This window comes from Anabrus simplex, chromosome 3, assembly GCF_040414725.1.
Source record: "Anabrus simplex isolate iqAnaSimp1 chromosome 3, ASM4041472v1, whole genome shotgun sequence".
Taxonomy (NCBI): domain Eukaryota; kingdom Metazoa; phylum Arthropoda; class Insecta; order Orthoptera; family Tettigoniidae; genus Anabrus; species Anabrus simplex.
The window spans coordinates 342,717,548-342,781,594 of NC_090267.1; the positions used below are offsets into that span (position 1 = coordinate 342,717,548).

The following is a 64,047-nucleotide window of genomic DNA, read 5'->3' on the forward strand; positions in this document are numbered from 1 at the left end:
CAGCCCTGAAAATGGTTTTCCGTGGTTTCCCATTTTCACCAGGCAAATGCTGGGGCTGTACCTTAATTAAGTCCACGGCCGCTTCCTTCCCACTCCTAGCCCTTCCCTGTCCCACCGTCGCCATAAGACCTATCTGTACTTCTGTACACTTCCAGTCCATTACGTTCGCAGAATACACAGGACTGAGATCTCGTGCACTTCCCATGTAAGTTGCGGCACGTTCTATTATCACCGGTCCTCTCGTAAACTCAATTCAGGTTTGAGAGCGATGGAGACATAAACCCAGCCCACATACTGGTACAGACAACACAAAGAGCAATAGTTTTCTTATTTATTTAGTTCTTATTACCAGATGATAATACAAATCAAGGGCTCTGACTAAGGACGAGTTTTCCAAAAAAATTATAAGTCAGGGCTATACTTCGTCTCCAACCCACCCCATCCTTTTCAATATTCTATTTAGAACACGTGGTCAAGGAATCAAAGATGAATTTGTAAATGAAATCAAAATTTAACGTTGAAAAGTCAAAACGAGCGGATTTGTCGATCATATTTTTTTTATTCTACCGAAGATCTGAAGAAAATTTTATTGGTATGGGCAGAATCTTTGATAATAAGCACATGAAAAGAAATAAACCCAAAAAAAAGTAATATAACGCAGGAAATAGTGGATTAGGAAGTAAATGAATATTGTCACTTGGGTACCAGAGTAACTGACGGTAGCAGAAATAAAGTGGACATAGAATTGCTGAGAAGCGCATGCCCGGAAAACGTTTATTTGTTCATTCAAAGCTGTAAATCAGGAAGATCTTTGTGTAGAACGTGACACTATGAAAGTGAAGCATGTACAATAACTAGCACGGAAGGAAAGGGAATAGAATATTTTGAAATGTGGTGTTACAAAAGAATGTTGAAGATGAGACGGGCTTATAGAATCACAAATGAAATTCGGAATCGAGTTAGTCAGGGGATAATGATTTGTGGAAATTTGAGTTTAGTCTAATTCTAGGATGAGGGAGTAATGTAGAAGAGTAACGAAGGCTGGTCTGGCTCACAAGTTAAGAGTTTATCAATTATGATAATGTAGGAGTCATTCTTCAAATTATGTGAGCCAGACCAGCCCTTGGATACAGAAGACACCTCAGATGTTGTAAGTGTTGCTAAATAGTCTTCAATTCGAAGAGTAGAATCTATTATTTCAGCTGAAACTTTGTTGCGGTTGGTGATTGTGTCTATGCGACGATTGCTGCCACCATCTGCTATGCAATGAACTTTCCCCGTGTCTCCAGCCCGCTTGACGCTCAGGTCACGCCCAATCACGTTTTGGACACTGACAAGATGTACTTTTGGGCTGGCATAAAACACGTAGATTTTCACTTCACCATATCAGTTCAGGGATCTGCATGTCTAACACAAACGTAGGCATTTTTCCTTGTTTTTACATAAATATTTGAATGCCCCAAGAACAGTTTTAAACTATAACATTCAACAAAGCTCAAAAATTAGAATTTTGCACTCAGTGAATAGTACTCTATTTGCATAATGTGATAGGATTTTAACATTCAACAATTTTCCTCCAGAAATAAAAGGAAATTTTTTTTAGCCAACAACAAGAAATAGAACTGTTGAGATTTTCATTTGTTTTAAGGTAGATATTATATGTTAAGGTGTTATGTGTTGTAAATTCAAGCAGTACGCTTCTGGGTGTAGTGGTTTGTGGGGATTAGCTGCCACCCTCGGAGCCCCAGTTCGACTCCCGGCTCAGACACAAATTTTGAAAAATGGTACGAGAGCTGGAACAGGGTCCACTCAGCCTCGGGATGTCAAGTGAGTTGAAGGAGTTTTCGATTCCCACCTCAGCTAATATCGAAGTGAATATCCGTGGTTTCCCACTATTTCTCCAGGCAAATGCCAGGATGGCTCCTAACTTAATGCCTAATCAGCTTCCTTCCCTTTTCGTTTTGTCTATCCCTTCCGTTCTTCCCATCCCCGTACGAGGTCCCTGTTCAGAATAGCAGGTGAGACCGTCAGAGGCCTCCCCAGTTTTATCCCTCCGACCCAAAGTTTCACGCTCCAGGACACTGCCCTTGAGGTGGTATAGGTGGGGTCCTTAGCTGAGTCCGAAGAAAAGACTAACCATGGAGGGTAATCGTAGAAGAGAGAAAGAAAAAAATTTAGGCATCTCCGCAGGGATTTTGATTTTTTTAATTATCGCTGAACACGAGAATTTACGATGGTTTATTAGTTAAATTATTAAACAGTGTATACTAATTGTATTATAAATTGTACTGACAGACGGACCTTTCTTAGCCCTGTTTCTCATGGGTTGGTGATTCATTAATAGTCAATGCGGATCTAATAGAAACCGGAAATGGTTAAGTTCATTCATAGTAATAATCATTATCACATCTGTTGAATCTCTTGTAAAAATGGTGCAGTAAGCAGAAGATTGTTTCAGTTTTAGACAATTGTATGACACGAGACTTGAGATAGGGCCGGGTAATTTCGTTGAAAAAGGCGATTTGGAATGTATTTGAGATGTTATAGGTATGTGAGTAATATTTTCTGGATGAAAAGAGATATGGGATTTCTACGAAGCTGTTGAATTTCTGAAATTATGGAATCAACTGATTTTTCTGTTTCATTATTGATTTTAAAGGGAATTATCAGAGGAAACAGCATGAGTTTGTGTAGGCAAAGTTTCTATAGTTCAATCATCGTTTAAAGGGAACTGAGTTATCAGAGGAATAGCCAAAATTTGTACAGTTGAATCATCGTATTCAGAATTGTGAAACTTATTTGAATTAATTGTTTTTGAATAATGCATGATTATTTAAATTTTTATTTATATTTTGTACCCATTTGAGATCAGTCAGTTTGTATTGAACCCATGACCTTTGTGCCCTAAGAACATTATGTATAAATCGACAATCATTTAAAAGTTGGATTCTTGATAGCATGGATTTGACACGTGGCGAGGAGGTGATTACCTTCGGTCCCACGCTCTGGGGTACGTGACGTCAGCCACACGTGTCAACAGCGGAAGAATCTCAAGTCATTTTTGTGAACTATTTCAAAGCGCGTGTACATGGCGATCCAAGCCAAGTCAAAAAAATATAGTGCCTATCAAAGGGGGTCAATCATCTCACAAATCGAACCCATAAAAGTTTTAAATGTCCATGAACACTACCGCCAGAAATGTAGCAAGCATGTAGTCACTTTCAAAACTCTTGAAATTACAGTTTAGTTAAGTCAGAAAATTTATAGAAATTTTCTTGGCGGCAAAGGGAGAGATCCGAAGAGAGGGGGTAACTGCTATAAATATGAAGGGACGCCATGACGAAGTCTCCTTCTCCGGCATTTGTGATACAAAGCGGACGAAAAATTGTTGAGCTGCTCTGCGAAATCAAACCAACGAAAGTAGACTGAGTTCAGCTGCAGATTTTAGCCATTGCGACTAGGTCTTGTCTCCATGAGGAGATAGTTTTCTTGAGTGAAATAATTGTACCAGATAGGACGGTCAAAGTACTGAATAAATTCTAATGTGATTAAGAATTCGTGTGCGGAAATAATTATAGTCCATCGTGTGCACTCAGGAAACAAGTGAAGGGTATTTTCTTTTTTAATGCCTTATTCCAGGAAGCGTGAAGATATTAAAAAAATGGTTTGTAAAGCCATGAATGTAAAAATGGCTAAATAAAATGCCAGGGTCGCAGGTGAGCCCTATGACGAACACTGGCGTGACGACATGAGGTAGGTGACTTTCCATCTTACTACCTCTTATAGCTTGTCTCGTGATCTCTAAAAGTGTATTTGAATGGGGATATACGACGCAGTGGTCATCCCTACTAAGTTTTGTAAATGTGAGAATACGACTAAAAGAGTCATTTGTTTTATTTTCCACTTGGATAAATTTTTGAAGTCTTGCGAGTGCCGTTAATGTTGTAAAAAGTTATTGAATAGGGTTCCGAAGTGATATCACGTCCAATGTAGATCGTCATCCGTGCGAAGTGTACTGCCTATATTTTGTGATGCCAAATTAAGATGTTCATTCGATGTAAAAATTTTCTGTCTGCAATTTGACGTTAATAATAATAATCCATGGTCACTCATTTTCAATCGAGTGGAAGCGCGCTGTCGGGTGAGAACCTAGGGTGATGAATTTGGTCACGGAGAGAAACGTTTTTCTAGGCTCATTTTAAACTGTGTCTGACTGACAATAAAAAGATCTAGTAGAATGTTTCAGTCATTTTGTTCATAAAAATCAAGTTATTAAATACGATCTCATTTATGCGAAGTTATTCATGAGTAATGCATTGTGCCATATTAGACGTCGAGATTTCTAGTGAGGATTTTATTCCAGTTCTTTGTCGATGATAATTGTGGAGCTGAGAAACAGAGGTTAGTTTGTTGATATGAGATTTGTGAATCAGGTTGGACCTGTCATTGAAGCCGGGACATGGAAGCCCGAGGAATGTTTTATATGAGTTGAGATGAGATGTGCGAATCAGGTTAGAGTCCTGTCATTATAATGTTGGGAATGGAAAGAAATTCATAGAAATCCATAACGGTATCAATTGGCGACGCGTATAATTAGTGTGGGCATCTTGAAGCATAATCTGTGCATTTTGTTGGTTAGAATATCGTATTTGTTTAATTATGTCGGCAGAGTTTAAAGGGAGCATTTTGAGAAGCCAGTCAACTGTGAATAAACCAGGTGTTTCATGTAACTGCCAAGCGAACTCGGGGGTGAGAGGCTTCAGCTGATAGGGGGAAAACAGCGGGGATATAACGGGACAGGCGTGGAATTGAGATTGTACTGTAATTCTCGGCCAGGGAAAACGTTAAAATGCTGTAGTTGAAATTCATAGCCGGTAATGATCTGAGTATTGTGAAATACTGCAATTGGGGACGTAATGAACATTTGAAATCACGAACTTTGAGTATAAGGAACAGAGTAACCAAATTCAGGGTTGTCCAAAATATAGAGCGATGGTTGTGATGATCGGTTTGTCTGTGAGGGGTGTGCAAAATTCATAATGGTATGACGAGATATGACATCGTAATTATATGGCGAGTTGTTTGGTTTGTACGTAGATTCATAGGATATCCAAGTTTTAATAATGGTTAGGACTAGATTAGATTTTAAAGTGTGAGATCACGAGACAAGATATATAACTGGACATGAATTATGTAACAATTCTTTTCCAGCCAGATAAACATCACTCGATTGAATTCACATCACAGCTGCGTAGGAATTTGTGAAGAAACCAGAGTCCGCGGAGATAAAATTTACTGTTCTTTAACATTTCGTTAAACCATTTAAATATATTTAATTATTAAATTCAGTGAAACCGCATTTTGAAATAACTTTAATCAAGCGAATAATTTGGAGATGCATTCTGGAAATTTTAGTTTGTTTTTCTGGGGGAATATTTAAAAATAAAGTAACGATTAAGGGGACGTATCCGAAGGAAATGGATTTTACTGCCACAAAGTTTGTGAGCATTGCTATTGTTGTAAATATTGAACTTTGATTGATTGAGCAGTGAATGTGCTGGGGATAGTAAAGTGGAAACTTTGGTCATCAACCGATGTAACTTAATTGTGTTTAGCCTTCAGCGTAGAAACTTCGATGGTCAGGGGGTCATCAACCTCAGTGACTTAGATTAGGGCCATATGCCATTGTAGCATCATTTCCTTGCGGTCATCATCCACAATGACTTTAAAGTAACTTAGAAGATTAGATGTCGGTCCATGACATAGACGCAGGTCACATCGATTCAATTAAGGGTCCATGCCGTAGAACCACTGTGCGGCACACACCGATTGGACGGCCTTAATTATACCCAGAGTCCAGAGTTCGTGTTACGAGGGCTGGACCATAACGAATTACTATGATGGTACATGTGGTCTCACATGGAAGCCGAATTTAAGGATTTCCAGACTTTCCTTTCTTAAATGATTAATAATTGAGACAATGGTTTCTAGTATGAATGCCTGTCAGGCAGTTACGTTAAAGTCTCACACCAGTGTTCTGACCATTATGTTAAAATGATTGTGGTGTCCAGGGGACACAATTGACTTCTATGATACCGTTGACATATTAAATGCCTCAAAATTTTCCTGAATAAATAGGAATCTTTTAAACAGACCTTTCATTCCAGTAGATAGATTAGAATTACTGAACCCTACCTTTACCTCAGCAAGTGACGAAGAACCCGATACGACCCAAGAGACAGATCTCATGAGCTTTGCTGATAGGTAAGAAAGGTAGGTATCCCTCATTATGGACCCAAAGGGTTCAGTATTTTCATTATAGAAAAGGGAAAACTACTGTGGACTTGATATCTTGAGGGTAGGAACTGATGAATTTCAGTTATTTTATGGACAGACTTTGTGTAGGTGTGGTGAAATGAATGGCTGTATTGTTAATGTGTGGACGGGTGTCATTACAGATAAATATATTGTTTTGGATTCATATTCACTTCGGGTTTTGTCAGGATGTGTTGTTAAATTTGTAACAGAATAGGTATATATTTATAGTAACAGGAAGGACAATCTGGAACGATTGATGATAAGTAGAATTAGGGGTAACATTGTGGACTTCCGACAAGTCCGTAGTTGATGGATGAAAGTGATTCAGTATAAAACGAACAAACCCCATGGCACAACAGCCTGGAAGGTCCATGGTCAACCAAGCGACCACTGCTCAGCCAGAAGGCCTGCAGATTTTGGGGTGTCGTGTGGTCAGAACACCTTATCCCCTCGGCCGTTATTCTGGGCTTTCTAGAACGGGGCCGCCATCTCACCGTCTGATAGCTTCTCAATTGTAATCACGTAAGCAGAGTTGACATCGAATCAGCCTTCATATCCAGATAAAAATCCCTAATCTGGCCGAATATGGAACACGGACCCTCCGGGTAAGGAGCAGGCACGCTACCCCTACACCGCGGGGCCGGCGGTGATTTAGTATAGTAAAAACATATTCTTTTTAATCTTTGTCGGTAGATTTTGGATGATTAATGCTTTACTGTATCTTCAATTTAATTATTTTGATCCAAAACTGGTCCAGGAATATAAAAATAATTCTGCATTGTTTCATTGAATTATCAGGAATTGGAGTCGGTGGTAAAATCATAAAAGCGTTTGCGTTAGTGGTACATGAGGCAGTGTAGAATGGTTTATCTATAAGGGATACACTTAAATGTTCAGAAAGAAGACAAAGGGGACTGGAGCCTGTAATTTCAAGAAGAAATTTAGAAGAAGGAGACTTAAGTTTGAACATGACATTTCCGGGTGTTTTCCCAGCTAGGAACGTAAGAAACGTCACTGGACATTTATGGAATAAATATTAGGAATGTGATGGAATATATTTATGTTTATTGCGAAATAATAATAGTAATAATTCTTATTGCATTAAACTCAATGGCTTGGGTGGGGATATTTGTAAATGAAAACTATTTGAAAGGAAAAGACTGGTAAATTTGTCTTTAGCAGAAGGAGATAAGGTTGTAGTGAAGGCACGATATACCAGTTTACCAAGTAAGCCAATTGCGAAATTAAAATTTTTTTATATTAATGATTGGCTGAGTAAATCTGCTCTGGCTGGCTTGCTGGGCCTGCCAACTAGTACCTTGGGCTCGCCTGGGCTCGCTCAGTGTTGTAACTGTTAGGCGTGCGACACGACGATTACAGTACCTCAAGATGGCAGCATTACTGCATCTCCTGATACCGAGGTCACACAATGGTTTTTCCTCTTGACAATGAGGTTTTGAACACTGTCATCTCGTGTGTTGTGTAGATATATCTTTCGTACTTACTTCATGGTTTTGCTAAGCACCCCGGCCCAAGTACGATACCGAAACTACAGGCTTATGCTTCTTCAAAACAATAAAACATAACATGAACACATGTGCTACTTACCCAGTCGTGTAAGTGAGCTCACTGCAGGTAGAGTGAATAGTTAGACCTCAGAAAGCTGCTGCATCAGTCTATTGGAGAATGAGACAGATGAAAGCAACTTGAGGAGAATCCTACAACTCTGCGAACATTGCACTTGCGGTTACCAAAGGTTTTAATGAGAATACTGTTAAAACTTATTTATAAAAGGATGTAAATTAGAACTAAATCAAGTTTAGGAATTCTAGAAAAGAAAACAGAATAATATTTGAATTAAATAAAAGTGGAAATGTGGAGGAATCTCGGTTGTAACTAGCTTTTTATTCAATTCCAATATTATAGCTACTTTTTCGCATAAAAAGGAAAAAGAGCAGAGTTGTTTAAGCTACAAATGCAATTCGTTAAAACAATTTAAAATTCCTTCCATCCATTTGATGCTTGTTACTTTTCTGTCGTAACGACTGTAAATTCGATGTATTTACTGATCAACTAGTTTACCCATTCCTAGCAGCAGGTTTTGAGGTGTGAGTGAAGTAGGTCTACCATGAGACTCAACCTGCGATCTGTTAACGTAAACTGTGGCTTCGTTTTATTCTTTAACACTTTCGCTGCTATTGTTACACTGTTGACATTAAGCGTGAGTGCGTCACGCGTCACCGATGTCTCATACCGTACTTCGCTGGGGTGCGTCACGAGGCACATGTGATTCGTCCTACGGAAGAAGTTTTGCGGGCTGACGGTGGATGGCGAAAGTATGATATTACTTCGAAATAATTTGATTGACAGCTGGAAGTCATGTCAAGTTCTCACGTTCCTCAGCAGGAGGATCCACCAGCGCTCAGTTTAGCGGCAATAATTATTTTAGTCCACGAGTCACCCGTGCCTCGCGTAACAAGGAGCAGAGCGTTAACACCCCTTTCTGCATGCTGGTAAAGGTTGATTTACATGAGCATAAATGCATTTTTACACAAACAATTGTATAGCCTGTGGTTACCTCAAAGATGTCTTTGCTGGCGAGATGTAGTGTTTACAGTTTTCTGGTATTGGCTATATCAAATTTGTTACCTTCATTGACCTGTCACAGTCTCATCCTTGGCTTTGACAATATGGAAGTGACTGAGGTAGGAGAGATGCTAGTAATACCATTGCTTATGCAGCCACTCCCTGCTATGAATGGTGTGAAAATATCTCTCATAGTGTCGTTTCGTGCATGCATTTCAGTGGGCTTGGCAGACATATGTAATAGCAAGAGCTGGCTCAGTGAGAAAGCAACGGGAAACTACCTCACTCCTCATTTCCCTAGTAGGCCTCTTCAGTGACGCTTAGGCTATTTATGACAGCTGTTGGCGGAGCTGCAGGTGATCAAACCAGCCTTGGGGCTGAATACCCAATATATAAACACCTCACAAGATGACAAGGTTATTCAAACGCTGTCACAACAGATTTCCACCAGCCTACAATGACGGCTACAGCACGATAATACTTGTTCAACAATGTATACAGTGTATAGCCCCTATTGTCCACTTCAGTTGAGCGGGACGTCTAGTAAAACTGCGAGGCACTGGTGACTTGTATACCAAATAGTAAAAGCGGCATTACATCCATGCGTCATGACTCACCCGTGCCTCGTGGTGTAAGGTAGTTGTTTTTTTTTTTTTTTTTTTTTTTTTGCTATGGGCTTTACGTCGCACCGACACAGATAGGTCTTATGGCGACGATGGGATTGGAAAGACCTAGGAGTTGGAAGGAAGCGGCCGTGGCCTTAATTAAGGTACAGCCCCAGCATTTGCCTGGTGTGAAAATGGGAAACCACGGAAGACCATTTTCAGGGCTGCCAATAGCGGGATTCGAACCTACTATCTCCCGGATGCAAGCTCACAGCCGCGCGCCTCTACACGCACGGCCAACTCGCCCGGTGAGGTAGTTGTTAAACGTACACCTATGCCATAGAACAACAGAGATACCACCTGTGACTCGATGACGTACTGTTACGCAAAATTTATCATCGTAGCAGCATAGGAATAAAATGTGTAATTTTGTCCAGCACCACATTTATGTGCTGTACGACTCACATGCGACTCGCAAAGCAGGGAACGTGTTAACTCTATTTATTTGCTAGTTCACCGTCCGGGCACCATCATTTATTGTACATTTTGTAGGGTCACACCGTCTACCTGCAGTTGTACTTACAGCTTTATATTACAGGAATCTGAATAATCAGTATTGACTGACTCGTTTCACAATTCAGCCATAAACATATTTATTCATATTTAGGATACATTGGTTTTAGTTAATTAAAAGTGTTCACAAGAATTAAGGTGTCTTGCCAGGATCTCTTCAATATTTTCTTCTCAGGATGCACGTTCATATTCGGGCATTTAACTTCTGGAGTCGTACACAAGGTTGAAGCTCTAAAACATATCAAAAATTATATATAAAACTTCGTTTTTCACTTTTGGATTTCTTATATACTGAAGATCAATGTTTACAAAAAATGGATTATCGTTGGGAATAATAAAATAGGATTTTGAACATAAATAATACAATCACAATCCACTGACGAACAATTGGTGTAATATTTTAATATGCAGTGTTACTGTAGGTTATACACAATGTACACCTGTGGTTGGTTTCCATAAATGCTGAGGACATAATACTGTTGAGGTCCTGTTACTGGAACTGAATATAATATTCCTGAGTTTTGAATTTGAAGACATTCTTGAGATCATCAATAGTAATAATTATCATTATTATAACGTGTGGCTTCTAGAGAGAACAGGTGTAGGTTTTCGACTAGACGCCCTGTAGGTGAACTGTTAATCTATGAGGATGAGGCCCTACCTCCGAGCCATCGGAATTAACCAATGAAAGATAAAATTCTTCAACCGGTCATGAATCGAACCCAGAACCCGTTGGACTCAATTTAATCATGGAGCCGAACTGTAAGATAGTTATTCTTTACAATTTGACCTCAGATACTAGGGCTCAGAGATTCCATTTACATAAAACATACCGACGGAGTTGGCCGCGCAGTTAGGTGCGCGCAGCTGAGAGCTTGCATTCGGGAGATAGTGGGTTCGAACCCCAATGTCGGCAGCCCTTAAGTGGTTTTCTGTGATTCCCCATTTACACACGAGGCAAATGCATGGGATGTACTGTAATTAATGACACGGCCGTTTCCTTCCCACTCCAAGCCCTGTCCTATACTAGATGGGCTACTACTTCCGCTTCACAAATTCACACACTTTTTCTATCAGTATGCCGTCGCCTTTAGCGTTCATTTCATACCCTACTGAAAACTCATAATTGGCACGTAGTTTTACATAACCGTATGGCATCTTGATGTATTGTGTAAATGCCTGTCGCATACAGTACATGTTTTTGCAAACGTAATGTTGCGTTGAATGATTAAAGGCGACTGCTGCTTGGTGTACGGAAAAATAGATAGACCTTAAAGACGCCAGTGACGTTGGGTGGGACGCCTATCAGCATAAGAGGTCAGGCGTGGCTGATTCACCAGAAAAATGCTACGAGAACAATAGACACTTATGCTTAAGTTTTATAGACCTAGGAAGACATAAGAGAGAAAACCAAGAAAAACTATGTTTGCCATACCGCGATATTATAAGTTAATGATAGGTTATTACGAGCAGACAAAAGTATTTACATTGACACATAGGTTACGGTAGAATGAACTCCTGTTTCAATGTAGTTATAAAGGTTTAAGGAGATGGTAAAAGACTACACTCTTGTAAAATAGCAAAGAAGGATTTAGCTCGGTGTGAATTGTAGTAATCAGCTTGGCTACGCCTACGACTTGGTCAATGGTAAACTGTGCTGAAAGCTATCTAATATCTTGGATACTGAGAAGAGCAGCAGCGAGAATGCTATGAAACTTAATAACTTATATTCAATACTAAAGCGAAATCAGTTGAGAGGAAACTCAGGTAATTGAATATCAGGTAGGAAATACAAAGCAAGAACAGGTAGGCCTTTTCAAATAAGATTTGTATTCTCCCAGGATTGTAGTGTACTAAGTAAAATAAAAACACGGAGCGAGATGGATTCTCGGTTTGAGTCGTGTTGCTGTTAGCTCGAACGCGGGAGATGGTGGGCTTAAATACTATCATTGGCTGCCCTGAAAATGATTTTCCGTGGTTGCACATTTTCACACCAATGCTGTGTATTAAATAAGATCACGGGCAACTACCTTCCTAATCCTAATGCAGTGAGTTAGCAGTTGAGTTCCCCTCTGTGGTGTAGTGGTTAGTGTGATTACCTGCCACCCCCGGACGCCCGGGATCGATTCCTGGCTCTGCCACGAAATTTGAAAAGTGGTACGAGGGCTGGATCGAGATCCACTCAACCTCGGGAAGTCAACTGAGTAGATAGAGGAGGGTTCGATTCCCACTTCAACCAGGCAAATGCCGAGATGGTACCTGACTTAAGGCCTTTTCCTTGTCTATCCCTTCCAATCTCCCCCAGTATTCGGGAGATAGTGGGTTCGAACCCCACTGCCGGCAGCCATGAATGTGGTTTTCCGTTGTTTCCCATTTTCACACCAGGCAATTGCTGGAGCTGTACCTTAATTAAAGTCTCGGTCACTTCCTTCCGATTCCTAAGCCTTTCCTGTCCCATCGTCGCCATAAGACCTATCTGTGTCGGTGCGACGTAAAGACAAAAACCAATCTTCCCAAACTCCAGCAAGGCCTCTGATCAGCATATCAGGTGAGGCCGCCTGGGCGAGGTACTGCTCATCCTCCCCAGTTTTATCCCCTGACCCAGAGTAGTCCGAAGTTCCAGGACACTGCCCTTGAGGGGGTAGAGGTGGGATCCCTCACTGAGTACGAGGGAAAACCGACCCTGGAGGGTAAAGAGATAAAGAAGAAAAAGAGTTCGCAGTTGCTGTTCTATTCAACATGCAGGTGAGAATAATGGCAGGCAGGTAGGTACACGTATTGATGAGGTAAAGTTTACGTTAGGAATAAATTTGATAGATGAATCTGTTCACATAACCAGCTACGTGGTAGGGCATGTGAGGCGGATGTCGGAGAATAGGTTACCTTGAATAATAATGGAGAGTGATGATGATGATAATGATGATGATGATGATGATATGAAAACGTAACGACGTGCTACCCAATGCTGTATCGCTAACTCAAGAAGAACAGAGTAAGCTGATCCATGAATGTTAAATATGTCATAATAAAGCGCCGAGACGATGTAAAGACGTTTAAATTAACGTCCATCAGTTTCCATGTGTCCTCTTGTGACAGGCCGTCAGGGTAGGCAGAAGGTGTCACATAATTGAGAAGAATCATACTGGTAACAGTACACAAACATATTGCAGACATCAAATATTGTAGAATTTTAAAGCTCATCTATAATGTATATGACATCTGAATCATAGAGGCAACAGTAACAGAAATTATGGATACATACTGAAAATGTCCTTCAAGGAACGTAAAAATTATATTAAAATCGCGGGTTGTCATATTATAATTATAATTTTCAGCCAGTTTTAAAGTGCTTTCAGGTAACGAAAGTTGTGGTACAACATATTAGGGTCTATATTGGTTATTATTCCACGGTTTTTCATCATTTTTAAATGTAAGAGGCCAGTTCAAATTCATATCAAGAGAGCTAAAGTATTTCGTTCGGTCGAATTCGGGTGGATGAGCTGAGAGACAGGGTAGATCATGGGAGATTATTGACGAAAATACGAGCTACTGGAATAGAAAAAATGAGTGGTTGTATGGTTGGCTACATTTGTAGAAAATACAATTCAGAGAATTAGAGTGGGTGAAACGTTATCGTAATATATATCAATGTATATGAAAAATAATGTCACTGGCTTTACGTCCCACTGACTACTTTTACGGTTTCAGAGACACCGAAGTGCCGGAATTTAGTCCCGCAGGAGTTCTCTAAGTGCCAGTAAGTCGACCGGCACGAGGTTGATGTATTTGAGCACCTTCAAATATCACCGGATGAGCCAGGGTCGAACCTGCCAAGTTTTAATTATGGTATTGACGGTGTGATAGTACCTCATTGGGAACGATGTAAGTACCTGGGTGTTAATATAAGGAATGACCTCCATTGGGGTAATCATACCATCGAGGTTGTTGAGAAACGTTACAGGGTAAGGAGACGAGATGCTCGACTACGTGGTATATTTCGAGCTGTCAGTGGTGAATTGGCGTGGAGTGATATTAGTATTAGAATAAATTTGAGTGGAGCTTTCAAAAGTAGGAAATATAATTTTATGAAGAATAAAGTTCAAATTCAAGAGAACAGATTGGGACAGGATTAAACGATTGTGATAAATTACCAACAGATATATTCGATAAATTTCCAAGTTCATTGAAAGTATTTAAGAAAATGCTCGATGAGCAATTGATAGTGAATCTGCTACCCGGGCGACAACCCTAAATGATTGATTGATTGATTGATTGATTGATTGATTGATTGATTGATTGATTGATTGATTGATTGATTGATTGATTGATTGATTGATTGATTGATTGATTGATTGATTGATTGATTGATTGATTGATTGATTGATTGATTGATTGATTGATTGATTGGGGGTACTTGCTATGCAAAAAATATGCTACCACTTGTTCACTAATTGCGCATATCTTGTGGCCTAGTATACAAAACGATCATTACACACGAAATTGTAAAAAAATATTGAATTGTCCTTCTGTGTTAGTTATCCAAGACTACAAAATGAATTCGTACTCACCTTATCAAGGACACATTGCCTCAAGAAATAGGCCAAGAAGCAGGAATCATCTGTCTTCAGTTTTGAAGCTGAAATGCATAAGTCAGACAGCATAATAAGATCATATTGTCACACGGCGTTGAATTCATTTAATATTTTCATAAAATGAAGAGTAAATTGATTCCTACAGGCCATAAGGGATAGAGAAATCATTTCATGGAAAGAGTCAAACTGTTTTTGCTATTACAATTTATTATGATACAGGGAACTATTTCTACGACATACTTCAGAAGATATTTCTCTTAATTCAAAGTAATGTTGTCGTCATTGTCAATTTAAGAGGATGAGATTATTATTACCTTTCTTAACACTAATCTTACAAGGGAAGGCTCTCACCTTCCATGCCAAAACCTAACTTGAATGGTGTCATAACCAATATCCTAGGAGAAGAACAGATGCACAGATTTGTCCTCCTGTTTCTACTGTACGGCCACGGACTAAACCTATGAATTACGGGTGTACGTAACAGGAAAGTGAAATTCGTCGCCACAGTTTTGATTGGTCAAGCCAGCAGTGGCTCGGCGAGCAGAAAACCGTGAGTCACGATTCGGACATCTCGCCAGTAATGCAAAGATGACCATCTGCGCCGTGTCACCGTCTGGAAACGTAGGATTCCAGCACTGATTTCAGGGCCCTGCTGTGAAAAGTCAGCTAATTCTTTGCATGTGACCTTTTCGTAGGACACTGGTTCAAAGCTCGTTTCGGCACTAAATGTGTGAGAATTCTTCAGCTAGGAAAAAGAAGAGTTGTGATTCGTTGCTGAATGTATCATTGAATGAGAAATGCCCGTCTTCCTTTTCTACCGATTTTCACCACACCCGTGGGGTGTTGGGTGCGAACAGTGTCACACATGTGATTTGTCCCTGTTTTACGACCGGATGCCCCCCTAACGCAATCTTATAGAGGGTTGTAATCCCTACTGCGTGTTTCTGTGATTGTTTGTACCGTTATGTGTTGCCCGCATATAAAGAGGGATGTGTTGGTACAAATACAAACACTTAGTCCCCGAGCCAGAAGAAGGAATTAATCAGATGCGTTTAAAATCCCCGACTCAGTCGGGATTCGAAACCGGAACTCTCTGAACGGAACGCTTCAACGCTCACCATTCAAACAGTGAGTCGGACGAATGAGAAAGTCATTTAAATGTGTAAAAACTGGTCCAGGTCGAAGTAAAACTCTATTCCTTTAACAGCTAAAGGGGCGTATATTTTATGGTTTTCGGAGACACCGAGCATTCCTGACCTTATATGAAGCAGAGTTCTTGCTATCATTCGAATTATCCTCCGGCTAACGTGACACTTTTATTCTTTGTATTTAATTTTTGATTTTGGGGTTCAATGATCCATGCATACAGCAATCAGTGAGTATTTTGTAGATTCGAACCACTGCAATATCCTTCCCTGTCTCCCAAATACCGTGTCTCAATCAACTAAGCTATTAGATACTCTCTCGAAGCCGGTTGCATAACATACACTTAGCGATGAGGCATATTATCGTACAGTATTTACAGGAGAAATGGCTACTCCTCTACATTCTAGAAACAATTTCCTGCGATATTTGTTTTTTACGTGTTATGCGTTGATCCGAAATCGGATCTCAGTGATGTCTACAAGCCAATTACTATGTATACTTCCGTACTGTACATGTTTACCCTGATCTAAGATGTGACGGATGTTTCGGTTTTAGCCAGCGACCAATATATTATGCAGTTGAGTGTACGTGTACTGCAAAACAATGAATACAGAGTTCAAAACCTACCTTCATCTAAACATTCGTTGACAGCTTTCGGACCCTGGGCGATGAACTCGTCATCACCTTCATGAGCAGCGTTGTAAACTTTCAAAATGTCGTCCGCGGAAGCAAAAGTGGTTCCATCTATAATCCCCGCTTTGCTAAAGACGCAGTACTGCAAACACTGTAAAACAATTTTTCAAAATCAAAATATCTTTACTTGAAAATGAGGTGCCTACCTCGATGGCAAATGGTACACAAAAATACATTATTGTCAAGCACTAAATATTAAATTGACAAGAGAATAAAATTTTCCTATAATACAATATTATATAATTTACGCTAACAATTTTTTCTATTAAACAAACAGCTCATCATTAATAAATTTACATTGTTTACAAAATTCTACTTAAAATATCTCCTGTACTACTTACAAATATAGTCAACTGATATACAGTATGTGGAATTACTTCAAATGATACTGTACAACTGGTATAAGATTAAAATTTACATTGCATTTATTTACTATTTCTTTTCTTTACCCATTCTGGAACCTAAGTAGCATAACGACCTGCTGCGTCTTAACCAGACTGTCCCAAGGCCCAGAACAGAAAACTTGATAGTCGTCTGGATTTTAGTCACATAATACGAAACTAACTACGATCCACAAGTACATCTTTTATAAACACAAAAAAGGAAATCATGACAATGCTAATTGTTGTAACCAAGGTTGAAATTTTACAAACACAACTTTTATTGCTTCACTTTATAATATTCACACAAATAACTGAAATTTATTTTGAAGCAAAAAGGAATATTGAATCTTGAGAAAAGTCTGTCTTTATACAATATGTACAGGTTTACAGTCTTTATATACACTCCTATCTTGAAAAGATAGTCTTTGTGAACTGACACGTTGATAGTCGAAAACTATCTGGCACACTAACATGAATGTCTTTGAGAGTCCTTGTTTGTTGAAGTGCCTGAATTCCTAAAAAGCAAGTTCAATTGATTGAAGAAATTCCACCTAGCGAAACTAAGGGAGCTTGCATAAATTAGGGAATGAAAATGGCTTGTAAAAGAATTACGGAACATAGGCAGCGGAAACAGGTAAGGGAGCGGTGACCAGAGGTGAAACCTCGTACTGCCAGAAATTCAGTCCACCTGGTCGAAGCACATTTTCAAGAGGAGTAGCCTCCGTGCTCGACGTAGGGTGTATTCTGGAGCTGGACACCGGGGCAAGTGGGCAATTGAGCATTTTTTTTTTTTTTTTTTTTTTTTCGGGGGGGCCCCCGAAGCCCGCTCCCCCCGCGTGACCAACGACTCAATCTACATGGCCTCCGACATGCTATTATTTCTAAGAAGAAGAAAGAGATAGCAGGGAAGAGTGGGAAGTGATACAAGGAGTATCTGCCGGTTTCCGAGTCAGACTCGCTACCACGGCAAAGTTTGTGTTGGTTGGATAGTGTTAAGGTATGGTATTGAAGGGTCAGGGAAAAACCACATAGGCAGAAAGAAGAAAGAGCCTACATGTAAAACCTGACATCTTGTGATAGCACATGCAAGGATGTGGGCTGGAGAAAGACCAGAGGTTGTGTTAGTTAGGAACAGGTAACATGCACAAAACATAAACCAATTCCTCGCCATTCCATCGCCTGGGGATCAGTCCGTCTGGGCACTGCTGGGACTAGCGCGGTCCTTGCCGGCTGCGGAGCCATGCGTCAAGTACCACTAGGGCCTGTCGCACGACTCCACCTCCTTGGGGTACCTCGTACCCAGTCTCCGATCCCGGAGAATGAGGCCAAGCCCGCCGAGGCGGGGGCCTCCTGGAATGGGGTGGGTCATGGCGCCGGGCCTCCCTCCTCTCTGCCCGCGCCATGGCCCTGTAGACTGGGCAACTGCGGTGGGAGGCCGGGTGGCCCCCCGCGCAATTGGCGCACACCGGCGCCTCCTTAAGTGTTGCGCAGGCCGTGTAGTGGTGATCACCACCACAGCGGTTGCACTTCACTTGGAGTCCACAGCTAACTTGACGGTGGCCCCACCTCAGACAGCGGAAACACTGCAAGAGCTGCTGAGGGGGACGTTTGACTCTCACCTGACTGCCGCTACCCGCTGAGGTCCTCTCCTGATTGGCTCCTCGGTTGACTGCTGTCCTGGGAGCAGTCCTGGGTTGCGGCTTGGCGGTCCTCTCCTGGTGAGCCAGCGACGCCTTCTGCTTCCTGGTGCGGCGTCGTCTTCTTCTTCTTCCCGGGGGTTGCTTCTCGGCGGGGGAAGAGGCCTCGTCCTGGTGGCCCTCCTCCCGGCCTGGTGACCCCAGGGTAGCTGGTGGTTCCGCTGCGTCGCCGTCTTCTTCCTTCTCCTGGCTGGCGGCGGCGGCGTCGGTCGCTGCTAACGCTTGACTGCGTTCCCTGTCCTGTGGGGCGCACATCGAGGTCTGCAGCTCGACAGACGTGCTGTCAGGCTGGGCCTGGACAGCAACCTCAGAACGCCAGGGGGCGTCGTCCTCCACAGAAGTCGCACAGTCGAGACGCCAGGGGGCGTCATGCCCCACCTCCGTGGTGGCGTCGCTGGTCGCCGGCTGGGTGGCCAGGACTAGGTCGGTATTAACCGCCCTATTCCTTAGCCTCCTCGGCGTCTCCCTGGTCTCCGTCGCGGCCCTGACTGCGCCGGTGTTCATCCCTGGCACTCCGTCCCTCCCTGGTAGACGGATGACCTGGAACAGAGAAGAAAGCTCCCTCTCTGCGTCGCGCATCCGCTCCTGGTCGTGATGCCTGATGATGAGGCCTCCTGGTAGGAAGCTCTCGACGGCCATGGTTGTCGAGATGATCCTGCCTCCTCGGCGAGGGCGCCGCATTCTGTCCAGGACGAGGCCCCGTTCAGAAGTTACAGGGCGCCCCGGCCTGTAGTACACGAGCAGCGCTTCGTGCGCCGGGTCGGTGTAGCCTTCGGAGAAGAAGAAGCCGTTAGGGGGGTCACACCCGTCCCTGTAAGGCTCCGTCTCCACCTCGATCTCCGGGTCCTCCTGTGGCAGCTCCGGCTCGGGTGCCGGGGTCTCCGGCACAGGTTCCAGCGTCTGCGGCTCCGTGTTGCTCTCCGGTGTCGGTGTCATGCCGGTGAAGAGATCTCGGAGCAAGTGCCCGATCGCCACCGCCCGTTCCTGGGTCGTCATCGTATCCGCCTGGTTGTCCATCCTGGTCCTCCTGTAACAAACTCTGAAAGAGAAAGAGCGAGCACTGAGAAGTGCTCAGCTCAGACAATGCTCTTTCGAAGATGTACTAACAAGTACAGCTGCCTGACTAGTACTGGGAAAGTACAGAGCGCCTGGCAAGGAGAGAGAGAGCGAGCGGGAGGAACACGTCCTTCCACTACGGCTGTCGAACTCGTCCTTGGCAATTGAGCAGGCAGGGAGCTCCTATTTATAGTACACTCGATGGTCAGGCACGCGCACTGAGGGCTGCGCGTCGAAGCTAGCAGAATGATACACAGGCGCGCGTGCAGCTGGCCGGCGGAGCGAGACGGGAGCGCCGGACATACAACACCCTCCCCTCCTAAATACGCCGGTACGGCGTGAAACGGCGGCGGCGCTGGCGGCGACTGCGATGCTGGGGCGGAGCTGCAGGTATCTCAGTTGTATTGTCCGGAGCTGGAACTGGGCGGAGTGGCGCTGTCTCGTCCTGAAAGGAACCCATTGTTATTAAATGATCTAAAGCGCGTTCAGCAATAGATTTATCAGGTTTAGCAATAGCATCAATAGCTGGACAGGGGCGGTAGCGCAGACGTATCTGATCTTGATGGCGGCAGATACGTTTCTCCGTAGTCTGTATCTCGTACAGACGATGACCCAAAGATCTGCAGATGACTCCAGGTATCCAGAGTGGGTTGGATTTGAATGTCCTGGTGTAGACCTTGTCGTTGAGGGAGAACTTCGTTGGTGAGGTCTTATGCTGGGCCGGGAGAGGCTGTAACAGAGAAAGTAAAGTTCTGTGAGGTCGTCCATGGAGCTGCTGTGCAGGAGTGATATTATCAGCGCCGGGTAGAGTTCTGTAGTTGTTTAAGAGTTGGAGCAAGGCTTGGTCTTTAGTTAAGCCTGAAGAGACAGCTTTCTTCATACTTCTTTTAAATGTTTGTACGAAGCGTTCAGCTTCACCATTAGATTGAGGGTGAAAAGGTGGTGCTAGTATATGACGAATGCCATTATGTATACAAAAGTTCTGAAAAGCAGTAGCTGTAAATTGAGGTCCGTTGTCCGAAATGAGTACTTGCGGTAAACCTTCTGTAGTAAAGATTTTCTGGAGAGCACGAATGGTAGCTGCGGTTGTAGTAGTCGAATGCATATCCACGACATATGGAAAGTTTGACAGTGAATCGATGACTATTAACCACATGGAATTGAGGAAAGGACCTGCGAAATCGATGTGAACTCGTTCCCATGGAGTAGTAGCAGGAGGCCATGAAGCGAGATCAGAAGACGGGGCGTTCTGATTCGTTTGACATTGCTCACAATGACGTATTAGCTTTTCGATGGCGGCATCAATACCGGGCCAGTAGCAGTGTTGACGGGCGAGTTGCTTTGTTCTGGAGATACCCCAATGGCTTTGGTGTAATAATCCGAGAACTTGTTTCTGTAGGCTAAGTGGGATAACCACTCGGAAGATGGTGCCTGCTTCTAGTAATACAACTCCGGCACGAGTCGTGAGACGATGCTGCATACGATGATAAGGTGCCAGGTGGGCAGGAAGTGTGCGCTGAAGAGGCCAACCGTTGCGGATGTAAGTACGTACCGTAGCAAGTGTACTGTCCTTATCCGTAGCTTTAGCTATGCAGGTAGCATCAATAGGAAAACTGGATACAGTATCTGCAAGTTCTATGTCCAACTGAAGACATTCAGATTCTTGAGAATCGAAGGCAGTATCAGGACCAACGGGTAAGCGGGAGAGGGCATCAGCATTACAATGCTGGGATGTGGCTCGATATACAATCTGATAGGAATAATCAGAAAGGAACATGGACCATCTTTGAAGCTTTCTGAGGGAATTCTCTGGGATCTTATTACCAGGATGGAATAAGTGTACGAGAGGCTTATGATCGGTAATGATCAGGAAATGGTTGCCATAGAGATATTCATTGAAACGGCGAATACCAAAGATGATGGCTAAAGCTTCTTTCTCTATCTGTGAGTATCGACGTTGATGGTCATTAAGTGTTTTCGAAGCGAAGGCGATGGGGCGTTCTTGTCCATGACGATCCTTCTGGGAGAGAACGGCACCGACACCGTAGTCTGAAGCGTCAGTAGCTAGCGTGATGATCTTGTCGGGCTGAAAATGAGTGAGTTGTATAGCTTGAATTAAGGCGTTGTTGATTGTTTTCCATGCCTGTTGGCATTGCGAAGTCCACTGAAACTTAACACCTTTTTTACGTAGAGCGTTTAAGGGAGCTGCCACTGTAGCGAAGCGTGGAATGAACTTATTATAATAGTTCGCTTTGCCTATGAAGGACTGAAGCTGCTTGAGGTTCTGAGGTGCTGGCATGTTGACTATCGCTGAGACATTCTGTGTACTAGGACGAATTCCATTCTTATCAAGTATATGTCCTAGGTAGTGAACTTGAGGCTGAAAGAAGGTACATTTAGCGAGATTCGCTCGTAGGCCATTGTCTTTCAATTTCTGGAGAAGGAGGCGTAGATTGGTTAGATGTTCCTGATGATCTTTTCCAGTAACAATAATATCATCCAGGTAGTTAGCACAACCGGGAATGGAGGCGGTGAGTTGAGCCAAATAGCGCTGAAAAATAGCCGCTGAGGATGAAACACCGAAGGGAAGCCGCTGGAGCTGGAGCAGTCCGAGAGGAGTGTTGAGTGTGAGAAATTTCTTAGATTCTTCGTCTAAAAGTAGCTGGAGATATGCTTCTTTAAGATCAACTCGAGAGAAGAATTGTCCACCAGAGAGACGACGGAATAAGTCTTCTGGACGTGGAATAGGAAAGATATCTGTGTCGAGTTGTGCGTTGACTGTAGATCGAAAATCGCCACAAAGTCGAACATTACCATCAGGTTTCTTGATTACCACGAGTGGAGTAGCCCATTGACTAGAAGTAACTGGTACAACAATTCCAGTTTGTATCCATCGTTCTAATGCTTTCGTGACCTGGTCTTGAAGTGCTATGGGTACTGGACGAGCTTTGAAGAAGCGAGGCTTAGCTCCGGATTTCAGCTGTATGTGAGCTGTATAGTCTTTGGCTGTTCCGAGCTGAGAGGCGAAGACTTCAGGAAACTGCGCTAGGAGAGCGGTAACGTCAGAAGTAGGATGCAATGTAGATACGACGTTAATGTTGTCATGTATCTGGAAACCAAATAAGTTAAATAGATCCATGCCCATAATGTTTGATGCAGTGTAGTTGTTAACTACGAGAAGAGGAATGGTCTTCTGAATTCCTTTATAACTAGCCTGAAGCTTGATTTGACCTTTGATGTCAATTTTCTTCTTGTTAAATGTCACGAGCTGGATGTCAGCTGGAGAGCATGAAGGTGAACCTAAGTCGTGGTAGGTAGTCAGGTTAATAATAGAGACAGGTGATCCAGTGTCTAATTGAAAATCGACAGATCGATCAGAGAATGAGAGAGGAATGATGATTTTGTGAGAATCCTTTGTGGGAAGAATAAGATTGATCTGATCAACTTCCATGTCTTGGCGGGGCTGTATATGCTTCCGGCGTGCTGCAGTAGTCTTAGCAGGGCGGAGCGAACTTTGACAGACAGTCTTAATGTGTCCAAGTTTATTACATCGTTCACAAGTAGCTTTGAAAAAACGACAGTCACGACGTTCATGATGCTTGAAACAACCTCGGCAGGAAGGCAGGAGTTTCGAGGTGCTTTTAGAATTGGGCTTCCGTGTAGCATTGCGAGAGGGAACCTGGCGAGAATGCTTGGTGGAGAGCGCCTTATCCGTACGGTTCACTGTAGCAGAGGACTTGCGGGCCTGAGGCGAGACGTGTGCAACTTCGTGTGGAGAAGCTATGGCTGCGGCAGTCTTGGTAGTAAGCTCATAAACCGTAGCAATACGCTGGACGTCTTCTAAAGAAGGGTTACTCTGCTTGACAGCGTCAAAACGTATTTTGTCTTCAGGAGTATGTAAAATTATCATGTCCCGAATGAGAGAATCAGTGTAGGATGAATCACAACCGTCCTTGGAGCAGATGAACTGGCAGGGTTTAGCTAGACCACGCAATTCAGTTATCCATTCAGTATGTGTCTGATGGGGTTGCTTTCTGCTCTGAAAAAATTTATAGCGAGCAGCCACTATATGAGGAGCTTTGGCATAGTGTTCCGTGAGACGGGCCAAGAGCTGCGTGAAAGGTACCTCAGATAAGTGTTCTTCCGGACTTAATTTACGTAGTAATTCACACGTAGCATTGCCAACCGAACTAAGAAATAGTGCGCGGCGGCGTTGATCATCTGTGACAGAATGGCAGATGAAATGCTGTTGTAAACGGGCTAAATAAACTGACCATTCTTCCTTAGCTGGATCAAAAGCAGAGAACGGAGGAATAGCTGATGGCTGTGTAGAGACAGAAATAGCTTGAATAGCCTGAAGTAATGCTGCCTGTTGTTGTTGCATAAACTGTTGTTGTTGCTGCTGTAAGGCTTGGAAGACCGTAGCGAGTTGTTCCGCAGTAGCCATTATAGAGTTGTGTTGTAACCAAGGTTGAAATTTTACAAACACAACTTTTATTGCTTCACTTTATAATATTCACACAACTGAAATTTATTTTGAAGCAAAAAGGAATATTGAATCTTGAGAAAAGTCTGTCTTTATACAATATGTACAGGTTTACAGTCTTTATATACACTCCTATCTTGAAAAGATAGTCTTTGTGAACTGACACGTTGATAGTCGAAAACTATCTGGCACACTAACATGAATGTCTTTGAGAGTCCTTGTTTGTTGAAGTGCCTGAATTCCTAAAAAGCAAGTTCAATTGATTGAAGAAATTCCACCTAGCGAAACTAAGGGAGCTTGCATAAATTAGGGAATGAAAATGGCTTGTAAAAGAATTACGGAACATAGGCAGCGGAAACAGGTAAGGGAGCGGTGACCAGAGGTGAAACCTCGTACTGCCAGAAATTCAGTCCACCTGGTCGAAGCACATTTTCAAGAGGAGTAGCCTCCGTGCTCGACGTAGGGTGTATTCTGGAGCTGGACACCGGGGCAAGTGGGCAATTGAGCAGGCAGGGAGCTCCTATTTATAGTACACTCGATGGTCAGGCACGCGCACTGAGGGCTGCGCGTCGAAGCTAGCAGAATGATACACAGGCGCGCGTGCAGCTGGCCGGCGGAGCGAGACGGGAGCGCCGGACATACAACACTAATGAAGTGTCATTAGAGGTTTATTAATTTTATTTATGGTAATAAATCATTGCACTCTGCCTACCTTATGCATTAACAAACATTTTCGGTTCATTTTAATGGAAAGGAGTCGATTTTACGGTAGGAAGTCGAAAAGATGTAGGACCAATACATTCAGCTCCAGGTAAAGACACAGCTTTGTAACCACTCCATCTCACTTATTATTACTGCAAGGGGCCGATGACATTAGATGTTAGGGCCCTTTAAACAACAAGCATCTTCCTCATCATCAGTCATTATTGGGGTTACACAAATAATAATAATAATAATAATAATAATAATAATAATAATAATAATAATAATAATAATGCTTTTACGACACACGAACTACTTTTTCAGTTCACGGAGACACCAAAGTGCTGGTAATTTGTCCCACAGTAGTTCGTTTAAGTGCCGATAAATCTATCGACGCGAGGCTGGCATATATTAACATCTTCAAATGCTACGGCCTGATTCTGATCCGAGGTCTAACTAGGGCTCAGAAAGCAACGTCTCTACCGTCTGAGCCACTCGACCCAACAGGCCATAGAAAGTATAAACCTTTACTTTTCACAACTCCAGGGGTATTGATGAACTGTACGGACGTTACTTTAATTCAGGTAGTCGATTAGTCGTCAATTTAGATTATATTAAAGAACTCAAGCCGCAGCACAAGTTAATTCTGAACAGAGATCTGTTGATCCGCCTGAGCAGATCTTTGGCCAGTAAATGCTACTTTCAACTGCTTGGTGACCACTTGCAACCCTTTGTGTGCTTCACGTAACCCTACAAAGATGATATATTCCAGCAGGATGACGCAGCGTTTAACTGGGGCCAAGGTGTCTTGAATTGGTTCAAGGAATATTCTGGATAGTTTCAACGACTGCTACAGCCCCTCGTATACCTGATATGGGGCAGGTCTAGCATTTATGCAACATGGTGGTGAGGTCCATTCACACCCTAGTCTGTGCAGCTACAAATACCAGAGAGCTGTGGTTAGCTATCCAAATGGCATGGGTCAGAATCTCACCACACGCGTTTTTCCATTTGTAGAACGCGACGGCGAGTTACAGCATTTGACAGACCTAGAGGAAAGACTATACGATATTAGGATATAATCCTATGATTATTGGCATGGCAGTGTAGACGGCGCCCAAAGGCTGCGTCGAGCTGTCTACTGTCAGGAAATTCTCCATCGTAACATTCTCTTATGGTTCAGAAAACAAGTCAGGGTGCAATGCATAGGTTGCTTGTACCCAGAAAAGTTGCTGTAAATGGCAGCAGCTAGAAAATATAGAACAGTGCTCCTCTACTTGCTCGATTGTTGTGGATCGTCATACTGCAGTGTCTTGTTGGAGGAGATTATTCGTCTCTGTATCCTATATATATTTCATGGCCTTCGACGTCCGATTTCATATTACATAACGATTCACATATCTAGTTCTCCTGGGAGCCAACGTACCTATAAAATTACATATAGGACATCTGTTATCCACCAGTTGTTCGTCTCTCCTCAATTTTTCACCAAGAGCACGATCCGATTTACATAGCTATATAACGAAACTATCCATTCTATGGGTAACCATTGGTTGCATGTATTTTGACAGATTAGTTGCCAGTTCCTGGTGGAGCGCTTTAGTTGAATGATTGGTTCGAAATTCCTTCTTTGAAGCGGGAAGTTGTAAAGCTTCATAACTTGGTCAAATGAGCCATCTAAAATTTCGTTACGCGGAAGATGTTCAATAATAGCTACAGCTGTCCTGCAACAAATTTACTGGGTTCTCGAATTTGGGATATTCTTCCACTTTACTGAACTCATGAAAAAATATCCTCCTTTCACATGTATTTCCTTGATGATGTGTTTGAAAAAGGGAGAACTGCATTTCAGTTCAACTGCATAGAGCCCCAATCTGTCAAGGTGTCAAATGTTGCCTTCTCACTCTGAGCCGAAATCTTTCCCTATGTGTTGACAGGTATCATGCAGAGCAGCTAGTATTGTGTTTTGTACAATATTTCACATAAGGCGTGTTACAAGCCAAATGTTAAACGCTCTTTCGCCTTCGTGAGAGGTTTTCTGTAAACCGTAAGCGATACGGTTCAATTTAGTTCCATAATGTTGCATAGGCTATGTTCTTCCAGAATGTCATACATAAGGTTCTTACTCTTGTCTGTCGTGGGGTTACCGATATCCTGTGCTCGAATAGTTCCTCGATCAGATCCTAGAAACAACATCGATGACTTAACCTTGCCCCTGACTCATTTAAATGATGAACAGCTGATAGGTCATCACCATCGGTTAGGAGTAACGTCAAATCATCCGTAAAAGCACGCAGCGTAAGACGTTCAGTGTTTACATGAAGACCATTTAGACTTCTGGACAGTCTCCGAATGAATGGTTCCACGGTTAAGATATAAAGAGCAACAACTATAGTGGATAACCTTGAGGTACAGGCATGATAATTGGACTACGACGTGGCTAATGGCAATTGTTCAAAGGCCGTAATGTAACCGAAAGTTGCATGTGTTTGAAAGTCGTTTCAAGTCGTTCAGGAAATCGAAAATGATTGAAATTCTCAAAAGATATCTATGCGAAATTCTGTCAAAAGAGTTGTTGAAATCTATGCTCACAATTACAGCGAGCTCTTCAGGACAAACAGAACAGCAAAGATTGAAATCTCGACCTGGCCGAATGTCGTCCCTGTTATTCGGGACATTTTTATGAAAGTCCCAACACAGGGTCAATCTGGATTCGAACCTCGGCCTTCCGAGTGGGAAACCAGCAGCGAAACTACTGAGATTATAACGCGATCCGACAAATTGTCTTCTCAGTAATTATTACAATAATATATTCCATAAATGTGGGCTTAGATCCATCTTTGAATAGCTGAATACAAAAGTTAAGGACTTGGGTAAAGTCGACTCCTATCACACACCAGAAGCGTTTGCTCAAGTCATGTGCGAAGACATCCATCCCGGGCGTATTATTAGGAGCAGCGTTTTCTGAGAACCTGTTCTATTTCCGCTCTCGTGATAGGCATTGTGAGGAAGGAAATATATTCTGTATCCAGGTATGTTTCATATGGAAAGTATGTTTTCATCCTAATGTTAGGCATATTATCTTCTGCAAGCATTTAGTGAAAATATTGCTTATCCTCACGGAGAAGCTCATATTTGGAGTTTGAATGTCCCATTTAATCCCCATGTACTGGTGTATAAATTGTTGATTAACAGATTCGGCGCACGTAGCAGTGAGTTTGCTTTCGGGAAATGGTGGTGCAAAACTCACTCTCAGCAGCACTCAAGATGTTTTCTGTACTTTCTCATTTTCACAGCAGTAAATGATAGGACAGTACCTTACTTAAGCCCACAGGAGCTTCTTTCGTAGTCCGGCAATATAGGACCTACATAAGTTGGAATGATACTAACAAATATTTAAAAATTATTCTTTCGTCGAGGGAATGAGTAGATCTATCTAAATATGAAGCTCTAACATTGTTCATCAGGATATCAAATTCCCGGCTAACTGTGGGGAAACTGAACATGCAGAAGTTGTTGTGAACGCGATGGTTGGAAACCACTAAAGTTCCCTGTTCCATTGGGGAAACTTAATTCTACTGCTCGTCTCTAAGGTTGGATCTATCTGCCACCCTCCCAATTCATTCTAGACACTGTGGGGTTTATCGGAAAGCCACGAAAGTTATAGGCTATCGTCCGATGCCCGCCTTGAGCGGCGAGACTGAATGATGTTATCCTCTGATCGCACAGTTCAATAGTGTGTGAGCTAGATTGAAAAATTGGAGTTGGTCAGAGGGCGACCTAACGCTAACGAGATAATGAGCGAAAATCACTCGCGTTTATTGAGTTGCGATTTATGTGGACTCGATCGTCGTGTAGAATACAATACGTGGAAATCGTCAATTTTACTGTACGGTCCAGTATATTCATGTTGAATCATAGATTTCAAAAATGAGCTTCTGATTGCTCTTGGTAAGAGATTAGGATCTGCATCTGTCCAAGAAGTATGGAAGCTTGGAAACAGAGTTCCTTACCACAGCGTGCACTCTTCAAGAATGTCTGTTGTGGAAATCTTCCTAATCACATTGTTTTTCTTCGTCAAACATCCGCTGGGGTGGTGTCTGAAACCTCTCTGGTCTGACGGTGAAATCTTCATATCCAGCTACAGTTCGCAACAATCTAACGAAGTATATGAAGACAGGAGTAGAGAATTGTTTGTGTATTCTACACATTAAGAGTTAAACCGTCGATGTCGTGAAATTAACTTTGCTAAGGACATCGTTACTTTCAGTCCATTTCTGCAACGCCTTGACCTGCCGAAAATATACAATAATATCGCATTACTGAGGGTCTTGTGTGCTTCCAGGCGCGATGATCCTCAACGCATCGGTTGACATCTAGGGTAGGTTCTATCACGGTATCTTCCAAACGGGTCAACCAGAAGAAGAAAATCCGTCGGTGCGTCACGGAAAAATACATCTCGAAGAAAATGTGCCCTGATTTGTTTCGCGATTAGGCCTGGTTTTCGAGACCACTTGATACAGATTTTGAGACTACTTCGTCAAGTGACCTATGTTGACCACAACAAACATATTCACAGTGTCTAAACGGGCTGAAGTTATGATATGTTGTTAGGCTACTCGCTTGTAACATGTACATCAAGTGGTTGAAATTGACACTGGTATATACACTTTGTGTGTTTGTATTCTGCACGTTAATTCCTTCACATGAACAGGAGATTACTTAATGAACGTGTTACGCCCCACTAATCACTTATAATGTTACCGGAGTCGCCGAGGTGCCGGAATTTTGTCCCGAAGGAGTTCTTTTACGTGCCGCTAAATCTACCGACTAAAGGCTGACGTATATGAGCACCTTCAAATACCACCGGACTGAGTCAGGATCTAACCTGTCAACTTGGAGACAAAAGGCCAGCGCTCTACGGTCTGAGCTACTCATCACGGCACAGCTTATTCGGAATCGTAATTTGCACTAACAACCTCCTACACGCAGGAGGTTATTCCTTTGAACTCTTACGTTCGAGAACCTGCGCCTCGTAGTTTCCTAATGTAGTAGATTACTTTGTCACTCATTACATACTTTGACAGTCATACGATGAGTGTGAAAATAGCTAGAAGTGGGAAGGAAGCGACCATGGCCTTAATTAAGATACAGCACCAGATTCGCCCGGTGTGAAAACGGAAAAACCACGGAGTAGCCCGGGAAACAATTTTCAGAGCTGCCGACAGTGGGGTTCGAACCTAGGATCTCCCGAAAGCAAACTGATGGCTACCTGCCCCAAACCGCGCAGCCACTTATTCGTTGCATTTCTTGTACAATTACTTTCGGCACTCTTGCAAGTTTATAATATCGCTCTCTTGTCATTGCAACATTTATGTGGCCATGGCTGAAAAATGGCTGAGGTAAATAGAGACCTTCACATCCCTTAAAGTATATTGATCGTGATACAAAAGGCGAAGCGAATTGGAAGATGATGCCTCTTGAAAGAAAATGGGTATGATGTTACGTCAATTCGAGTGTATTAAAGCTACCTGCCCGGTTTAATCTCCATTATCTTACTATTTCCAAATCCAAACTTATTACAATAAGGCCCTAATCTGGTTCCGTTTAGTAGCCGCTGGGAAACATTCAGATTTTTATGGCTCCATATGTACTGTAGAATATGAATATGTGAAGGCAAACTTTTAATTCCAATGTATTCAAGAATTACGTAGGGAATTTAAGCAGCTAGCTTTCGATCCGTTGACGGAAGTGTATGGTATTGAACTTCCGGGTATAATCCAAACGGTTTTCAAATTAATTAATTAAGACTGCTAACTTTCTAGAAAATTATGACAACTTTCGGAGATATGAACGTTTTGCTTTACATTACAATCACGATATCATCATGTGCTAAAATTCTGGCTGGTAGTTCAATAACATTTAATACATCACCATCTACAGAGGGGTAGACCATGTAACCGATCTCCTGCAAAGAAATCAACGAAAACCATTTATTTCTTTTTTGTGGGTTTGCCAGCATATTTGTATGTAAGCGGCGTATTTTTAAGAAGGGTCAAAGTGGGTATTTAATACAATCATAAATAAATCATTATTCGGATCAAAGCATGGTTGCAACACATGCAAAACCTTTATGAAATCTACCATAAGAATATTAATTTCCCCAACAGAATGAACGAAATTCGATACCTATGATATTTCAGAAGACGATCCACACACGTTAAAGAATGACTGTTTGCCATTGGGGTTTCATGCCATATTCAGCCGTACTAATCGAATATTGTCCGCTGCTTTGGGATTTAAATGAGACATCGAACTCTCATTTAACCGTAGAAGAATCTTGAATATAATGTGCACTGCTCAAATGCTGGTTAGCAAAACGACTATTTCTGCCCACGTTACTGATATAGCATTAAGTCCTAAATTAAAGAACTTTCCTACTACATATCCTAATATTTTTCTGGTGCCCCGGGATTATCGACGAAAAATTCCTTTTTGACATTTGTGTTATGATATTGCAGGACGTCAATGATTTCATTAATAATTGAAAGTTGTTCCTTGTTTATTATGAGTAACATGTCAGGAAAATCAAAATTGTAAATTAACACATTAGTATGACTCGGATGATCGCCACACTTCGCTAATAACTGGAATGAAATTTCATTAATAATTAAACGTAGTTCCTGGTTTTGTTATCAGTAACATGTCACCCAAACGAAAATTGAAATTTAGCTCAGCAGTATGACACGGAGGGTCGACTCACTTCGCTAACTACCTCAGTGGAAGAAGTTCACAGCCTCAGTGTTTAAATTGCGACACGCAGAAAAAGCCTTTTACGTTTCTGCATCATCATTTCAAGCTATCAAACATATGTAGAGCTACACAGAGACAGTAACATTGCGACGAGTATGCACTTGTCGACTAAATGACTCTGCAACTGAACACAACACAGACTGGAGCAGCTGACCAGAGACACGTCCGACTGCACATGCCTGCTTTCCCACTTCCAACTCCTCTCTCACATCGTATTTCTCAGCGCTACTATAATCCAGGTGGCCTTGAATTACTGGCGAGCGCTTTGGAGAATAAGGATGCTAGATTATTCTTTAATAATTTTAAAATATCCGGCAAGAAATATTTACGCTTTTAAAGACATATTGCAACTCAACAGGCCATGTAGTTTCGTCAGAATGCTTCACGATGTCAATCGATTCAGCCGTTCTCACAAGATCGACGTAACACAAAACAGCTTAGTGTTTTAAATATTTAGATGATAATAATAAAAAATAATGATAATAAATAAGCAACATCCCCGGTTTTGGAGATCTTGTACTCTACCGAGGTAGTAATTTAGTGACGTCGTTCTCTAATAGCGGACACACAAATAAAGTGTACAGGAGAAGCCTGATTTCTGTTGCGAGTCTATTTTCACTGTGTAATATGAGGGGGAATAGGTTGTAGAATATATGTGCGGGTGATGGTTGAAGTTCTTTTTTTTTCCTTTTTTTTTTAAGGTGATATATCAGTCCTCGGTCAAGAGTGACACTCGGGACCATCCGATGACTTCTTCGATGTATCTGCCCCTGTCGAGCCTGCCTTGTCTCGTTCCCAATAATGTCACAGGACACTTATTAACATATTAACATAAGTTTGATTTCCACTGTTGGAACAAAGGTTCAAGTGTGCAGAGGCTGTTCTAGAGGTATCACGGATGCTCCAAAAGGGTCGCGTTTCAGGCGGCAACAACAAGATGCAAGAGGAGTTCAACATTCGGGGTTTGGCATGTCCAATTGAAACACCGTACCGACACATACTGTATTGCTGAATAGCACGAGGAATATTCAAATCAGGTAACAAGTGATAGAAAGTACAACTCTGCTGTACTTACACTCTGGCTCTGGGTAGTCAACACCTTCAGCATGGTCACCTTCTCCACATCCGCTAAAACAGACAAGAGCTTGACGTTTATATCGAGTAGAACTTACAGGGTTTTATCGCTAGTGGATATACTGTATATCGTCCCATCTCAGATAGATATTTTGGCGGTGATGAGATAGGAAATGGAGAGTAGTGGGAAGGAAGAGTATGTGGTCTTAAATAAAGTACAGCCTCTACATTTGCCTCATGTAAAAATGGGAAAGGGCTTTGTTCTTAAAATGGACGGCGATGCATGCTCTACAACGTGTCCCCATCCTGGCCAAAAGATTCGTCAGGGGTGATTGTGGTAAGGTGTTCCGTTCTTCCACCAGCGCGGTTGAGAACTTCTGGATGGTCGTTGGTGCATGGATGTCTGCACAACATGTTCACCACGTGCTCGATGGGATTTAAGATTTAAGTTGGGCAACGGGCAGGCCAGTCCATTCGCCGAATATCCACTCGCTCCAAGAGTTCCTACACCTGCGCTGTACGATGCGGTCGTGCATTGTTATGAATAAAAATGAATCAGGTACGAATGCCCCCAGGAAAGACCCACATGGGGAAGGAGTTCACTGCACACAATAACGTTGACTGGTGAGTGTATCCCGTTCAAATATTTGGAAGTCGGTACTCCCATGCAACATTATGCCTCCTCACACCGTAACATTTGTACCACCAAAATGATAATGTTTGACAATGTTCCTGGGTGCATTACGTGTTTCCACCACTCGACAGATGAGGGTTCGTCTGGAATCACTACTCAGACTGAATCTGCACTCATCTCCTATTCTGTCCAGACCTGATGCTCTTCGCACCATCGCAAACGGTGCCGCTGATAGGCGGGTGTCAATGGAACACAACGTAATGGTCGTCGGGCAAACAGACCACCCATATGTAGTCACCGTGCCACTGTGGAGGGAGACTGGGTACGTTGCAGTCCTGTTGAATATGGTTGCAATGCACCCGCTGTTTGACGTGAGTGTTTTGTTTCTGTATCACAATGTAGCGGTCATCTGCTGCTGTATTTGACCGTTATCGATCCTCTCCTCTCCTTCCGGCACCAGTGCCTGTGGTTCGGAATGCTCTCCATGCACGTGAAATAATATTGTGGACAATACCAATTCCTGGGCTACACTCGTCCCACTTCGTCCTCCTTCCAGTTTCCCCGATGATTCTTCACCGCGTAAAGTCACCGAAATGTTGTCTCCGTGCCATGTTGTAATGAATAACACACTGTCTTCACCCGTTCCTTCACAAGCTTCATTTTGTGGGACCAGTCCCAATTGGCGCTATAGTCGCGATGACCTCACGCCAGGCTTCTATGCACGTGTGGAGACCTCTGGCAACATGTTACCTCGCTCCCATTCATTTGCACCGTGTAGTTGACATGTTATGTTGATTTATCTATCTCGACCTTAATTTTTGCTCAGCAGTGTATTTACCATTTCAAGTTATGGTGTCTTGATTTTGGTGACCACTAAAACAAATTAAAAAACTAAATTACAGTAGCACAGTAAACATTCGTCATCCGTTGAAGGTTGTAACTACTTTTCAATGTCATACACTTATTAGCGTATACTATTTTAAATGTTGTGTCACGTTCATATGAAATGTTAGTACGGTAATCTATTTACGTCTATGGTATGATCCTGCCACAGTAAATAACTTCATGGACGGGTGCCCAGAGTGTAGACAGCTACACAACACAGTGTTCACTTACACATCTCCGCATCGTCCCTCAAAATAGACTCCGTTGGCCACCGTACAATTTTGTCAACATTTGTACAGCATTTCAAAGCACTGCTGAGTGATATTGGCAGAAACATCCCTAACGGATGTTCTTGTGGCAGTGATGACATAATCGGCGGAATGAAATCTTTGCTTTCAATTCCGTTCCTCTTGAACAAGCACAAAGCGAAGTGCAGGGGCCTTGTCGTGTAGCAATACCCAGTTCTTCCCAATAGTGGTGGGATATTCGATTCACTTAAGGGAATCGATCCTGCAGCTACTTGTTCGAAAAAAAGTCTTGTTGTTTCAAGGCCTCGCCTCACAGTGACAACTCCATTAAACAGTGTACAGAATTAGAAGAAGAATACCCGTCCACGGGCAATCCGTGATCTCGTGATTCTATGACTTAATTATGATGCGATGTACGAACTGAGAGAGTGCAGGGCAGTTCCTACCAATATAAAACAGATATTTCTGAATGATCATGATCATGACTCGTACTTATAGTGGAGGCTATAAAGTTGAGTTGAATTAACTCTCGAATGTCAACTAAGTTATAATACCAAGATTCATTAACCCAATAAATAGAAGATCCTATAATTAGACTATCTACTTCGGAATTTTCGTTTGTAACACTGCAAAAGGATCCAACTATTATTTAAACCTCCTTGTCACTGGATACCCAGGTGAGAGTACTATTTGCTGAGTCCGTAATAAAGCCACAGGCGAACGATTCTTTCAGTTAGCCATGACTCTTTATGTCTCGCTTGCGGCGAAACATCGGCTCCTCGCCAATGTCCAGGGTTCCCATAGTAACCGTGTGTGTGTATTGGCTCACTGATCCGAGAATGCGCCACTCGGCACTCGCGTACCGTGAGCTCGCCGCTGTTGTGATACGATTCACTCTGACAGTTGAATGAATCGATGCACTAGTTCGAAGCATACACTCAGTAGCCAACACTATTCCCCACACCACGGCTTAGGACGTCTACGACGGATTCAAATGTGTAGACGGTCATTCTTCTTTACAGTCGCTCCTTGTGAATGAACTCGATCAGCTCAATTTGCTTTTAGTCAAACAGTTCAAACATCAGCATGATTTTTGCCCTATGATGGCGATACGCGCGATTTTTATTCTATCACCTGAAACACTACGCTTTGCGGACATGCCTAATTGTGTTCAGACTGCGAAATTGTTGCATTCTGCTGGTCGTGTCTTTAACCACTCTTCACAACAAGCACAGAGCGAAGTGCAGCGTCGTCGTCATCGTCGTCGTCCTCGTCTTGTAACTCTAGACATTTCTTCCCACGACACTCAGTCGCGTAGACGATGAATGATCGCCTCCTTGCTGTCCTGTTTTACACTTGATCATTTTTTTCTGCTTGTGCTATATGAACGCAACTGCCTCTTACTCGGACGAGCGAAGTACTATCAGCGCACCATCCCACAGATCACCACAGCGACACTGTGTCTAATGACAGTACTACATATTTAATATCAGCTTGATATAATGAAACGCACTGAGGAAGCCCTTCACGGGGGAGAAACATGGATGTATAGTATTGTATTAAAACTAAAAGGTATTGAAAATTGGGTGAACAGATAACTTAACTGATGAAGTAATCTATTCATCGACAAAATAAGGATTAAGTTGCTGATGTTAAAATTATTTTACAGTATTAACTATATTACTTACCATCGCTTGCTCCTACGTACTTCCTACAGTCCTCCGCAAGTGGCCGCATTGCTTGCGCGAAGTTCTCCACATAGTCAGCAGCCTGTTAAATTATATCAACATCTGTAAATGTTCTCCTTCTGCGAAATATTACAGTACAGGTTTGGTTATTACATCTATTTTTTCTCAGCAGTGTGAAATGAACAAACTGCGGAAAGGAGGTAACTTCAATATTGATTACAAAACCTAGAAAATTCGTGACTACTCAATTCTGTAATCTATTGCTTTGCCGGACAATTGACACAACACGATTAGAAATACGTTTGAGTGACTCGCAAATCTAGTAAGTATTATTGTTAAACTTGCATTTGATATAATTAATGGTTATTTATTACAAAGAGAATGTTTCATTGTTGATCAGAAAGACGACTCACATTTGAAGTCAGAATTTGTGAGTTCTTAATAGGTTCCTATTTGCTTTACGTCTCACCGACACAGATAGGTCTACCAGATCGCCATCGCATTACGGAATCAGCTCGCTCTCATACCTACGGGACGCGATCACCACGATGCAGCAACCACTCTCTGGGCTCTATCAGCATGACCTCACCTCGACCGTGCCCAGCAGAAGTACTTTTTCAACAGGGCCAACCTGTTGTACCTAGCCATATCCCGGGGTGGGACGTGGCCGTACAGGTAGACCGAGCCACAGGAGTTCATGTCTTATGGCGACAATGGGATGGGAAAGGCCTAGGAATTGGAAGGAAGAGGCCATGGCCTTAATTAAGTTACAGCCCCAGGATTTGCCTGGTGTGAAAATGGTTTAACGTGGAAGAACATCTTCAGGGCTGCTGACAGTGGGGTTCGATCCCACTATCTCCCGGATGCAAGCTCACGGTTGCGCGCCCCTGACCGCACGACTAACTCACCAGGTGTTCTAAATAGAAACAAGGCACCAGCAGATTAATGCGCTCCCGTTAGAATTGCTGTCTACCGTGGGACAAACAGTCATATCAAAGTAATTGAGCATATAATAAATATCAGAAGGGAATTTCCTACGCTCGGACTCGAAACATCCAATCATTGGGTAATTACCCTCTGTCACATCAGGGTCTACGTCAAGCCATTGTACTGATAAATAGAAGAAGTCTTGACCCAGCATACACAACCCAGCACAATGTATGGTCGCCTATGTTGCGTCCTGCTTAGCTGCCATACTGCCAGGTATTTAAGGGCTGGTATGTGATTAAACTGGTACATACACATCGCCTCCATTTCGGGGAGAGCATGAAAAAGGATGCACCACGAGGATTGATGACATGAGTATAATTTCTTAGCAATGTTTATTTATTTATTTATTTATTTATTTATTTATTTATTTATTTATTTATTTATTTATTTATTTATTTATTTATTTATTTTATTTTATTTATTTACTGAAACATCACTCTAAGAGGAACAATTCTATTTTAACTAATGTCCTGGTGCTTTTCAAGATTAGACTGAAGAGTAAGCCACCTAGCGAATTCTCGTAATTTTCTGTATATTACGGAGTTATACATGAGAACCATGTGAACCATGTGACCATTCCGCGGTCGGGGAGCCTTCGCAGTCCAAATCAAGTAGATAGCCGAACCTTAGTTACAACCATTTCGAATGGGTATCTGTCGAGATACGCCTCATTGAAAGGGGAATCGCAGCATTTCGGAATCTGCAAGGACCGCATTCTGGATTATTGATTGGCATGGCTTTATAATAATATTTAACATGGCTTGGCTGTGTTGAGACTGCTACATGGTTAAAGCAACGGGAAACTACAGCCGTAACTAACTCCCGAGGACATGCGGCTGTTGCTGTATGAAAGAACGATGTACTGATGAAGGGCCTCACCCGCGTAAGATATTCCGGAAGTAAAATAGACCCCCGTTTGTATCTCCGAGTGGAGACCACATGGGATGTGTCAATCATCACAAAGATGAATATTGACATTCTGCGAGTCGAAGCGTGGAATGTTAGAAGTTTTTGTGGCTGTTGTTGGTAAGAGAATATGAAAACGGAAATGAATAGACTATTACAGAAGATGCAGTTGGTGTAAGTGAAATGCATTGGCAGGAAGAGCAGATTCTTGGTCAGGCAACTAGGGAATTATCAACATAAAACCAAACATGGGAAATGCAAGAGTTAGTTTAATACTGAAGTAGGGGACTCGTGCTCCTCTGCAACATTCGTTATTAATAGGTCAGATAACTTGTCTTGATATGCCTTTCATAGTCATATTTTTCTGCCGCCCTTTCAATGGCTTCATGAACGTTTAATAAGCGTGTTATGGTGTACCGCAGTTCGCAGTCAGAATTCATCCATTCTGTCGTGCCATTTTTGGTAAAAATCTATCCATATATATCCTGCATTTCTTGATGTAAAGCTTGGTAGTGTGAAGTAAAAATCAATTGTATTCTTATTCGCAGTTCTGTATAGAATAGTTGCCTAGTGAGTTCATCAGTTAGTCTCGAAGTAGCGTTTTTTTTTTTTTTTTTTTTTTTTTTTTTTTTCCAGGCAGAAATCTTTTAAGGATACATGGCTTTCATTCTAATGCAGCTAGGTTTTCCTTCGATAGGTGTTCCTGGATAATATCTAAGGCGTAAACTATTTTACTATATAGATAGACAGATAATAAAAGAGGGCTGCGGGTCAGTTACTATGACCAGAATAGTGAGCGAATTCTTGCTTTCAATGCAGACACCAAGCCTGTTTCCCTATCGGGCCCAGGTAGCGGATACGGGGGCTCCGGGCTTGTCTGGAGGGTCTGAGGGATATAAAATACCCTCTCGCGGACAAAAAGCAGATATTGCAGAAACATCTTGAGGCAGTGTGATTTTTACTCGCCCAAGCGAAGTCTTGGTAGTGGAAACCTCGCCCACACATGCCTGAGAGGCATCCTAGTTATCTCTGCATGGGTGATATGGTGGTTAGGTGAAGTGGCTGCTGGTGATTGAGGTGAAAGCTCACTGCGGTGTGCTGGAACCAACACATCACTTTGCCCTACGTAGCCTGAACGAGCCGCGGGTTCGGAACGGGGCGAACCTATGACTGCCAAGTCAGAACCACGTGAGTAGGTCTACTGAAGGCGGAACAAACCTGGTCGGGTTCGGGCCAGGGGCGGATTGCTGGATGGACGGGTGAGGAGCGTGGCGCCTGCTACGGAGAAACTGAGTTGCGGGAGGATAATGTCTGGCGGAATGCCTCGCCACGAATGGTGAGAACACCGCTCAGGAGCCTAGAAGGGGCAACAACCCTTGAGCACCTTCAAATACCACCGGACTGACCCAGGACTGAACCTGCCAAATTGGGGTCAGAAGACCAGCACCTCTACTGTCTGAGCCGCTCAGCCCGGCATAAAAAAGTGTGATAATGTGTAGAGTGATATCAACACTATTAGCGTTATAATACTGAGTGTACTTATAGGGACATAGCCCACCTCTGTGGTGTAGTGGTTACTGTGATTAGCTGCCACCCCTGGAGGCCCGGGCTCGATTTCCATCTCTGGCACGATTTTTGGAACGTGGTACGAGGACTTGAACGGGGTCCACTCAGCCTCGGGGGGTCAAATGAGTAGGGAAGGGGGGTTTCGATTCCAAATTCAGCCATCCTCGAAGAGGTTTTCTGATGTTTTCCAATTCTCTTCCTGTCTAACGCCAGGATGATACCGAACTCCAGCCCACGGCCGCTTCCTTCCCCCTTCCCTGCCCACCACTTCCGATGTTCCCATCCTCAACAAGGTCCCTGTTCATCATATCAGGTGAGACGGCCAAAGGACTCCCCCAGTTGTATCCCCGCTCAATGTCTCACGCTCCAGGACACTGCCCTTGAGGCACTAGAGATGGGATGGGATATCTTGCCTAGACCGAGGAAAGCCAACCCTGGACGGTGAACGGATTAAGAGAGAAAGAAAGAAATGGAGACATACCTGTAACAAGGAAAATCTAATGAATGAATCAAGTAAATGCCCTCTCCCCAGTTGCAGGTGATCCGGAGGTGGGGGATTAGAGTGTTCTATGAAGGTTTTTGTACCGTTCAGCAGCCCAAGTACGATTCCGAAACAATACCCGTATTCTAGGTCAAAAGATGACTTAACATTGCCCAGTGCACTAGTAGCTGCAGGCAAGACTCAACACCGCGCGTCTGAGAACTCATTACTTCAGGTTCTCACAACAGAGCAGACAACATAAAGAAAATGAGGGGTTTGGATCAGCCGAAATTCTATAAAAGATATCGTATGCCTGGCTGAAATGCTCACAAACTGTAATATATTGAATAAAATAATAATAATAAGAAGAAGAAGAATGCACATATTTCAAGTTAACGCCCTCTAGGCGACTAACGTGTCTATGAAGATGAGGCCCTGCCGAAGATGAAAAGAACTGAAGACAACTGAAAAACCCAGCCCCCAAACAAAAGGAAAGTTTAATGGAAGATAAAATCTCCAACCCGGCCGGGAATACATCCAGGAACCGCTTGGACCAAAAACCAGCACGCTAAGCATTCAGCCATGTAGACGGAAATATTATTATTATTATTATTATTATTATTATTATTATTATTATTATTATTATTATTATTTAAGGTAAGTATAATCCTCTGAATTTTTAAATATTCCCGATTCTTATATTTTGTTCTCCTTTCGAATTCTTGTGAGTGCCACTCATAAAAGCTGTTGCTTTAACCACAACAATAATATATAATACAATGAAATCACTTACAGCGTACTGGCACAGGAGTGCCAAGAATATGGAAAGTGTCCCTGCGTTCACCATTATTGACGACGTGTCGGACTTCATAGAAAGAACCTGGAGTACACCTTCTACAGCGTTGTTCATTTATACTAACAGTAGTAGGAGATAAAATTAGAGGGGGAAAGGAATAATTATTCATAGTATCTTAAAGATATCACTACAGTACTAAAGTACTGCATATGTAAATTATTCCATGTCAATTTACGATAAGGATGGTGATATGCACTGATCAACATGCGCATTCTTATTACGTATTTTTTTCTTATGTTCCTACTTGCGTCATTTAAATGCGATTATATTATCATATTTTAGCATAACCATGTCATGTATAATAGCCATGCCTTACATATCACATTTTATTCTCACATTTATAGCCATTGTTAATGTACAAAAGAATACTTTAATCAGATTTCATTTCTTACTAGCATGTACTCGCGGCTTCACTCGCGTTTATTAATTTTTTTAACAGAAATTAAATTATTAACGCACATCGTTTTTCTATAGCATTAATTACATTATTTTATTTTTTAAACTATTGTTACATCCAATGCTTCAGAAGTACCGGGTTGGTGGATGGTACAAATAATACTAACACAAACTACAGAGCTTCAGTTTAAACTATATTTTTGTCCTTCCATTTGGAGCTGATATGTACAGTGTGTTTGTCTTTCCAACCCACGTACAGTTGACCATAAGAGAAGCACCGTTTCCGATGATCGAGTCCTACAACTCCATACGACTGCCCTTGTGCCTTGTTGATGCACAAATATAAACTCACACAAATGGGGGAAATGCAGATGTCTAAATTGAAACGGGATATCCGAGGAGATCATTTGAATCCTAGAATTGAACACTACGCCCGCGGCATGTCCAATCATGATGGTGTCTTCAATAATATTCGGCATCAGTTTCTTGACTGAGGGTCATATTCCGTCGCAGAGGGAAGGAGGATTCATATTCCTCGGAAGGTTAATCGGTGCCACAAACATCCACTCCAAGATGTTCGGGGGTACTACACGTGACTCCAGGTTGTTCAGAAGATTTGGCATGTAGTTGACAGCCTCACCTGTATTACATGTTGTGTCGATACACTTTGAAATTTGTAAATCACCGGGTAATTCTAGTAAAAGTCGCTTGTTGATGACGTCAACAACTTCATTTCTAGGAGCAAGGATTGCTCTTTGACACAGCCATGCGTGATCGGTGAAATGCTGTACCCACCTATGACAAAAGTTTCTCATCTCTGCGTGCCGTAGATTTGTCTGGGCATCACACACACACACACACACACACACACACACACACACACACACACACACACACACACACACACACACATTATGAACTGTATTTTGCTCCTCGTGTCGTTGAGAGAAAATGGCTTCCTACACCATGGACTTAAAATGGCTCCTTGACTTGCATTACCTATCTTATATACGTTGCCTAGCGACAGTGAATCTACACATTTAGTCCTGGTGGCACCACATTGGATGCCAACACACCACGTTTTCCAAAATTAAAATTCCCGCTTCGAGGTGCTTTCGGACCTTATTCAGTTTACCTATGTTAAACATTCCATATCTCTGCGTGCACCCCCCCTCCCCGCCACACACACACACACTAGGCGGCTGTTTATCTGGCATCAGCAAGTTCATACAGGGTAGCCATAATTCTAGTTGTCAAAACAGAGGCGGTTGGCGCGAGAACATATGATCATCTGACAGGGACATTGTGCGTGACGATTGGATGTCGTAAGTTTTAAGACGTGAAAAGTTAGATTCTCATCTTAAAGAATGCCAGCCGTATGCTCAGCGTAAGGCTTCACTAATCGGAGTAAGGTGTTCCGTATGTGTGGTGATTGATAATGTACCCTTTCTGCGACTTATCATAAGTCGCTCATGGGGTGCAATAGTGGGACAACTCAAAAAATACAAATGGAATTTATTACAGGCTCCAGCGTTGTTCGTAAATTTATTTCAATGTTATTAGCTGTAAACTCGCAAGACAGTCAAATATAATATATTTAAAAAATTCCAACAATAGTGACACATTTCAAAATATCTAGGTCATGGCTGCGGCAAGGGGAATGAAGGAGCAATTTTTAAGTAACCTGTTTTAATAACTGAACTCTCTCGAGACGTCTGGTACCGCTCACTCTTTATTTCATAAATCAATCATAAGATTTCGCCATTTCACTACTAAGGGACACTTTGTACAGCTACACATTTATCTCAGAACTTGATTTTCTGAGTTGCGATGGGATGGGGAGATTGGAAGGGAACGACGAGGAAGAGGGAAGGAAGAGGCCGTGGCCCGAAGTTACGTACCATCCCGGCAATTGCCTGGAGGAGAAGTGGGAAACAAGGGAAAACCACTTCCAGGATGGCTGAGGTGGGAATCGAACCCACCTCTACTCAGTTGATCTCCAGATGCTAAGTGGACCCAGTTCCAGCCTTCGCACTACTTTTCAAATTTCGTGGCAGAGCCGAGAATCGAACCTAGGCCTCGGGGGTGGCAGCTGATCACACTAACCACTACACCTCAGAGGAGGGCTTATTTATTTATTTATTTATTTATTTATTATTTATTTATTTATTTATTTATTTATTTATTTATTTACTTACCTTTATTTATGCAACTTATAACCTTGTACGCCTTCTCAAAGACCATGTTCCAGTACATAGCAACTTTCTCAGATGCTTTGTACTATAGATTCACAGATAATAAGCGTTTTTTAGCGTTGAGATATTATATATAGAGAGAGCAGTTGTTTTACGTGCCAGTAAATGTACCGCCTTGAGGATTCGCACATGAGCGCATTGAAATATCGCTTTTACTGTTTGGGCTAATCAGCCCGACACACAGGTAAGGACCGTTACGCTGGATACTCAGTCATAAAATGTTCATCACAAGGCTATTAATGAATCATTCATGTACTGATGTTGATGACGATTATTCTTATTCTTATTCTTATTCTTATTCTTATTCTTATTCTTATTATTATTCTTATTCTTATTCTTTTTCTTATTCTTATTCTTATTCTTATTCTTATTCTTAATCTTATTCTTATTATTATTATTATTATTATTATTATTATTATTATTATTATTATTATTATTATTATTATTATTATTATTATTATTAGTTGTTCTGTTTTTTTCACTGCTCGTGTTATGGTCTCTCTCTTCTATGGTAATCTCTTAACACGTCCTTTTAATGCGATGTATCACGAATTGCCTAATTGTTGTTTTTTAAATTCTTTTTACCGTTATTTATGCTCCATTTCCACCTTGTATGCTTTCTCAAAGACCATATTTCAGAACAAAGCAACCTCTCCACATTTTGTATACAGTAGATTAACGGAAAATAAGCGTTTGTTTACCTATATTTTTCATAACGTTGTGGAAACACATCTTTAGTTGTCTCCGTTCCATGGATTTGGCCGCGCATAGCACACTTACAAACACTTCCGGATATCACCGACTGACTGAATAATGCCCCTCGTGTCTGGGACAGAAAATGGCTTCCTACACCATGGACTTAAAATGGCTCCTTGACTTGTTTTAACCTATCTTATGTATGTTGCCTAGCGACAGCGAATCTATGCATTTAATTTTGGTGGTAGCAACACACGTTTTCCGATGGTTTTTCGTTCGTAACTCACAAACGAAAGCGAAAATGAAAAATGCCGTTTCGAATCGCATTAGAACCCTCTTCCATGTACCTATGTTCAAAATATCAGATCTCTGCGTGTCGTAGATTTCTCTGGGCATCGCAAATACACACACAGACAAACACTTCTTTTATACTAGCATCTACCCGAAGCTCAATCGCGTTTATTAATTCAACAGCCATATGTTTTAAAAAACATTTAATTAAAATCAGATTTAAATATTTATTATCACACATCGTTTTTACATAAATCGCATTAATTACATTATTTTAATTTTTAAAATATTATAACTCCAATGCATAGGACGTACCGGGTTGGTGGATTGTACAAATAATATTAACCAACAAAACCGAGCTTCCTGATAAACTCTATTAATTGCTCTTCCAATTGGAGCTATGATAAATAGTGTGTTTGCCATTCGAACTCTTGAACGACCCAAATACATTTGACCATAAGAGAAGTACAGTTTCCGATGATCCAGTCCTACTACTTAAAGCGATTGCCCTTGCGCCTTGTTAATGTGGATATCGAAACTCAAACAAATGGGAGAACTGCAGATGTCTAAATTGGTTCGGTATATCCGAAGGCATAATTTGAATCAGAGAAATGAATGTCATGAGAGTCATGAGGTGCCTTCAATATATTCGGCATCAGTTTGTTGACTGAGTGTCATATTCCCGTTTTTTTTTTGTTTTTTTTTTGCTATTTTGCTCTACGTCGCACCAACACAGATATGTCTTATTGCGACGATGGGATAGGAAAGGCTAAGGAATGGGAAGAAAGCGGTCGTGGCCTTAATTAAGGTACAGCCTCAGCATTTGCCTGGTGTGAAAATGGGAAAATGGAAGTAAGGAGAAATTGAAGGAATTTACTAGGAAACACTATCTAGCAAAGAAGTCAGTTAAGGATAACATTATGGCAAGGATAATAATTGACAGTCATACAAAATTTTAGTGAAAAATGGAAGAATATGTACAGGTAGGGACTTAGGTAGGAACCGGTTCCAAGAAGGACATTCTAGGAATCATTAATGAACAAGGATAATGTGTATGTGAGGATCTTCAAAAGATAGAAGTATTCAGTCAGCAGTTTGTAAAGATTGTTGGTTACAAGGATAATGTCCAGATAGAGTAGGTGACTAATACTAAAGGAGTATTAACATTTACATATGATAACAATGACATTTGCAGTAAGATACTAAAGTTAAAATTACAAAAGCGGCTGGAATTGATAAGATTTCTGGGGTACACTAAGGACAATGGATACCATATCTGAAGTACTTACTTGATTATTGTTTGCATGAAGGAGCTATACCAAATGAATGGAGAATTGCTATACTAGCCCCCGTGTAAAAAGGCAAGGGTGATAAACATAAAGCTGATAATTACAGGCCAGTAAGTTTCACATGCGTTGCATGTAAGCTTTTGGAAAGCATTCTTTCCGATTATATTAGACATGTTCTCGAAATTAATAACTGGTTCGATAGAAGGAAGTTCGGGTTTAGGAAAGTTTATTCCACTGAAGCTCAACTGGTAGGATTCCAGCAGGATATAGCAGATATGTTGTATTCATTAGGTCAAATGGACTCTATCGCGGTTGACTTGTCTAAAGCATTTGATACGGTGGATCATGGAAGACTAATGGCAAAAATGAGTGCAATTGGACTAGACAATAGAGTGACTGAATGGGTTGCTACATTTCTAGAAAATAGGTCTCAGAGAATTAGAGTAGGAGAAGGTTTATATGACCCTGTAATATTTAAGAGGGAATTCCTCTAGGCAATATTGTTGGACCTTTCTGTATTCTCATATATATAAATGATATGAGGAAAAATGTGGAATCAGAGAAAAGGCTTTTTGCAGATAATGATATTCTGTATAGAGTAATAAATAAGTTACAAATTGTGAGCAACTACAAAATGACCTCGACAATGTTGTGAGATGGACGGCAGGCAATGGTATGATGATAAACGGGGTTAAAAGTCAGGTTGTGAGTTTCACAAATAGGAAAAGTCCTCTCAGTTTTAATTACTGTGTTGGTGGGGTGGAAGTTCCTTATGGGGATCACTGCAAGTACCTAGGTGTTAATGTAAGGTTAGATCTTCATCGGGGTAATTACATAAATGGGATTTTAAGTAAAGGGTACAGTATTCTGCACATGGTTATGAGAGTGTTTAGGGGTTGTAGGAAGGATATAAAGAAGAGGGCATGTAAGTCTCTGGTAAGACCTCAACTACAGTATAGTTCGAGTGCATGGGACCCACGCCAGGATTACTTGATTCAAGAACTGGAAAATTCCAAACAACAGCAGCTCGATTTGTTCTGGGTGACTTCCGACAAAAGAGTAGCGTTACAAAATGTTGCAAAGTTTGGGCTGGGAAGCCTTGGGAGATAGAAGACTAGCTGTTCGACTAAGTGGTATGTTCGGAGCTGTCAGTGGAGAGATGGCGTGGAATGACATTAGTAGGCGAATAGGTTTGAGTGGTGTCTTTAAAAGTAGGAAAGATCACAATATGAAGATAAAGTTGGATTTCAAGAGGACAAACTGGGCAAATATTCGTTTATAGGAAGGGGAGTTAGGGTTTGGAATAAGTTACCAAGGGAGATGTTTAATAAATAATCTGCCACCTGAGCGACTCTCCTAAATGCAGATTAGTATTGATTGATTGCCTGTCTCCAAGTGGCTCATTGTTGTGGTTTTGCAATAACACGTAGAGCAGTTCAATGAGAAATTCACACACGTGTAGAGAAGGATACCACAGGCTTTTAAATGTGCTATAATTTGTGAATTTTCTTCTTGCAGTAGTTTCTTAGATGTTACGCTTTTCGTTACTTATGGCTGTAATTTTTGTTACCTTCTGAGTGTTCCTGTGGACCAACCGGCGCCCGTTGTTTGCGGCGTAGGATGTCTACGGTATTCGGTGCCTGTTTTATGAGGCCACTAAAAGGGGGTAAACCTAGGCTCTAAACTTGAGACCGCAGGGCTTCTAGCCATGTCTGACATTGCTTCCATGTACTTCTACCAGCTTCACCACATTCATCATTCTATCGGACCTCACCTCACTTAGTCAATCCTTGTAGTCTTCCTATCCAGACAGTATTTAGCTTGCGAGACCTAGCCAAATTTTAATTTTCATACCTCCCTAAACACAGTATATATGCCCATTTCTTATTCTGATCCGAGCCCAACGTTGTTAGGATTGTGAGATTTAGGGAGTAGACTAGGCCCGGTTTTACGACCGAATGCCCTTCATGACACCAACCCTGTGTGGAATGGTGTATTGAATAATTATGTGTTACTGCAGTGGTTGGCAGTGTGCTGTGCTGTGTGCGTAATTTGAAGGTCTGAAACCGAACGCCATGAACTAAATAATACAATTGTAGTTTTTTGCCCCAATATATACTTTTAGTGTATTCGGTGAAGCCGAAGTTTCGTAATTTTGTCCCGCAGCAATTGCTTTAGGTGCCAGTAAATCTACTGCCTTAGGGCTTCTTACCTGAGCACATTGAAATATCGCTTTTACTGTTTGGGCTAATCAACCCGACACACAGCTGAAAGCCATTACGCTGGTTACTCAGTCATAAACTGCTCATCTTAACGGTATTATTTAATTACATGTGTTTATTTTTTTTTTGATTCGTTGTGCCCAGCTGTGGAGCGCGTTTGAACTTATTTTGCACAATGTTTCTTCTTCTTTTCTTCCCAATATCTCTTCATTTTTTCACTGTGTTCCTTTCTGCGTGTTTCTGTCCAGCCTGTATTTGTTCTTGTTGGTTTCTCTGCAAATTTATGTTTGTTTACTAAGCTTCTAAATTTCATTCTATCTTGAATGGTTTCGTCCTCAATACCCATTTCTTGTAGATCTTCATGAATTTCTGCTAACCAATTGTTGCGGATTTTCAGGGTTATAGCTAGATTTAGAATTTTCTTTGTCAGCCTGTTGTTATCCATTCTGTGTAGGTGTCCGTAGAATTTTAGTCGTCTCTTTCTGATGGTATCTGTGATTTTTTCTGTGAATTGAAATATTTCGTGTGGTTTCTTTTTCATCCAAATTCCATTTTCGAACTTTGGTCCTAGGATTTTTCTGAGAATTTTCCTCTCTTGTTTCTCAATGCTTTTCATTTGTGACCTGCCACCAATGATCAGTGTTTCAGATGCATAAAGTGCCTCTGGTTTGATGGCTGTATTGTAGTGTCGTAATTTTGCATTTTTTGATATACATCTTTTGTTGTATCTGTTCCATGTGATTTTGTAAGCCCTTTGCAGTTTAGCAGTTCTTTCTTTGTTAGCTTCCTGATTTAACCCTGCTGGCTGAATAATTTCACCTAGATATTTGAATTTGTCTACTTGGGAAATTATTCCACAATTGGTGATTAATGGTTGATTGTCGAATCTTTACATGTGTTTATTATTATTATTATTATTATTATTATTATTATTATTAATTTTTGATCTGTTTTGCACTGCTCATATCTTGTTCTTTCTCTTCTATTATAATCCCCTAACAGTCTTTTTAATGTGACGCATCACGAATCGCTTTATTTATTTATTTATTTATTTATTTATTTATTTATGCATTTTAACACTTCTAGCCGCACGAGATTGAGCAATAACAGGTCTGTGATGCCCTTAGATGTTCTGGGCCGCACGCGCGCTACTCTGAAGGAATCAGCGTGTCCTCCTAGTCCGAAAGGACCGGGCAACACGTTGAACCTCCTTCGTGCTAGGGATTGGGGCTTGCAATTGTTCCCCATGAACGAGGAATTCCCAGTAAGCGCGAGTCATAAGCTCGCGTTGATTACGTCCCTGCCTTTTGTACACACCGCCCGTCACTACTACCGATTGAATGATTTAGTGAGGTCTTCGGACCGGTCCGCGGGATCTGCTTCGCGCAGTTTCCGATGTGTCTGGAAAGATGACCAAACTTGTTAATTTAGAGGAACTCATCAATGAAAGCGAAAATGAAAAATTCGGCTTCGGGGTGCATTCGGACCGCTTTCCATCTACATATGTTCAAAATTTCAGATCTCTGCGTCCTGCAGATTTTGCTGGGCATCACACACACACACACACACACACACACACACACACACAAACAAACACAAGCAAACACTTCTTTTTATTACCAGCTGTTACCCATGGCTTCGCTAGCGAGGATTTCGTAATTTGATAAAGATTACTTGTTCCTCGGTATTGCATTAATACATTATATGTAAATCCCTAAAGTATAAAAACTCACCGAAAAATTGCATTTCATTTACCCCAGAACCTCTTTGTAAACCGCGTTTGTGGCATTGCTTTTGGTGAAAGTTGACCAGGCTACTGGCAGACCTACATCTGAAACACGGGACATGGAACTCTATGTGTGAGAAACAGTCCTCCTTTATGTCGAAAAAAAAGTTTTCTTTACTTTTAAAGGAGATTCCAAAGACCAAATTTCACGTCTGTAACATCTTATTTTTTGAGATATAAGTATCCTCTTAAAGAGAATTCAACTCCTTCTGCATTTATTTTCGATCTCCAGCTGAAATTGATTTTTCGAAAACAAAATGTACGTATTTCTTTATTTTTAAAGGAGACTAAAAATACCTATTTTCACGTCTGTAACGCGTTACGTTTATGAGATATAATGTAGATAAACTCATTATAAAAACTGCCCACTCCTTGGCTGAGTGGTCAGCGTTGTGGTATTCGGTTCACAGGGTTTCGGCTTCGATTCCGGTCTAGGTCGGTGTTTTTAATCACGTGTGATTAATTCTTCTGGCCCGAGGAAAGGTTGTTTGTGTTTGTCTCAACATTCTCCTCTTCATATTCACTCAACATATCAAATTACCAACCACAAAAGGAACACGCAATATTAAATACATCCCTACACATACGGTTGCCGCCAGGAAGGGCATCCAGCCGTAAAGCAGGGTGACGTCCAAATGTTCGACACAGTTCGCACCCTCAAACCGACAGGTGTGGGTAAATCGGTAGAAGGAGAAGATACTAATTTTCAAACATCACCCGCTTTATATTCTTTTCAGCCCTTTAAGTGGATTTTCCAAAAATATGTGTCCATTTTTAAAAGAGATTCCACATACCAATTCTAATGTCTGTAACATCATAATTTTCTGAGATATATGTATCCTCAAATAAATAACTAGCAAATGTACCCATGCTTCGCTACGGTATTCCACACTGTATACGGATATCGAAGTAAATTACTGTACATGAAGAGAATAAGAATTTTTAAATTGCATGTCTCTTGGCGTTATCCTAGAAAGAAGCATAGGGATGTCCGCAGACGTAGTTTCTAATGTAAAATGCGAGTTGCGGAGTTGTGACCATAACGACAGGTCCACTAGTCTGCCGCAATTCACTATGCGTAACGTCAGACACATATTGATGGGTAAATTTGTTTATAACCGGGGGAACCCTTGCAAGGGGGCACCTATACCTAATGATAAAAAAAATCAGGTAAAAGGGTTTTGAAAACAAATCACGTTCCCTTGCCTTCTGCCAGTCAAATCGAGAAGGGAATTATTCATAACAATCGTACACAGGCGTTGGAGGAGGTCCCCATTCCTACTACCAGTTAAGGTGGATGTGGGGAGTACTGATTACAACAGCAGACGCCCTCCTGCTGACAGTCACTATTGATTTATAAAGCATTAATTACAATGCCAGAAACACCCCTTCCATATCGCTACAAATCGTCTTAAATGAATAAATGTAGATCAACATACGGATGTATATGCATGTTCACCTTCATTTACAGAATAACTGCTGCTAAACGGTGCATCATATCGAAAAACGGATTGCACGAAAAGACGCTTCTGGCGTCATTTAGCGATCTAAATGGCTGGCCCTATGATATTTCCTTGTATCTCATCCATTTAAAGGTAAAATTGTTTAGAAACGTTGAACAGGGTGAAATTTGTGTAAGGTTTTCACACAGTGAATTACTTTTCAGATACTTACGCGACAACTTCAAACATATAAATTTTTCTCACATATGGCTACTGGGTGGGCCAATATTCGTGTAGAATTTGATGATCCCATCTTTCCTATAAGTGAATCAAACCATCAATTATATGCGTACAAACTGCAAAATTTAGGTAAATCCAGAAATAGAGCCAAATATAACATAAGGGATAGAGATACTACAAAAGTCATAGGACTAAAGTTGTAGATCACTCCGAATTGAACAGAGATTTTCCATCCGTTTTGTGATACGACTTGCCGTTTAGCCACCAAATATCTCGAAAGGAAGGTCTGCACCGTCGTTAAAATTGCCGCCATATTTCGATATTTTCCGGGAGTCTAAAATAAAATGTTTAAACATCTAAACTTTCCGTCGGTTACAGGCTAAGAGCTATAATTTTGCCAAATTCCTATTTTCTAACTCGTCTTGGATATTGTGCTGGCATCTTGATATGGGGGAGGGGGTTAAAAGTTAGGACTTTCTAGAAACTTTTAAGCCCATGAAACCTATAGGTTATCGTTTTGGATAAATATCACCGACTGTGTCCTTATGCAGATTTGAAAATCCCAGCGTGTCCCTCTCAGGGAATTTTAAGAATTTTAGATTTTTCTAGAGAACCTGAAGTCATCAGGTTGTCTGGTACCAAGTTTTAAGTTTCTAGGATGCCTGGAATGGTCTCATTAATTCACGTCTGTTTTCATTTTTATTCCTTAATTTATATATATAGTACAATATATATAGATTGCGCCAAACTGACTTCTAGTTATTAATAAGGATTATATTTTACCCGCTTCCGTAGTGGTTCTAGGGGCGTGTTACTCCACAGTATGTTTTCCAGGTAGTAAGTCATACTTGAAATTTATACTAGAACATACACACGTCTATTACCTTGGATATTTTTGACAATTTATTTTTTCAATCTTTATAATCCACTATGCCAAAGGGGGCTGAAATTGGACTTTAAAAATCCGGAATGTTACTATTCACCTCAGCGACCCGGAAAACTATGGATTAGGCAGTATATTCGATTATTATTATTATATCTCATTCCCTCCTCCCCCCTATAGGGGGGTTAAACCTTGAGTTTTTTTAAATCGGGTGTGTTACTATTCATCTCAGGGACTTCACTTCTGTAACATGTTAAGTTTTTTTAGATATACTGTAAAAATTCTCATTTTAAAATTTCACCCCTTTTGAGTTCCCCTTAAGAGGAGTTTCCAAAAACAAATCACCTATGTTTCTTTACATTTACAGGAGATTCCAAACACCCACTTTTTACGTCTGTAACATTTTACGTTTCCAAGATATTCTGTAGATATAGCCTTTCAAAAAATTCACCCCAATTTGTCACTCCTGTTTAACCGCCAATAATTGGATTTTCCAAAAACTAAAAAATATGTGTTTCTTTATTTTTAAAGGAGGTCACATATACAAATTTTCAGTTCTGTATTATCTTAAGGTTCTGAAATATAAGTATCCTCATTAAAGGCATTCAACCCATTTTTCACCCTTTTATACCCCTCCTATTGGGATTTACAGGAAACAAAAAAATACGTGTTCCTTTATTTTTAGAGGAGATTCTAACTACCAATTTTTACATCTGTAAATTTTAAAGTTTTAAGATTCATGGCGACTCCCGGGATACATGGTAGCATCTCACATCCCTGCCATATATAGATATCTACTCCATGTCGATCACAGCTTCAACACGTGGAAATGCACTTCCTTCTTCCATAAGCGAAGCTATCTTCTTGCTGAAAAGTTATTTACATTGGAACACAGAAAACTTGGGATGAATATCTCTTCACCGCACAATGCTACACGTGCCTGACAATCCTTAGTCACAAAGTGATCCAAACACACTGACATATTAATAATGCAAACTTCAACTTTAAGGGTATATACACAGTTTTGAGAGCGGCACGCGGTACGCTACGACCGTACCTCGCGAAACGCGGCCGATACGAAAACGTGAGACAAGGGCACGTCTCTCCTGCACTTGCTCCACTGCGGCTAATTATCACCGTCTATGTTGACTTTATGTTATAAAATAATGTAATTTGCAATTTACTCTGGAACAGTTATATCTTCCAGCTGCACGACTGTAACACTTGTTTGAAATCATATACTGTTACTGGTATAACACTTCAATATCCGCGATCACGATAACACTTCTACGCTGTCCAAGCAGCCCGATCAGAATACACATCTGCACTATCCAAGCTATTCGATCAGAAAGACGTTTTCACACTCTCCAAACTATCCAGTCAGAGTGACGCTCTCCCGAGCTTGGGTACTGAGGAAACCTCGGTAACGCCGTTTCAACTTTGGGGTTCCCGGTTGTCTAAACAAACCACCAATCAGAAAGCTTGGTATGTATGATGACACAATATTAATTATAATACATTTATGAAACACAGTCCAAACAATAGCAAATCTCTTCCTCTAATTATTAGATCGTATTTCTGATTATATTTTGCTTCTAGACCTGTGGAAAACCGATGAATGACAGAAATTAACTCAAGCAACTATACACGTTGGTCAACCTGGGAATTAAGACTTGGCGCAATGTAGACTCCATACTTGCCAAATCCTCACGATCTCATTGGCCGAAATATTACTTGGTCATCAACTTGTACACGTGCCGATCCTTCCCAACGCTTGGTTACGCTAAATTATTCTCACGGTCACAAGGAAGTTTAGGCAATGTCCACCAACTTGATGTCTCCATCGATTTCCTGTCTCAGCTATCTTGGGATTCAATACTTTAACATTTCTAACTGTAATTCACATGAATAAAAATCTGTATATATATTTTGTCAAATAATACTCTGAATATTTCTTATGAGCCGGCAGGATACGGCTCAGTACTAACGTGGGACACTACCACCTTCTCGTTCCCCTCCTCCTTCTCTTCTACATTTCTCAGCATCTGCCTCAACCTAATTCCTGGATAACTCTCTACCCTGGTCCCCTTTCCTCCACACACTTTCCCCACGTGTCTAACGACGGAATCCCCCATGACCAGAGTCTCAACACTCCCTTGCTGGTCAGCCCTATGTTTCCTGATAGCTACAGCAGCTACTTCCTCCTCCCTATTCACCCTCCCATGACCCTGGTCCACCTGTCTTTTCCTATCCTCCACTCTACATTTCCCTTTCCTACCTTTTCTCTTCCTTCTTACTTGCGCGAAGCTTGGTTTTCGCTTTCGCAAGTGTAAAACAGTATCAAGTGAGTTAGTTGATTACTTGTTTCGAGAACTGAAAGAGACAACAAGGAAATCAGCACGACTTGTTCTGGGCGATTTCCGACAAACGAGTAAAGTTACGAAAATGTTACAATCACTGGGTTGCAAATACTCGGGTGTAAGGGGACGAGCCGCTCGACTAAGCGGTTTAACGTCGCACTAACACATCGAAGGTATTCGGCGACGCAAAAATGGGAGAGGGCAGAAATATGGAAGGAAGCGGCCGTAGCCTTAATTAAGTTACAGCCCCAGCATTTGGCTGGTGTGGAAACAGGAAACCACTGATGACCATCTTCAGGGCTGCAGATGGTAAGATTCTAACTCGCCATCCATCAAATGCAAGCTCACGCTACGCGACACTAACGGCAGGGGCAATTAACTCAGTAAAGAGAAAAGGAAATGCTGGGGAAGTTTCACATATATATTGCAGAAGGATATTAAAGGGAAGTAAGAAGATCTGTGGATTGATTAACACGTAAAAGTGAAAGAATATACATAATTTGCAGAGACAAAAGCAGAGCAAATTTTGACATAGAAAGAGGAAATACCATTATTTTCGGACGAAAAAAGTATTCTTCAACATTAGCGAGTATTAGATTCACATAACTAGCTGGGTTGAAGATAGCATGATGAAATGAAGTTCAAAGAAGAACTAGAGCAAGACAGAACGATGCTAGATATAGAAACAGTTGCAAGGGAAACGAGATGCGGTAAAGCACCCTAACTAGATCAGGCAGTGGGCCCATTGGGAGTACTGTACTGTAGTTGTATAGTCTATTAATTGGGATATGGATGAAAAAATATCTCCTAGAAGATTGGAGTACGTGTCTAATAATCTCATTGTGCAAAACAGGTGACAGCAATGTATGAAATAACTGCAGATAAACATCCTTACTTCACATGTAGTCAAGATATTCGAGAGGATACTAGAAGTCTTAGGATGGAATTATATAAGAAAATGTAAGAAGTACCGTATGAATAACATTACATCCCGCTTTTCATACTCAAAAGAACCAATATATTTTCTTTACCCCGTCTGTCTGTTGCTACGTGAGCATCCATGTTTCCCGTTATTACCACTTCCTTGTCCGACCCATTGGCTGAATGGTCAGCATACTGGCCTTCGGTTCAAAGGGTCTTGGGTTCCATTCCCCGCCGGGTCGGCGATTTTAACCTTCATTGGTTAATTCCAGTGGCTCGGGGGCTGGGTGTGTGTGTGCTGTCCCCAACATCCCTGCAACTCACACATACCACACATAACACTATCCTCCACCACAATAGCGCGCAGTTACCTACACATGGCAGATGCCCCCCACCCTCATTGGAGGGTCTGCCTTACAGGGGCTGCACCCGGCTAGAAATAGCCACACGATAAAAAAAACACCACTTCCGTGCCCTCCATGCGCCGCTCTATTTCCTCCAAAAGCACTCTTGAACACTCTGTTGCAGTACCCATCTAAGGTGCATACACCTGTAAGAAATATGTTCCACTCCCAAATTGAAGTCTGATTTTACGTAATTATTCTGTCGTTTATCGGGATAATTTTACAACATACCACACTAGGTTTTCTCTCAGAATAACACTACTATCACCGTTGCCTCCACACTTCTACTCCAGTACATACTACATCCTTTCCTCATACCTTTCTCATCCACTCCTCTCCACTTAGTCTCGCTCACTCCCATCATATATTCTACGTATCTTTCTTTTCCTTATAATCCACCAATTTCTCTGCCTTGTCATTGAGAGGCAATACATAAACTATTGCAGTTGTTGTGGGATTGGGTCACAGTTCCCTCAGGACGCTGGGAACTGTGCGGCGCCTTCGAGGGACGTCATAGCATTTCCCGAGTCCTTGGCTTACCAAAATTCAATCATATAGGCTATTAGTTCGATGGGCCCAACACACCTAAACGTATTTTAGAGGGACCGCTAGCAGCTGATCAGGCTGCCCCTAACATGGAGGACAGAAGCCACTCGAAGCTGCCGCTAACAGAAGCTGCTTCGTGGGTTCCAGAGGTACTTCCTACAATTAGGAGACCATCACTCCACGAATTGCAACTCGACCTCATACGCCCAAAGCCGTTGGTCTCCTCATGTGGTTGGGTTATTTACCGCTGCCCAACATTCGACGATGAGACGCTGACTGAACGGTCTAATAAATTACCATAGCGGGGTAACTTGCCAGATCACCCTAAGCTTCGCAAACCTAATAGATCAGCTGGAAGAGAACAGTAATTGATCAAGGAAGGTCGGAAAATGCTGAGATCGAGGCACATGGCACAAGTAGGCACAAGCAATTCCAGAGTAAGGCAAGGCTCCTTTAGTGGATAACTCAGGCTCCCAGTTTCCGAGTCCATGAGGGTTTCGTCTTCGCATCACCTCTTACGAGAGGCAGAATACCAATATTGTGAACATATACTATAAATCCCTGCCACGGAGGTTGAGTTAAGGAGAATCCGACACAAGAGAATAATGCACTCGGCCATGGAGGGTAAGAGAAGCAGACAAAGACCAAGCTAAGGATGGTTATACTCAGTTTTTTTTATCATCGACAGTTTACAGTTGTGTGACTAAACGAGAGGGAGCGTTAGTTGCGAGCACATGATGCGGAAAACAGATAATTCACGAAAGATCGTCGACTGAACACTGAAATGCGTAGCAGCCTATAATAAAGATGAATATCACACAGGATCCCGGCACAGTCATTCATCATTTCTCGGAAGACACGATTTCTGTAATCTGTACTGAAAGGAAAACTCAAAAACGTGCCATACAACCTGAAGTCAACAGCAAAGATTCCTGTGTCTCACTTCTGTACACTTCCAGTCTAGTCCATTATGTTTACAGAGTACACAGGACTGAGATTTTTTTTTTTTTTTTTTTGCTAGTTACTTTACGTCGCACCGACACCGATAGGTCTTATGGCGACGATGGGACAGGAAAGGGCTGGGAGTGGGAAGGAATCGGCCGTGGCCTTAATTAAGGTAAAGCCCCAGCATTTGCCTGGTGTGATAATGGAAAACCACGAAAACCATTTTTTAGGCTGCCGACAGTGGGGTTCGAACCTACTATCTCCCGAATACTGGATACTGGCCGCACTTAAGCGATGCAGCTATCGAGCTCGGTGAACTGAGATCTCGTGCACTTCCCTTGTAAGTCGCGGCACGTTCTATTATCACCGATCCTCTCGTAAACACAATTCAGGTTTGAGAGCGATGGAGACATGAACCCAGCCCACATGCTGGACAGACAACACAACGAGCAATAGTTTCCTTACTTATTTATTTCATTTTACCAGATGATAATAGAAATCAAGGGCTATGAGTAAGGGCGAATTATCCAAAAAATTATAAGTCAGGGCTATACTTCGTCTCCACCCCACCCCATTTTTTTCAATATTCTATTTAGAACAGGCGGTCAAGGAATCAAAGATGAATTTGTAAATGAAATCAAAATTTAACGTTGAAAAGTCAAAACGAGCGGATTTGTCGATCATATTTTTTTTATTCTACCGAAGATCTGAAGAAAATTTTATTGGTATGGGCAGAATCTTTGATAATAAGCACATGAAAAGAAATAAACCAAAAACAAAAGTAATAGAACGCAGGAAATAGTGGATTAGGAAGTAAATGAATACTGTCACTTGGGTATCAGAGTAACTGACGGTAGCAGAAATAAAGTGTACATAGAATTGCTGAGAAGCGGATGCCCGGAAAACGTTTATTTGTTCATTCAAAGCTGTAAATCAGGAAGATCTTTGTGTAGAACGTGACATTGTATGAAAGTGAAGCATGTACAATAACTAGTACGGAAAGAAAGGGAATAGAATATTTTGAAATGTGGTGTTACAAAAGAATGTTGAAGATGAGACGGGCTTATGGAATCACAAATGAGATATGGAATCGAGTTAGTGAGAGGATAATGATTTGCGGAAATTTGAGTTTAGTCTAATTCTAGGAAGAGGGAGTAATGTAGAAGAGTAACGAAGGCTGGTCTGGCTCAGAAGTTAAGAGTTTATTTATTATGATAATGGAGGAGCCATTCTTCATAATACGTGAGCCAGACCAGCCCTTGAATACAGAAGACACCTCAGATGTTGTAAGTGTTCTAAATAGTCTTCAATTCGAAGAGTAGAATCTATTATTTCAGCTGAAACTTTGTTGCGGTTGGTGATTGTATCTATGCGACGATTGCTGCCACCATATGCTATGCAATGGACTTCCCCCGTGTCTCCAGCCCGCTTGACGCTCAGTTGTCACGCGCAATCACGTTTTGGACACTGACAAGATGTATTTTTGGGCTGGCATAAAGCACGTAGATTTTCACTTCACCATATCAGTTCGGGATTCTGCATGTCTAACACAAACGTAGGCCCTTTTTACTTGTTTTTAAATAAATATTTGAATGCCCCAAGAACAGTTTTAAACTATAACATTCAACACAGCTCAAAAATTAGAGTTCTGCACTCAGTGAATAGTACTCTATTTGCATAATGTGATAGGATTTTAACACTGAACAATTTTCCTCAAGAAAGAAAAGGAAAACGTTTTTTTGCCAATAACAAGAAATAGAACTGTTGAGATATTCATTTGTTTTAAGGTAGATATTTTATTTTAAGGTGTTATGTGTTGTAAATTCGATCAGTACGCTTCTGGGTGTAGTGGTTTGTGGGGATTAGCAGCCACCCTCGGAGCCCCAGTTCGATTTCCGGCTCAGACACAAATTTTGAAAAATAGTACGAGAGCTGGAACAGGGTCCACTCAGCCTCGGGAGGTCAACTGAGTAGAAGGGGTATTCGATTCCCACCTCAGCTACTATCGAAGTGGTTTTCCGTGGCTTCCCACTATTTCTCCAGGCAAATGCCAGGATGGCTCCTAACTAAAGGCCTGATAACCTTCCTTCCCTTTTCCTTTTGTCTATCCCTTCCGATCTTCCCATCCCCGTAGAAGGTCCCTGTTCAGAATAGCAGGTGAGACCACCAGAGGCCTCCCCAGTTTTATCCCTCCGACCCAAAGTCTCACCCTCCAGGACACTGCCCTTGAGGTGGTATAGGTGGGGTCCTTAGCTGAGTCCGAAGAAAAGACTAACCCTGGAGGGTAATCGTATAAGGGAGAAAGAAAGAATTTTAGGCATCTCCATAGGGATTTTTTTTTTAAATTATCGCTGAAGACGAGAATTTACGATGGTTTATTAGTTAAATTATTAAACAGTGTATACTAATTGGATTATAAATTGTACTGACAGACGGACTTATCTTAGCCCTCTTTTTCACAGGTTGGTGATACATTAATAGTCAATGCGGATCTTATAAAAACCGAAAATTGTCAAGTTCATTCATAGTAATAATCATTATCACATCTGTTGAATCTCTTGTAGAAATAGTGCAGTAAGCAGGAGATTGTTTCAGTTTTAGACAATTGTATGACAAGAGACTTGAGATAGGGACGGGTAATTTCGTTGAAAAAGACGTTTTGGAATGTATTTGAGATGTTATAGGTATGTGAGTAATATTTTCTGGATGAAAAGAGATATGGGATTTCTACGAAGCTGTTGAATTTCCGAAATTATGGAATCAACTGATTTTTCTATTTCATTATTGATTTTAAAGGGAATTATCACAGGAAACAGCATGAGTTTGTATAGGCAAAGTTTCTATAGTTTAATCATCGTTTAAAGGGAACTGAATTATCAGAGGAATAGCCAAAATTTGTACAGTTGAATCATCGTATTCAGAATTGTGAAGCTTATTTGAATTAATTGTTTTTGAATAATGCATGAGTATTTATATTCTTATTTATATTTTGTACTAATTTGAGATCAGTCAGTTTGTATTTTCATTATAGAAAAGGGAAAACTACTGTGGACTTGATATTTTGAGGGTAGGAACTGATGAATTTCAGTTATTTTATGGATAGACTATGTGTAGGTTTGGTGAAAGGAATGGCTGTATTGTTAATGTGTGGATGGGTGTTACTGGAGATACATATATTGCTTGGGATTCATATTCACTTCGGGTTTTGTCAGGATGTGTTGTTAAATTTGTAACAGAATAGGTATATATTTATAGTAACAGGAAGGACAATCTGGAACGATTGATGAAAAGTAGAATAAGGGGGTAACTTTTTCCGTAGTAACTTTGTGGAAGTGATTTAGTATAAAACGAACAAACCCCATGGCACAACAGCCTGGAAGGTCCATGGTCAACCAAGCGACCACTGCTCAGCCAGAAGGCCTGCAGATATTGAGGTGTCGTGTGGTCAGAACACCTTATCCCCTCGGCCGTTATTCTGGGCTTTCTAGATCGGGGCCGCCATCTCACCGTCAGATAGCTTCTCAATTGTAATCACGTAAGCTGAGTTGACATCGAATCAGCCTTCATATCCAGATACAAATCCCTAATCTGGCCGAATATGGAACACGGACCCTCCGGGTAAGGAGCAGGCACGCTACCCCTACACCTCGGGGCCGGCGGTGATTTAGTATAGTAAAAAAATATTCTTTATAATCTTTGTCGGTAGGTTTTGGATGATTAATGATTTACTGTACCTTCAATTTAATTATTTTGATTCAAAACTGGTCCAGGAATATAAAAATAATTCTGCATTCTTTCATTGCATTATCAGGAATTGGAGTCGGTGGTAAAATCATAAAAGCGTTTGCGTTAGGGGTACATGAGGCAGTGTAGAATGGTTTATCTATTAGGGATATACTTAAATTTTCAGAAAGAAGACAAAGGGGACTGGAGCCTGTAATTTCAAGAATAAATTTATAAGAAGGAGACTTAAGTTTGAACAAGACATTACCGAGTGTTTTCCCAGCCAGGAACGTAAGAATCGTCACTGGAAATTTATGGAATAAATATTGGGAATGTGATGGAATATATTTATGTTTATTGCGAAATAATAATAATAATAATAATAATAATAATAATAATAATAATAATAATAATAATATTTCTTATTGCATCAAACACAATGGCTGGGGTGGGGATATTTGTAAATTTGTAAATGAAAACTATTTGAAGGAAAAGACTGGTAAATTTGTCTTTTGCAGAAGGAGATAAGGTTGTAGTGAAGGCACGATATACCAGTTTACCAAGTAGGCCTATTGCGAAATTTAATTATTTTTATACTAGCTGGTGTACCCGTGCTTCGCTACGGGATTCTCACAAGGACTGTCTTCGTGGTTTTCCTAACTGAAGTCAACTTAGACCATTACAAAAATTTCTGTAGGAATTTAGTAATTAAAAGTAATGTTATCATACCAAATACTCGATCAAACGAACAGTACTACGGTGCCGATCTAACAGTCGGAAGTTCCAGTGCTGGAATGACCAGGCCGCAGACAGCTGTGAACACTCTTCTGCCATTATTCCGTTAAATATGCACACTGGTCATTCCAGTCAGTGCCTCAGAGTAGGGATTGAATAACTCGCATGCTACGATGAACCAGTGTGTTACGTACCAGTAATATCAGAAAGCTATCTAACTCCCCAGCTACTTCCCGCGAATATTCAGGCAGGCTGTTATACTCGGCAAGACCAGGCAAGTTGGCCGTGTGGTTAGGGGCGTGCAGCTGTGAGCTTGCATCCGGGAAATAGTGGGTTCGAACCCCACTGTCGGCAGCTCCGAAGATGGTGCTCCGTGGTCTCCCATTTTCACACCAGGCAAATGCTGTGGCTGTACCGTAATTAAGGCCAGGGCCGCTTCCTTTTCACATCTAGCCCTTTTCCAATCCCATCGTCGCCATTAGATCTGTGTGTCGGTGTGACGTAAAGAAAAATTTAAAAAAATTCGCAACTATGAGTTACAACAGGGACACAAAGCACAACACAACAAACAATGGCCAGTGTAATGTTATTGTTGATCTCTCTGTATTGTAGACCTTCACATTTAGTTTTCATTCGAATCTGTTATATTAGGGTGTATAACACTAATATTTATAGCATAGACTGTAGACTTTGCATACCGATTTTCATTAAATTATGTTTACCCATTTTCTCGTCACTCGGCGCTGATATGGACTTAGCAACAAAAATCAAAATTCATGAATATCTCTGTTACCATAGCCGATACAGTAAAAATGTATAAGACATAAATGATCGGAAATTTCATACTATATAACTTTAGTTATGTAATATTTGTCGATAGGACCACTAATAACACAAATATTTGAGAATTAAATTTTAGGCCTTCCCCTAAACTACCATTTCATTCAGCGTAAGATTATTATTGACCTACATTATAGCAACTTATTCTCTGACTTTGCATACCGATTTTCATTAAGATAGGACCACTGGGTAACATACATATTTGAGAATTGAATTTTAGGCCTTCCCCTAAACTACCATTTCTCTCGGCGTGAATAAGATTATTTGTGACCTAGATTATAGCAATTTTATTCCCCGCCTTCGCATACCGATTTTCATTAAGATAGGACCACTAATAACACAAATGTGTGAGAATTTCACTTTAGGCCTTGCCCTAAACCACCATTTCACTCAGCGTTAATAAAATGATTTATATCCTAGATTGTAGTGGCTCATCCCCCGACTTTACATACCGATTTTCATTAAATTATCTTCAGCCGTTTTCTCGTGATGCGTGTACATACATGAAGAAAGACAGACAGACAGACAGACAGACAGACAGACAGACAGACAGACAGACAGACAGACAGAAATAACGGAAAAGTAAAAAGTGCATTTCCTTGTTACTATGGACATGACCGATACAGAAATACCATTCTTTTCAAATTCTGAGCAATGTACAGACAAAACTCTTATTTTATATATATAGATTAATGATCGGCTGAGTAAATCTGCCCTGGCCTGCCTGCTAGTACCCTGGGCTCGCTCAGTGTTGTAACTTAGCCATGCGACACGACGATTACAGTACCTCAAGATGGCAGCATTACTGCATCTCCTGATACCGAGGTCACACAATGGTTTTTCCTCTTGATAATGAGGTATTGAACACTGTCATCTCGTGTGTTGTGTAGATATATCTTTTGTACTTAACTTCATGGTTTTGCTAAGCACCCCGGCCCAAGTACGGTACCGAAACTACAGGCTTATGCTTCTTCAAAACAATAAAACATAACATGAGCACATATCCTACTTACCCAGTCGTGTAAGTGAACTCACTGCAGGAAGAGTGAATAGTTAGACCTCAGAAAGCTGCTGCATCAGTCTATTGGAGAATGA

The 64,047-nt window shown here is 41.5% G+C and overlaps 1 protein-coding gene across 1 annotated transcript; it reads right to left on the reverse strand.

Moving 5' to 3' along the window:
- Window positions 1–10,137: 10,137 nt before the first annotated feature.
- Window positions 10,138–41,043, reverse strand: LOC137498908 (uncharacterized). The gene is made up of 6 exons (XM_068226703.1): window positions 40,916–41,043; window positions 36,180–36,261; window positions 32,726–32,778; window positions 16,448–16,604; window positions 14,651–14,718; window positions 10,138–10,313 (listed from the first exon to the last, which is right to left on the reverse strand). Exons 1-6 carry the CDS (start codon window positions 41,030–41,032, stop codon window positions 10,281–10,283), a joined length of 510 nt encoding a protein of 169 aa, XP_068082804.1. The 5' UTR covers window positions 41,033–41,043; the 3' UTR covers window positions 10,138–10,280.
- Between the last annotated feature and the right edge of the window lie 23,004 nt (window positions 41,044–64,047).

Coding starts and splice junctions, on each gene's coding strand:
- LOC137498908 (XM_068226703.1), bottom strand. CDS start 41,032: ATGAACAACGCTGTAGAAGGTGTACTCCAGGTTCTTTCTATGAAGTCC. Junction 36,262..40,915: donor CACTCCTGTGCCAGTACGCT/GTAAGTGATTTC, acceptor ATAATTTAACAG/GCTGCTGACTATGTGGAGAA. Junction 10,314..14,650: donor GGCAATGTGTCCTTGATAAG/GTGAGTACGAAT, acceptor GATATGTTTTAG/AGCTTCAACCTTGTGTACGA.